We start from the raw sequence: 72089 nt of genomic DNA, 5'->3' as shown, positions 1-72089 counted from the left end.
AAAATAAGATAAAATATTAGCCTACCAAAAAACAAATATCGGCAAAGCTTTCATAGGCCATAGACCCACAAAATAACAACAGTTATAAAACAATTTTCAGAGACAATTTTGTATGCTGGAATATGGAACTAAAAGAATAAGAATAAGAACAGAGTTAAAATCAATGTTATGCATTACATATTGCTATTATTCTAAGTTCAGTAGAGAAAATACATTTATTTAATTCAGATGTTCTTTCTTTTGGAATATCCTGATGACAATTCATTGTTGCAGGTCATAGCTCATGATGTGCTGTGGCAGTTAGAGGTTTTTTTAGTGGTGCTATAGTTAAGTGCAATAATCTCTTATTTTGTTTGTTATCATTCTGTATTTTTGTGAGTGCACTTATCCAGTCTAGTTTTTTATTCTTCTTCTATGTTTCTTGAATTCCTTTTAGCAGTCATTTCTTTATTGTACTCTATGCTCTTGTTACAGTGTAGAAGCTCTTACATTTCAGTCCAGCAGCCACTAAAATACACAGTTGTTGCAGCTATTTCTCTTTCCTAATATATTGTTGATGTATAAACATATTGTTGAATAATAAAAATGGAATATAAATGCCTTTTGTGTGCACATTTCTGTAAGACAGACTTTTTCCGAAAGACATCTTTTTGACATCATAGTGCTGTCTCTAATTTGATGCTGCTGTTAAACAAACAACATCAAACAAAATGCCAGCATTAAATGTTTGTAGAGTTTATAGTATATAAGTGAATTTGCTGACCAATTTATTGCCATTTAATGTCATCTGCAACTTTTCAACCATTAGTATGCCTATTTCAACATTTCAACATATCTTGGCTATTTTACAGTATATTTTTATCAATCAAGATGCCCATGGCATCATTATTGACAAGCTCTGTTGCAGTGATTAGTCGAAGGTTGTTCATTCTTTTTATAAGTGGTTTATGATTTCATCCTCCTAATAGGATGAGAGCTAAGATGGTACAATTTATCTATTTTTCTATTACAAACAACAGGTGCACTTTTCCTGGTTGAGCTGTGTTGTTTATTTCCTTTTTTGATTTCCTTTGATTTCCTTTTTTTTTGCATGTCACTTCAGAACTGCCAATCAAATGGAACATACTAGATACATAGCCTCTCAAAAGGAGTTGTGAAGATGTTGTTTTGAAATGTTTATATGAAAACATTCTTCTGATGTCAGTTCTTATATTTCAATTCAGGCGTGTTGTTTTAACAGCAATTTGATTTCTTTAACCTCTGCTAAGCAGATGAGCACTTGGATTGTTGATAATTTTCACACAATTATTTACACAAAAGCAAATATTGTAGTTCCCTAAATTATATGTTCATTCAACTATAAATTACATGTGGACAATAGCAAAGTTACGATAAAAAAGTCAACAAAATCGTAGCTACTTTCCCTTTACAAATATGTGTTAACCATGCACAAAATATCTTGACTATGTTGAATATAATGTGAATTCTGAAGATTTTACAGAAGATGTGAGATGTTTACAGGTAATTAACATTTTAACCCCCTCAGTCTCACTAAAAATTAAAAAATGGACAGTTATGCAATGCATTTGAAAGAAATCTTGCAATATCCATTTAACCAGGAATATGAAAATGGTGGCCGCACGTGTCATTTGTGCGATGAGGAATAATAGAGGACAGGGGAGATTGATTGGGGGCCTCTCTTCCGATAGGACTCTGGGTGACCTTGCCCTCTGTGGGGTTAAGCTAATTAGCCTCTGCCTCTGAATGACCCCCGATGACCTCTGGCATGAAAGGAGTGAAATTGAAAGATCACCACTGGCCTGGCCCCACTGGCCTTCTGCTGACCAAATGCATGAACTCATATGGCTGACCATCAAGGGCGGCAGAGTGATAACCAAAGCTTAACCACACGGTCCTTGCATAATTCCATTAACATGTCAATGCAACCAGCCAAAAAAACTGGTGGGGGGATGACTTTGGCCTGAAAGGTTGGAATTTAATGTTATTTGTGTTCCATTTGAATGGATGGTCAAGTGTGTTCAAGGAGAAGGCACAAGTCAAAATCTTGTCTTCCTCACGCATGTGAAACAAGCTGCACATCACTACAGGACTACCACAACATAAAGACTGGGATTAAATCTCAGTCTGGGAATACATATATTGTTTTTCAAGGAAGTCATGAAACCTAGATATAATCCAAACTGAATAAAAAAAGAACTAAATACATTTCTTACAATAAACCTTGGAAAACAAGTATTTTCTTCACAGACTGAAGCAAATCTTGTCCCATCCTGCAAGCCATGTCCCTTCCCTCATTCCTCTTCTATCAACAATGACACGGACTTTAAGACATATCCTCAGAAAAAAAGCTAAACAAAAGTTATTCCTATTTTTAAGGGAAGCATTTTAATCTGTTGTGCTTTTTCTATAAAATCAATTTTATTATATTTTCTTCAAGAGCTACAGTCTGTCTGAGCCTTGGCATTGCCTTCCTGTTGTCTTTTTAGGGACCCCAGACATATTTGTGGTCAGGTAGTCTCTCAAGGGCTAAATTAAGATGGTGTACCTTGGGCCTTAAGTCACACTCGTAGCTCTACCCCTCCATTAAGAGACAGGGAGTCTACCCTCTATTCTGTGACTAGTATTTCATATTTTTAATATTGTTCAATAATAATTATGTGCATGTAAAGGTAGAACTGCTACGGGCTGGGAAATACAAATGGTTGAGAGATAGCTCCTTGGACATTCCCCCTCAAAATCATTGTAGTTTGAGTAGTATGATATACAGTCATAACATTTTTTTTTTGTATTTGCCAAAATTTATAATTACACAGAAGCACATGCCCAGATTCAATCTAAGCAGAAAGCAATTTTTCAAAAAGTTTGAGCAAAAAAACAAACAGAAAGTATAAATAAATGTGACATTTTTAGCTTTCTTGTATATGTTATGACAGAAACTATGAAAGCGAATGTCGTTTACATGCCTTCTTTAAGATCAAGATTTGATTAACATGAGTGTGACTTTGATGTTGTTGCTGATGTCATGAAATAAATTAATATGAAATAAAAATGGAATGAACACCCCCAAACTCTACGCACTGAACATTGAACACTCAACCAGTGGATCAATTCTAGACAATCACAATAGGAGGCTGTAAGTCGAAGCATTCCATCAAAAACATAAAACCAAACTGTCATGCAGCAACTCAAGAGTGACGCCTAAGAGCAGTGTTTACTTCTACCTCTTTTGAAGCACATTAAATACAAACAGTTTTGCTAGGCGCCCTAAAAATGAGAATGTAGCGTTCAGTTTAGGATTCAATATTCATGCTTTTAGTTCCAGAACAGACCTAAAACCTCTCAGGCAGAGGTAAGCCTGTTCGGAGGACTGAACCATATTAACCACAAAAGATCTGCATGGTACTGTTTACTGGAAGAGGCTCCGAAAACAATGTGCAGCAGCATCTGCCAACATCCCCAGGCTGTGAATCGTAGCTGTCCAGCGCTCACCCGAACGAAAGAGCTCGTTTCAAACCCTACTTAGGCAAAGTTGCTAGAGGTTCTACAGATTTACGAACGCATGCAAGATCACTGAGCCCTTCTCAGATGAGAGAGTGAAGAAAGAGAAAGGGGAATACCTTTTGGCAGCAGCTGGCTGGCTGGGAGCGCAACACCTGGGAAAGGTGCAGCAGTGTGGTAGTCCGTGGAGAAACTGGGGCTGAGAGAGACGGGGCGTCCTGCCCGGAGCTGTCTGGCGTGAGGGGCACCTCCCCCTTCACTGTTGTCCCCTGGACTGGCCTTAACGGGGGATGGAGATGGCGCTGGAGGGAGGTAGAGTGACCGCAGCCCATAGATCAAGCTCTCACGCTCCTCTCTCTTTCCCCACCCTCATCCCCACCTCCCCGCCCCTTCACTCCCCTCCTCTGCCCCCCTCTCCTCTGCTGTACTGTACGTTAATATTAATACAGTCTCATTAATCTGCAGGAGACAGACATATGCTGATCTTGGTTGGCAGTCTACGACCCGCTTAGCTCCTGGTGTGATTGTGTGTGTGCGTGTGTGTGTGTGTGTGTGTGTGTGTGTGTGTGTGTGTCTGTTTCTGTGTGGGTGCGTCTCGCAGTCTCATAATACCAAAGCAGGGATTACAGAGCTGGAACAAGGGAGCGTGCGAGAGCGGGAGAGGGAGAGAAAAGGGAGAGAAAAAAAATCTGGTCATTGGAATAAACACTGCAGTCTAGCTCTCTCACCCCATTTACTTCTTACTTCTCTCTCTCTCTCTCTCTCTCTTTCTCTCTCTCTCTCTCTCTCTCTCTTTCACTCCCTCTCTCTCTGCATGAAGCCCCAGCTGATTCAGGCTGTATCCATCCATCCATAAATCATTCCCTTATTCCATTGGCTACATGCTACATGGCAAGTATTGATTTTTTTCCCTCTTCTCTCCTTATTGCTAGGGAACCCATGCCATTGGTGCAACTGGAAATGAAACACAACAACAACAACAACAACAAAAAAAAAACAGAAAGGAAGGAAGGAAAAGAGGAAACGCTGTACTTACTCTCAGCTCAGAGAATTGGCTCACTGTGCCCCTCATTGACTGAACCCTGCTGGTGACCGCGCCACATCTAGGCCTCACCTTTATTAAGCTGGATGGGGCTGCTGGACCAGCAACAGGGAGTACAAATAGAGACTAGAAGGTAAATGGCGAAACGAAATGTCAGACCAGCACAGCGCCATGGATCTTCATCGCGTTAAGTCACCATGGTAGTGGTCACTAAAGGGCCCCCGATGCCTGACCTTCAGAATAATGGGATGCAAATCGAATTCACTTTTAGGATAACCTGCTCACACTTGGCCCCACCTCTCGCCCCCTGAGTGTCCACTGCCTGTAAATTGTCCAGTGACCTCCGGCACCCCGTGCTCCCCTGGTGGAGCGAGAGCGGAGAGGAGGCTTCTCCCCTGGGACCGCACATTGGGTTATATGGTAATCACACCAGGGGCATATACCTCTCTGGTTACGTAACATTTGACACAGCAATGCAAATCCCCGCAACCCTTGCTTCCCTTGATTAAACAGGGAGATATATGGGTTCTTTGCTTATCTCTGTTCACACATTCACATACATGTACCATGGAAAACAAAAAATCCACATTGCAAATGATGGTTTTACTTTTTATCAATAAAAATATGTTCCCCATTTTTTAAGTAGGGCAGAATATCTGAAATGCATTTTTGTATTTGTATGTGTGTATCATTGTGAATATTGAGCCTGAATATTAAGTATTTATATATAATGTATTTACATTTCATGCAATCATTTATTGCATGTTGAGGTACTTCGTGTGTGTCGTAAAAGTGCGCAAAATATGATTGTAACCGGTTATATTTGATGAATACATGTTAATGATGTCACAATGGTGAAAAGAATAAAAATAATAACAAACATATTGCAAGACACAATGTCACAATGAACTTGTCATAATGGAACAAAAACAACACATAGCCTAGTGGTAGTATTATTAGGATATTTACTTTGCATTATATTATGGACATTTAGCAGACACGCTTATCCAAAGCAACTTGTATCAATTACAGACTTTTACAATTTATCCATTTATACAGCTGGATATTCACTGAGGCAATTGAAGGTTAAGTACCTTGCCCAAAGGTACAGCAGTAGTGTACCTGTGGGGAATCGAACCAGCAGCCTTTCAGATATGAATCCAGCTCCTGAACCACTACACTACACTGCCACCCAATGTACTACAGCTGCTGTTTAGGTGGCTTAATCAGTGGCCTACATTTTACATGTTGTTCATTAAATCAAATCAGCACTTTAAGCACTTCCCCTTATTATTTAAAAAAAAAAACAATAGGAAACTTGCACACTGTTAGTATTTGGCCATCTATTCAGGTGGCCTTACTGCAGATAAATGCATTTTTAGAAACCACAAATTATTATGATTATCAAACTAACAGATTACAAAGAGCTTACTGTAGAATTTTCTTGAATTTTATAGAATCAACTTCCATGTACACCAAACTGGAACCTGAAATAGCATGTTTACTGAAGGGAACCAATAAGTCCCCGAAAACCAAGCAGAAAAACACCTCAATGGCCCCTACAAGGCTAATTCATAAATGCTAGGAACATTTTCCCCTGTTTTAGTTTCTCATGGACACAATCAAAGAACCTTTAAGGTCGGAGACATACCACATCCTGTCGATCAAGCACACAAAAATGGGGAGAACTTCATTAAGTACAGGGGGATCTCTATGTACAGTACAGCAACTGCCCCAAATACTCCATCAGGGTCGAAAGGTTTCACATGCAGGGCCCACCACAGTGGTGAGAGGTAGAAGGGTAAGTTTTGGTGACACGGGCGATGTAGATGAATCAACACACAAAATCCCCTGGCTAAAAATCAGGAAGTGAACATATCTTCCACCCCTTGCCATCCCCTGCCTCTGACAGCCCTGCAGGATTGAACGGCTCGTGGCTGACCGTTTTTCTAAAAGCTGTGGGAGACGTGGGACCGGTGAAGCCAATCCCCGACCGTTTGCTGTTCGCGAGCAGACCGAATCAAATCTGCATGACCGTCCTAACGTTCACAAGCAGCTGTGCAGGGGACGGCTAGAGTCTGAGCATTACCGTCCCTCCCCTAGCCCTGCTGCTGCCCAGCAGCGGCAGCTGAAACTTTTGTAAAAGTGAAATGGGACAGGGAAGGGAAGCAGGACGCCAGTGGCTGTGACACATGACGGGGACATTCAATGGCTTTCCCGCCCAGACAGGCGCATTAGGACACCTGACTGCACTCTTTTATAGTCCCCTGCCCTATGGAAGCCGAAGCGGGGTAGGGGGTTTGGAGGGGGGTCTGTGTGTGTGTGTGTGTGTGTGTGGGAAGGGGGGCTGTTGTTGTGGTCTGAGCGTGAAGCAGCATTAGCACAAAAGAGAGGGGCACAAACCTCACCATCTGCCATCACACTGAGGGAGGGGTCCCGGATGTGTTTGTGGCAGAGACTGACCAAGTCACTGAAATTAGACATGACCCCCTCTGACTAATCTGTAGAAGCCAGTCGATTCTTTCTTATTGTCCTGTTTGATTAGCATGGCGGTAATTAGAGAAATTACTGTCTGGACAAGATTAAGCAACATATGTAGCTTCTGCTGTCCCTGGAGCTCATTCATTAGGCCTTTATTTCTGTAATTAAAAGACTCTCTGTTGGGGATAGGTTAAGACCTTCTCTCACTAATACTGAGATTTCCAGAATCATTCTGATTAATATCCCTCATACAAGCCTGTCTGCAGGTCATCGGTTTATATAATTGAAATTCATCTATGGAAAGAAGAGTATAATTTTAAGCAACACATTTTATATGAAATGCAAAGGCACTGTACAAACTGAGGTCATTATTAGAAGGACCACTTCAAAGCATCATCACAAGCAAGAGTAATTACTACATAAAAGCAGCCCCCAAGATCAGTAATACCATATGCATCTTTATGTACCTATGTTTTTGTTGTCCTTTTGCAAACACTCGTCACTTGCAATTCCTTCCAGCATTCCATACAAGGTGAGAAATGAAAAACACTCTTCCCTCCCCCGAATCAAAACAGGCAGGGAGCAGGTGCTGACATAATATTTCCCTGTAGTAGGAAGGACAATGTAAGATGGACAAAACATCCACTCGGAGGAAAATAATGGAGATGCCTTTGATGATGTGTAAAAACAAGGAGGGGGGTGGGGGTGTGCAGTGACACAGGAAGGACCCCCACAGGGCGCAGGCTGACAAGGGCGGGGCCACAACCAAGGGGCTCGTACAGTCCGACAACAGCCACCACCCCACCAGTCCGCTGTTAACACGCTTAACACGCTCTGCTCAGCGTGCCCGGGAACTGCGTGACACTTTAGCTCGCCCCGGGTGGGGGGTAGGGGGGGGGTTAGAAACCACTGCAAACTGAAATTGTTTTTCAGATCCAAGGAGCATTGGCTGCCCGCTCAGCAAACATCTGCAGCCATCCCATACACACATGCAAGGGCAGGGATGCTTGTGTGTGAAATTTTCATCCAGAGCAGGAGGCTAACATCCAGAGCAGGAGGCTAACATCCAGAGCAGGAGGCTAACATTCCAGCTCAGGCAACTGCAGCAGTTGCCTTTATTTGTGAGCAAATGGTCATACAGCTAAATCAGGGAGGGAATTAGAATATTAACCAACTTTCTGACCAGTGGGAGAATGTAGAAATGCAATGTAGAAATGCAATATTGTCAAGGTGAATTAGAACCAATCCTCTGCCACTCAAGATGTAACGTAACGTTGTCGCGCAATGTCTGTGGTAGCGCAGTACTGTGACTGCAATGTTGTGACAATGTCCGGCGCACAATGAAACAGATGACGACCTCCTGACCAATGAGTACATAGGGTCAGTGGGACACGGGGGGGTGGGGGTTGTGTGTGTTCCCTCTGGTTCTGCATTTGTGCAGAGTGATTAACATCACTGTGAGTCTACTGTAATACATATTTGCTCTTCTCAGCCCACCAACTGTACATGTGGGCATCTTTGCTGCCCTCCTTGCGGGGGAAGGGTTACTGATGGTGATATAACTGTGGATGTGGCTTTTCCCAGAATGCTCTTTCCCAATAGACTGTAGACCTTCTTTTCAGCTACATGACAGAAAACAAGAAAACAAGCCACATCTAAGAGCAATGTGCACTCAACACTCTTACAAACCAATGTAAATACTAAGTAGTCTATTTAAAGTGTCCTTATGGCAAATTTCATATAAGATGTGATCCAGTACTTATATCTGAGGGGATAGGATAAGGAGAAAAACAATCTGAAAAACAATTGGAAAACGTTGGACCTAAAAATTCCGATTGGGATATTTACATTCCATTAAACTAGTGCCTCTGAAAATGTAGGACAACCTCCATGCGTGTGCAGAGCTTCAGCCAATCTGAAGCATGAGACATGGGGATGGGCTCACCAGCAGGGGGGTGGAGACAGATTTGAAGCGATTACCCCATACATGACAGTGCTGTGCCTGCATTGAGGGGAGACAAAAACAAGTCTAAAGCACACTGTGACACACCAAAGAGAGCAAGAGAGAAAGGGAAAGAGACAGATTAAAAAAGAGAGAAGTAGAGAGAGACAGACTGAGACAGAGGGAGAGAAGGAGAGATATAAGTCAATTTGTGTAAGCCAGTTTAAATAGTGATGAAATGGCAGTCTGCAATCTCAGAGCATGTTGCTGTTGAGATATTTCCATTTTTTTCTGTGTGCAGTTGCATACTTCCTGGTTCTCAAAAGGGGTTCTTCGGGTCCCGGACCCAAAAAGGGGTCACAGACAGTGGCAACATTAGACCTAGTCTGTCATCCCACATGGCAAAGTCTGACAAAAGAAGCAAGGTGAGGCATCTGATTCCAGTGTAGTGTAACCTGCCAAATATCACCTCCACCTTCAAGAGCAAATAACCATGCTTAATCATACAGTTTCAAGATAACCAATTAAATTACACCCTGTGCATGTTTCATTGCCATACTGTATGACTAATGAAGTATTTCATGACAAATTTTTCTTAATTCCAACATTTACAATACCTTAGAGTGTGACTGACCAGAATGTCATCATTGATACTTATCATACACCACAGTGTTTTCAGTGTATGTCAACCTCTATACAGTAATCCTAAAATGTATGCCTAGCAAAGTAGAAGATAATAATAATTGAACACTGTTCTTACAATGGTATGGTCTAATTACTGTGAAGATAATAAAACAATTTTTGGGTAATAACTATTTTGGGTGTGCTAAAGAACAAAGCTATCAAGTGGCTTCCAAATTTTTTTCTCCATTTTTGTAGCTGGATAAAACTGTTGAACATTTGAAGGGCAACTGAAACAAATGGCTATACATGTAAAAGTGCATTCATCTCTTCTCTTCTAGTAAAATTCACTCTCGAGACTCAGCAAAATGACCTCTGATACACAGGCAGTGATACAGCCAGTAGAACAGTATTAGCTTAAGCAATCTATGTTAGCAACAGCATATCCCTAGCCAGGGGTAGTTGAGACAGCTAACCTGAGATGTCATGACAAACCTAAAGATCAAAAGTGAGAATTTGAAATCTGATCTTACTCTAAAAAGGAGAGTGGGACACATCCACTAAACTGCTCTGATGTTTTCCAGCTTAGTGTGGTGTTATTGGTTATATCAAATGTCTTAAAACTACACAGGGGACATTAAATACCTAACTAGCTACTCAAAATGTGACACTGTTTTGACATAGTGATATTAAAAGATATTATATATAACCTTTAAACCACTTATGCATGGCAAGTGGTTTAGAAAACATGTGTCATTAACAGGGCTGTGAATATTATGCAAGATGATGTTAATCAGTTCCATCTGTATCTGCAGCTTTCTCAAGCGGCCAATAATCATAGGCCTAATTTGATGTGTGATGTAGATCTGTGCCATCCTCTCCATTCCCTTTCTCACAATGTACACTAATATTTAAATATTAAACTGTCATAAGTTTAGAAATAGCTCCTCAAACTGTCTGCTGTTTACACAAAGAGGATATTCTCTGGCAGTATATGTTATGTGATTTACAATGTCAAGGTGAAAAGGTCAGGCCAAAGAGCAAGTGGTCACTGCTTCAGAGTACTCATTGATGGGTAGAGATGGATGAGATTTCATAATTGAAATGGCATGTTGATCCGTACTTCCCCAATTCTATCTGCTGGAGACTGGGTTATGAATTTTATCTGGAGGATTAAGGCACACACACAATACACACACAATCCAGCATATCAGAGACGTGTCTCCATCAGTTACATTTCTATCAGTGCTCTCTGGCTTCTTTTCGAGTGGATGATTATGAATGACCCCAGGAAAAAAACATATATATGACATGGAAGTTTTGGTGTTTTGAATATATTTTTTCTGTAGTATTAAACTAACATTTCAAACTAGCATGAATGAAATTAAATCTAAGAGGAAACATTCCTTAACATGCAACACTTCCTCCATCATTTTCTTGTAATAGAATGGAAAAATGATGTGGGAAAAAATATCAGATATGAATTACAAATATTATTATCTGTTGGTATTTATTTAGTGGTTGACAGAAGTCAAAAGTCTGAAGTATACCATACCATATATTGTGACCAGAAGGATGTGTCTTTTTAAAACAACACAAATAAATTTTGTGGCTGCAAGTTACTTGTAATTGATGCACCTGTTCTTGTATGAGGGAACTCTTGCACTCACACATCTATGATACTGTAAATACTGTAAAAGGTGAGTGCAAAAGTTGAAAATTTTGAGTTTTTTTCCTTTTAAATAACCTGTAATGTCAAATCTACCTAGCATTACCTATCTGTCTAATTAGAAATGGTAGCAGGCCAGCTTCTTATTCAGCATTTAGGCCTATTCAGGATATAACTTTAATGTGCACTATGGAATAAATCAAGCAAGTGGGGACACTATCTACAGGCTAACATTGAGCATGGTGGAGATGTGGTGCTTTTATGATATTCAGTCACTATTAAATGATACATTTTTCTTTAGTGGCAAAATATTTGAAACATGGCAAAATAAGGGTATAAGCTGCAGACATGTGTGTGGCCGTTAAGCTGTATGAGATAATTAGGAGGACAACCTGATAGAGGAAGCTTGAGAACTTACTGGGTAATATAGTGTTGAACCTGCAAGGCAGTCATAAAGGTGTTCACTTTCATCTAAGCTAGGGACACTTTCAAGCTTGCACATATTTTAGATTATTTTAAAACATAAAAGGTAAAATAAAATTAAATAAAATAAGATTTATTCTGCACCTTCACTGTCATAAAATTGAGCAACAGAACCATGAGTTAACTCAACATTTACATATAAATTTTTTTAGGTTTCCAGCAGAAGGTTGGTACACTAATTGTACCAATGTTCATGTTCTCAGCTTGGATGGAAGTACCAACATAGAAGGTAGTGCCGCCGACCATGTTTAAGTATCTAAAATGTTCGCTTTAAGGTCTCATCCACAAAATGGCACCACCTACAAATCAGTGTGCAACTGTATAATGATACTGGTCATTGGATCCTGTCCAATCTGGAAGGAAGGGTGCCCTCTACTGACCCACCAGCACACCTATCGGCCACAGCCTGGTTTCCTTCAATGTCATATTCAAATCATGCTTTTATACAATGGTAATGAATTTACTGTACCCCTTGAATGTACCCTCTACTATACAGAACAGCTAAATTCAGATGTCTCTTTTCTGTCTGTGATCATGCATCCTTACAACAGCATCAGAATACATTAAGGCAAGTATATTTGAGTAATCTCTAAATACAATGGGACAGGCTGGGAAGGCAAATGGAAAGACTGAAACATAAAAATTCTGTTACTGCAGGGCAATGGCACAGAAAACTGGTGGACATTGATTACACTCTAAACTACACTTGAAAATGAGTGGAATCTCAGAGAAGATGGGGATGTGGTGTGTTACTCAACGTAAGTAGGGTGACACACGCATATGCAGCTGTTTGATGATGAGGTGGACCAACAAGTACACAGATATAATAGCTGGGTTTAAGGCTGGGGAATACAGAATGTAGAAAATTGCATGTTCTTAAAGCAAGAACACAGAGAGTGACATAATCACTGGCACGACTGCAAAGCAACCCTGAAAGAAATTTGAGGTAATTGAAGTAAATACATTGATGTGGCCAATACTGCAGATTTATGTGATGATAAGCAAAAGTGGAAAGGAATTCAAAAATGAATCATATGGACTTTAAATTAAGATTTGTCAAAAAAGTGTCCCTTATCTCCTGAATGCCCAAAATGAATTGGAAAAACAAAATTGTCAAAATGCATACAACTGACCACAAGGTGTCGCCCAAGGAATTGAAAGCACTCAGATGTAATTGAACCTAATAGAGACAACCTGATACTCCAGATAATTGAGCAGGTGATATTAGTAATGCTGGGTTAGGCATGAAAATTTAATCTCAGGTTATATACCAGGGAAACATATTTAAACTCACCCATCAGACATGCCTGCTGTGCATTTTAGCCAGAGAAGTACTATTTACCTCTAGTACTATTTAGGGTGTCACCAAAACAGAGTCTACTGAACAGTATGGGAAACATTGCAAAGACAAACTGTATCATCCCAGAAGACATGAATAAGACAATAACAATAAGAGTGTTGCTCACTATAAAGTGGGGAGGAAGGTGTAGGTGGATTGTCTAAAGCCAAAGTGCTTTCGGGTTTGGATGCAAAGACGATCTGGCAAATGCAACATTGTTGATAACATTCCACTCTGGGGCCAAGATGTGGATAAAAACATGACCAATAGCTCATCCCACAACATGAAAATACAATAAGCGACCAAGACCCAACATGACAGGAATCAGATATACAATATGGGGCACATTTACTAGTGAAGGGCGAAGGCATAACCCCTAAAAGGAAAAATAATTCAACAGGTTGCAGAAAGATGCAATACAGCACTAACTTAAGTTCACTCCATACTTCTCAGATACAAGTAGTCCCTCAAAACTGATCTGAGTGGCTCAAAGTGAACATATACCACTGGTATGTCTGTTTTGTCTTCATGGAACTTCCTCAGGAAAGGAAAAACAAAGAATCACAATGACAATGCCATATGAGTCATGTGTATGAACACACTGCAAAGACCCGGTCTGACTTTCTAGACTGTCCTTGTGCTTTTGGATGTCTTCTGACTAGGGGGTAGAGCTAAAAAAAAAAGCTCATTGGTGGTTCTAGACCTTTGTGCCGCTGGACACCAAAGTGCACGTAGTCAGACAGTGGGAGCAGCTGTGTTGGAGCAGGGAGAGATCTAAAACATGCAGGACAAGGGGTCCTCCAGGAGAGGTTTGAGAAACACTGTCTTAGAGTATTTCTTTGCCATTTCAAGGTGCTGGAGGTTGTATATGAAAACATTACCCACCTCCAGAATAACAAATGCAGACCGAATGCCACACTTCCATGATGCCCCACAACTGTGGAACCCGCTTATTTTGGTTCATCAGGCAACAGAGATATGGGTGCTTATACACAACAGGTGAGTACCGAATAACCAGATACTTATACAGAAGGCCCATAGTGCATGTGAGGTAAACACTTAATGTGGCTTTCAGGCATTTTGGTAATCTGGATTTCAGGGAGAATGCTGGGATATAAGACCTCACATATGAAACAGTACTGAAAAGGTCAAAGAGAGAGAATAATTTCAAAACTCTTTTCCCTGTGCAAGCTCCATGTGTTTCTCTGCCTACCTTGTGTTCTCCTTTGCAATTCCCATGCCACCTGTAAGTGCCCAGGGAGCTGGACAGCTGGGAACCTGGCACAATGCCACCCAGATCCTGAGGAGGAGGAGGACCACCCAGAACTACGGTATATAGATGTGCCAGTCGTTCCAGGCCGGGTTCCACATGGCCCTGACTGACGTGGGCAGCCAGACTGCTCTCCAGGCCATCAAGGATGCACCTGCAGTCGCCTCCTCTCACCTGCATATGACTCACTCCATGGACAAAGAAGCTTCTATCCCTCCACAGGTACAGTATCTGGTCACCTGAAGCTTGGCTGCCGCAGCTCAATACTCACATTGTGTTGAAAGGGCTATCTCAGTCTTTTTGAGGGCTAAGGATGCCTGCTTGTTTAAGGAATCCAGTGAAATGCCTACATGGTGTGTGTATCAGGCTGGAATGAGGTTGCGTTTCTCCAAGATAGCAGGCTGTACTTCAATGTTAGCACAATGCTAACTTTCCTGCCCACAGAGGACGGGCTGTTTCACACATGTGTTAAACAAGGAAGACTTGGGTAGAACAGATTGATTTGGAGAAAAAAAAAAAAAAAGTTCCCCTGTATGCAGCAATATTTTTGCCATGTTTATTCTGTCTCACCCTTGTATGAGCACAACCTGTGCTCTCTGCGTTCTGGACTGCTTGTGTTAGCGAGTCTCAGTCATTAGGATTCAGTCACCACTCACTCAAATCTGTGGCAATTTTGTCTAATTTTTATCTGTTACCATGGTCAGGTAATATTCTTGAACGTGATGTCTTTTTAGGGTCGTATACCGTTCAAGTCTATGCTGTGATTTTGTGTTTGTATTTTCAGAAGTGGTGTAGTTTTGTCTGTATTCCATATTAAGTGGATCCCCACACCACTACCCTATATGTCAGTTTACTGAGTAATGGATTCAGAGATTTTTTTATAGCAAAGATCAAGTTGGGATTTAACATAAGTACTTTTCTTTATGGCATATTTTTTCTTCCTCTCATGTTCTGTCTCTCTCACCTTGAGTGTTTCCTACTCTTACGCCTCAGCAATGATTGCGGGAATATATGTTATTCTCCCACTAGAGGGAACCATTCTTGTAGATATTTACTGCCATATATATTACTCACAGGTACAAATTATATACATCTGAAAAATAACTACGCTACTCAAAGTATTGAAAGTCAATATGAGGCCAAATTGCAACCAACAAATTTGCCCACATTACTTCACACACAAAAAAGAGGCACTATTCAGCTATTCTTTTCCTTTAAAGTAACTGCTTTTAGGCCTGTTGGCTATCATTTTAGCATGTAAAAAGCATGTGCTTTTAGAGTCATAGCATGTTATAAAACTGAAACATTGTAAAATATCAGCAGAGAAGATGATATGGGGCACAATTCTCTTTACTGTAGAGATATGCCTGTGGTTTATCATATAAAATAAAAATTCCATTAGCTAATTGATATTCAGTGATGCCTGCTGCCAGAATTATATGTTATTTTCATATATCATTATTTTGTTATGTTATTATATATACTGTTATTTTCTTTATGCCTTTACCCCTATACTTTGGTCAACTGTAAATTCAATTGCCCTCATAGCAACATCCTCCACACACACAGGAGCACTGAGGTGTGATGGGTACAATCCTCTGATACATTCACAGGCCACCAACAACTGTTTTTCACGCTACATGTCCTACAATGCACTACAGAGAAGCAAGTGTCAAATGTCTCATCAGCATCACCCCTTCATGGTGACACAAGAACTATCATAGACAAGCCCCTTCCCCTTATCTCCTACAGAACTGAGACAAACTCAAAATGACGGCCAGCTTACACCCAAGCAAGGGGAGTGAGCGAACAAGGGTGTAGAGGGTGGTTTAGGCACAGCCAAGGGATAACCCACACCCTGGTAGAATGAAACCAATTGTGCTCTGCCACCGCAGACTTCTGAACATTTTCAGATAATAGTACAGCCTAGACTCAAATGTCCTCAGATGACTTGAGCTGCAAGGCTCAGACTCTCCTAAAAACAATTGTCTTTACTGACTGAGCCACTTGGGAATTTCAGTGAATTGAGACGTGCCTCGGCTAGTACAGTATCTCCAAAATTATAACTCCTAAAAATTATAACTCCTAAAAAGTCTAGAGAAACATCCTGCAGCCACAGTACTCAGGTGAAGTTGGCAGAAGCCAACTGATGCTTATTTTTCAAGTTCCGTAACATTGCTTTTTACAACGTCTTTGCCCTTCATTATCTTGAGCCCTGAATTGATTGTTTGGTCGTATGACGTCTTGTCATGAGTTGCAAGTCTTTATTGAGGGCTTAAAGGTGGACTTTGGAAATTGCCTTTGGATTCAAACACAACCTGTTAAGACCAAATCATGGAGACTGCACTTTCCCCACACAGTTTAATCTCTGCTATATATGGCTTTCATTTTGTTTTATGTTGGATTTGGTAAATGAAGAAAGCCACCTCTATCACATATCACTAGTTGATCATCATCTCGACAAATCAGACATTAACACTGACACAATAACATACTCTACGTTTTAATGTTACTCTGCAATTTCATTTCTTTCCTTCTTGTGTGTGAGAACAAATAAAATGACAGTATCATTCAGTATGGCTGATCCTTCTCTTGTTGATGATATTGTGCATGTATCTGGATTGTTGTTTTTTTTACTGAGCACAGATGATGTATCTTTGAAGACAGGTGTGAAGATTAAAATTCATGGTATGCTTGAAATAAACATTAAGGTTATTTTAGAATCATCAAAACCCTTGAGGAAATAGCACACAATTATCTCCTATTGAATTGATAAAACAATTTACAACATACTCTTCCAAGGTGTCACGTAAAGCTCAAAATGGAAAGACATTCTAAATTGCAACTGTTTGATTTTTAACTGATATTTTATCAGCAAACAGCCCAGGGAGCCATTTAAACCCTGTAAATGTGCCGTTAAAAACATGCCCTGAGGCTTTAGATACAAGGAGCTCTTGTATTTCCCCAGAGTAAAGAGAGAGAAATGGCTGCCACACATAACCAGAATTCATACTGCATGACTCAAGTGATTTGGCTCTGATAGAGCTCTCCTGGGTGCTACACAGCTGAATCACTTCAGAAGCCTGCTTGATGCTACTCGCAGGAGTGTGTCCGAGCACTGAGACTCTCGCACCTCAATGTCTCAATCACTTCATGTTTGATGGAGACTGGAAGAGCTGGAACTAGTAGGAGGGGTGTTTTACCATAATGCCACATATTAAACAGACATTAAACAGAAAGCACTGCAGATACATTCCCAGGTACAGGCATCTGTGGTTTTCTTATCTGGACATTCCACACACAGGTATTTGGTGCATACCACACTGATATGAGGGATCATATCCCTCAGCCCTGGCTGCCAAGTCTACAGAGAAGGGGAGTGTAAAGCTCAGTCCAACACATCAATAGGATTCCGTGCGGAAACACATACTGCAGTGTAGCTCTGCATCCTGGGTTACTGAGACATTACTGAGGAGGCCACAAATCTGAAACCTGATATTATCCTCTGATTGGTTTATTGTGATTGTGAAGGAAACGAGAATATAATTCAGATATTAAGTCATTCTGAGAGAGTTGTGCAGAGCCACCAGAGACGTCTTCACCTTGACAGAACTGTACCTCTCTCCCCACATGAGCGCGTGGAAAAAAATAGCAACAAATAGCACAGTAACTCCAGTAGATGGCAGTTGTCATCAGTAATCCGTAAAAGTCCACCCAGACAATATACAGGAACGTGACGGGTTGTCTGGCGCATAGCAACCAGAGAAAGAAACATAGAGCGACACACAAGCAGACCGTTCTTCGCTGTCCTTCAAATTCCCGACAAATTTACCATATATATATATATATATATATATATATATATATATATATATATATATATATATATGAAGTGTTAAACATTGTATAACCCATTAGGCAAATCCTTGCCAACAACTTCACAACTCCCACTGTTTAGAGTTGCAATAAGACTGCTGTGGATATTAAAAACAATTAAACACATGACATAATCGCATGTTGGCTGACGCATGCTGTTCCAGGCAAAAACAAGAAAGGAAAATGCAATCCATTCCTACTCAGTCGATACAGTCGATTTCGTAAAGACGTCCACTCATAGCTAGCCTACTAAACATAAAAACAAGACAAACACTAAGTATTTTTTCACCCAAAAACGCAAAAACAAAAGGCAATGAGATCACCCTCACAATCGGGTGACGTTTTTGAGACGACACGACACTTAATCAGACGTCTTCGAAAATCTATTTGCTTCTATGCTATTTTGCTGTTTTCAAAATTTACGGTGTTCATGGAAAGAGAGAACTGGGCTCGCTTATTTAGCCTTGCATATAGCTATCAACTCATATCACCTTGTTTTGTGATGAAATGTTATTCAGTGACTGTTACTAAATGTTGTCAACTTCAATTCTGCTAACTTTTTATTGCTTATTTCACAATTTGTATCGTAGCCAAACAACTCCTGTGTATGTAGTTACTAAGGGGGCGTATTGTTGAAGTTGATTTGAACCTGGACTTTGGATTCTGTAAGTAATCTCCTTAGTTTTTCAAATGCAACGACGACTCGATCACTAAACTGTGTGAGGTGCTCATGGTCCTATTGTTTTAAAACGAGACCAATATGAGTGGAGGGCATAATGGGGAGGAGTTCGAATTCCAGTGGGATTAGTTTCGTCGCGCAACGTCACTCCGGGCAGGGCCATAGTTTGTTGATCCAACCGAGAAACGGTGCAGTGCCTGATCAGACACACTTAACTAGCAGGTTTTGACTGACCAGTACCGACATTACACGTAATTGCGAAATAAGAGTGAAATACCTTGCACCAGGTGAATCGCACAGCAGCAGTGCACATGAGAAACGCAGTTTAGATTAGGTGTGGACTATTTTCTAATGTTATTCAAAGGATTCTCCACGAAAAACTTTCCCCGCTGCGAGAGGGCCTCATCGTGCCATTGCAACAGGTTTCTAGCAGGAACAATAGTTGGGCTTTAATTGCGAAATACTGGTCAATACCTCCAACACAGCACCGCGAAGTAACGCGGTCCAACTCTTAAATGGCTGGGTATTAAAAGAGAGATCAACAAAGGGGAAATTTAACCGAGTGGCATCACCATTGCGGTTTGTCGGATCTCATTTTGGGGATTATCTCGTACGCCTGCTCTGCATTTTGTCGAATCCACGATCAAAGGAATAAGTTTAAATGCGGTACGGAGCTAAAATGATGCCGGTGAGTAGTGTGATCTAAAAACGAATTCGCTTACTAGTTGTTTAGTTTAATAAAATCACACATACCTCAGACTTTATAATCCTTTTGCTGTATATCAGTTTTGTGACCCTCATTTAGACTAGGATGAGAATTGACATGGTTTGCTAGATGAGGTAACACTGATTGCCCTGGTAAAAGTAGTAACCTTAGCTTTTTTGGTTTAGTCGAGTTGATGTAGCCTAGTGCTAAAGAGATGGTTAAAGAAACCAAGGCGTCGTGTAGAGTGATTATTTCTAAATCGTGAGATTTGTCTTGAACCATCCTGGAATTAAAAGTGATGACGGCTGTAGTCTTAATGTTACCACCAAGTGCTACGAAAGTAGCTACAGTGTGGTGTTACAGTGGCGTTATCTAGCTAGCTAATTTAGGAAATATTTGTGTCTCTCTCTGACGGGGAGATTTAATTTAGGTCTAATTTAATTAAAAAAGCGTAGTTTATGTCCTCATGGGTAGTGGCTCTTCCATTTTTACTTTAGTATGCACACAAACTGACATTTATTTGATTGTCAACAATTTATTTAATTTCAACAGTGTTGATGTTGTTCATGGGTTATAGCTAGTAGGTTAATCTATGCTAGCTGCTTAATAAGTTTATAGCCTAAGTGGCACTGTCAAAGTCTGAGATTCAGAACACATTGCCTTTGTCATTATTATAGCAGCATTAGCCCATTGTCGTGTGCTTGCTGAACACACAGGAGAAATTTGTGATGATGTATCCATTTGTACCTTATCGAGATTGCTGGGCACAAATATCTCCTGAAATTACCACCAAAATAGAGTAATTAATTCTAGCAGTTAGGCCTGAAGTCTATGCAACAAATGACGCATGGTACCGTTAATATGACGACATGTCCTCACTTTATACCTAACACTGGGTTATTCCCAGTCCACACAGTTCGCGACAGATCACTTTAGCGTGGAAAAATATTTAGTCACTTTTTCCATCTCAGGGTCCATTTTACTAGTTCCCTGTTAGAAGGTGCACCGATTATCCATCGGTTTCTTTTATTACTTGCCTGCAGTATTCGTAACCTTGAATTGCAATTTTTTGTCTCATACTCCCAGTACGAATTCTTAAGATGAAAGGATATAGCATTGGGACGAACCGTCTACATTGTTTCCTTCGTGACATTTTTCTTCCAGTAGACCAGGTGCGGCGACGACCGCACGGCATGCAAGGTCAGCAACACCTGACACGAATACGGCGAATATGCTTTGAATTTGTGATAAACATCAGCAAAGACACTAACATACTAGTAAGAAGCTGAAACAGGCTAAATTTTGCAGCTCCCACCATATACACACGAATTTCTAAGCCTATTAAAATAGAATTTAAATGCTGATTGTCACCTTTTCAAATAGCAGAATGACGTGTAATGTGGATACAGATAAGATAACTGCGTCATTGTTACCATAACACTGACAATAGGGGGCATTTTGAAATCAAACATATTTTTCTCAAGGTGTCAGAGACGTTGATGGGGGGGAGGGTGCTGATCATACCTATGCCGGTTGTCAGCAGTAACATCTCTTCCTGCTGTGGCCGTCAAATGTCAACCCAAGTATCTGGCCAAGTTGTTTTACCCACTCCGTAAGGAGTTCTATTTAACGTCATCTCCATTATTTTCAATTTACAACACATTTCATATTTAACACGGTATTACTTTGGCAAGTGGAAACCAGGTGTTGAGTACCATGTTTTTCTTCCTCTGAACATCACATAATAATGGCTTGTTTGCCTCTGGCAGTGTACCCTTTACTTTACAGATGAATATATAAACCTCCTTAATGTAAATTAGGTCTGTTCATCTACTTATTCAGTCTAGATTTTATTTAAAAATGATGCAGACATGCATTTTCAGCTGTCTATTGATGAAACAATGATGAAGTGATTAATACGTGCAAGTGTGTAAGAACTACTGCAAATGCCATGAACATGCTGTCTCACCTGAAGAAGGTGCTGTAGGCCTGGAGGGAAAGGCTGAAATGAGTAGCGCTGTGGCAGCTGACATTTTATTATATTTATTATTATTTTATTAATGTAGTTTTAAAATGTATGTAACCTACGTTAGGTTTGGATCGTCTTTCTATAAACCAAGTTTGTAATTAATGTCATGTAATTAATTACCAAAATATGTATTTCCGGTGACCCCTGGCTCTTTCTTTGTCCTCAAACTGGTGCCATAGAATGCGGTATTATTGGCTTTTTTTTCTTAAACTAATATTTTTTGCATTTATATTCAAAAGGTAGAATTTCTGATGTGTACCTGTATATTGCACGAATCGTGGTCAAACTGAGAAAGATGTGCATCTGTTAGTGTGCATGTAAGCACCCACATTTTCACAGCACTCATAAATTACTTGTGGCGTCTCTGCCTTTTTTTGGCTTGGGAGCACCTGTTCTTCCACAGAGAAGAAGCACGCCGCCTGGTTGATGCCCAGGTGGTTTTGTGTCTGGATGTTTATCAGCCTCTGTGCTCATGCGGATGTGGACATCGAGTCATCTATGTTCACTGCTCTAGTAATAAAATATTGTACTGAGGGATAATGAGTACTTTCACAAGAATGTAATGAAAAGAGTTTTATCAACAGCTGTATAGGACATCTGCTGGGACCAACTGGACATGACAGATAATATTCTCTATAAATAACAATCTTACTATAAATCCTCCTGGAGGAAAGGACTGTATGCTTTTACCAGCCTCACGCCATCTGCTACTTCCCCTGAATCTTAGACTGATGTCTCAAACATGAATGAAAAGGTGAGACTGCCTCTTTCTGTTGGGAAGCAAAGCAGGATTTTGCAGAGATCTGAAGAGATGTATTCCCTTTGATGCAGATCGTAGTGCTGGGTTCAGCTTTAGAATCTGAGACATCTTTGAGCTTGGCTCTCGACTGAGCTTTTGAGAGGTGCTGGAAAACAAAGTACCTGACAGTCAGAGATCTAGCAGCTATAACAGCGGCAGCTTCTGTGTTTTTCATTGTAAAATTCAAGTTGTTTTTTTTTATTATTATTTGTCAGTTTTGTCTTGTCTCTCGGTGCTATGGCAGTGCTGTGCTAACCTTGCTCAAAGCCTATTCCACTAAATAATAATCATCGTGGTGCTTGTGGCATTGACCAGCAGGCCATAGTACACTCAGTGTTTATTCCATAGTGTTAACCAAGTCATTTCATGTCTGACAGGGTCTACTGGATGGAGGGTTTACTGCTAACAATGTACTGTTCTATAATTAGATTGTCTGTCTGTCTTGGATAAATCAAGAATCCAGCTCAGTCCTTGTGGGTGCCATTCTTTTGTCCTTGATTAATGGTATTGTTGTAGAATGGAGCGATGAGGCTTAGGTGCACACCATATCTTTTAGTAGCAGGCGCCTGTGTATGTGCATGTTGTGGGTTTGGAATTTGGTTATTGGACATACAGTACAGTGAGGTCAGTGTTGGATGTACAGTAATTTTCCAATTTGCTTGAATTGAATGAAATGTTGATTTGATCTGCAGTTTGATTGTTTTCGTGGGAAATGACACAAAAACAGGGTCATCTGGTAAAAACATAAAACAATGTAAAATGTATATAGATTATCTTTTCAGTGGTGACCAGAGTTTTTCCCAGCAATTGCCCTCTGACACAAGGCCAGTATTCATGGATGTAGAATTGAATATCAATATCATTTTTTCCAGATTTGCAAATAAGAATTCTTTTTTCCACTGCAGCATGTGGGGGAGTGCATTGTGTGGAGCTCACTGGAGAAGACTTTGCCTTTTCATTTGACCATGAGAAGAATAAAAAAATGTCAGCCAGTTTCAGAAAATAATTTTCTTTGTAAATTTACAGGAAACCAAGGCCGCTATGCTAAAATAAGCATAAGCTTATTGTGTTTGATGATGTTCTAACACACTCGCTAGTGCGAAAGACACGTAATCATGTCATGATCTCCTGTTCTGTGGTCAAGTGATAAAAAACATCCGTAATGATTCGTTCATTATGCGTCTGTTCCTTTTGTGAAAAAAAAAAATGTTTTTCCTATTTAGGCATTAGTTAAAGCAATGGAGTTACATTAATTATTTAAATAATGCCGTATAAAGAAATTATCAGGATTTCTTAATCTTACTGTAAGGAGCAGCACTTCTATTGAGATTATTTTCCTGTAAAGGATTTACTGTATTGTAAAAGTGATTAAAATGTTCTGGCTTTTGCTCAAAGTGGGTATTGTGATTGTCTGTTTAATGAATCAAAGAGGAAGGAACTGTAACAGAAGATCTTGACCGTAAACCTGAAGTTCATGGTCGGTCATTGTTTTCCCTGTCTTGCAAGGGAGCCATTTTGTGTAACCAGAGTAAACGCCTGTAAAGAGACACACACAGGCCTGTATCATTGTGTGGAAATTGGATACACTGATCCAATGTATGGGAGAAGGTAAAATAGGAGGGATGTGGTATTTGGCCAGTTTAATGATAGGCTTTATCCCCACCATTCCCGAACCTAAAATACCACTTTGACCATGAGGTGGGTGTTTATTGATTTGTGGTGTTCGCCTCGTCCCCACAAGTTAGCGTGCTTCACAACTGTAGGAACTGTGTGCAGTCTCAGCCAGCAACAACTTTGTTGCTTTCAGATCTGTCACCAGGCAGACTGAGGGAACTATGTCAGACAACAAGATGGTGGATGCATGGACAGAACGCTTTTTATTTGCTTTGCAAGATAGGACTTTTGATAAAGCACTTTCTCGGGCTGAACGATCCTGCTTTGAGGGCTAAAATACTTAAGCAGAGCAAAATGCGGTCACTGCAAAGGCACAACGGAACTAAATATGGCGCAAAATGATGAATTGTCAGGAAACTTGTGGTGGAATTCCCACACCAACATTGTTGTAGTAGAGAGTTTTTGATGGTTGTCGTCCATGGCAACCTGAGCGTAACTACTCCATAGCCTAGATGAATCAGATTGAGAACCAGTGGTGCTCTGTACAGCTGTGGTGACAGCACAAAGATTGTGTTCACGTACATTTATTCATTTGACAGATGCTTTTACCCAAAGTGACTTAAAAGTGACATAGAGTACAACACAAGCAAAAAACCATAAGGAGTCAACAATATTATAAGCGCTGCATGACCAGGTTATAATGGTTGCCCAGACAAGGCCAGTGTTCAGATGCAACTAGGACTGGAATGTGACTTAAATTACTGTCATGTCTTTGAATTTTGTGGTATATGTAAGCTTTAAACAGTAACTGCTTGTGTATTGAAATACATGAGGCAGCTTCATTCATTGGCTCAAAAGTTGGTTTTAAGTATCCTTGCTAAAATGTGTGGTGGGGCTGGGGGCAGGAGCTGGGAGGGCTAGCAGCTTGTGGAGTATTTTAACACTGCTCTGGATGCTTGTATCACTGTGCAGAAACACAGTGTAACATTTTTCCATTGACTTCACTCCAAGTTCCACAAAAACCTTTCAGAACGCACACCCAGCCAAAGTAGAGAGGCCGGAGGCCTTTTCTCCTTTTTTCTCCTTTTTCACTGTCTGTGATAGGCTAATATTAAAGTGCCAACTTCACAGCATTGACTACTCTGTGACGATATTCTGAGAAGCTCTGCTGTCCTGGCAGATTACCAAAATTTATGAAAGCCAAACTGCTGTTATGAAGATTTTTATTGCTGCAGTCCCACAATAAGTTATTGTCTTTGGTAATTGAATTTGGAGCTGCAAATGGAAGGGCAGGTGGAGTTGCTAACTTGAGCAATATCTTTAACGGGCCTCTGTGCCAGGAGACAGCATAGCTCTGCCTTTCGTCCTGGTGAAGGACGTCCTCCCAGCGCTGTGGCCGCTTTTTTGACCTCCCGAATCAGAGCGGATTCTTTGGCTGTGAGGCCACTCTGGAACCTGTTCCCCATCCTATGTTGGAGTTGCCTCCTGTTACATAGGCCGTTTTCTCTACCACTACTTTCCTTGTGTCGCGGCTTGGAGAATAATTAGTTCCATTTCAGGAAGCAGGGTGCTGAAAGTGTCTGGGCTCCTTGTTGCATGATATGGTATGGAACTGACTTGTAATTAACCTTTGCAGTTGGTAAATTTCAGTCCCTTGAAGAGCTACTAGAAGGGACAGAACCAGTTAAGACAGGGTGATTTTGTAGTCATTGGCAATGAGAACGTGTGAACACCTTTGATGCCTGTACACAGCAAGGAATTCATAGAAAATATTAATACTCCAAAACAGTAGGGGCCAATGAAGAGGTTTGTCCTAACTAGCTGAAAACTGCTGTATGCCACATAACCACAAATTGTTAGAATATCCAGTCCCAGTTGTTGGGACAACATTACTCGTATTACTTAATAGCCATGTTGCTTGTTAGTCAATGGGGTAACCTCAGCTCTAATTGAACTAGCAAGGGGTGTGATAGTTTGACATGTATGTTTTGGTTTCATTTATACTGTTTGATGAAAAGTTGGGATTTCCTTAAAAAATCCATCGTCATCTCTTATCATGATAGAAATAAACCTAGGTAGTTTGGTAGACCTTTGGTATTTTATAACATGCTTTTTAACTGTTTGTCAGTTACATCTTTAGTAGTTTTTAACAAATGCGATTTGCATCCTTATCAGGCTGTTTGGCTTTGGTTGCTGCAGACCATCAAGACCTCCACCGACAAAAAGTAAACATTCAGAACATTGAACTGAAAGGAAACAGCCAGGATGATGACTAACAATGTCAATAGCTGACAGCCATGACTTTCTGAAATGCCCCATGACATAGGCAGTTGTCTTACCATTGTGCAGGGGCATTAAGAAGCTTAAGGTCTCAATAAGCATCTTTTGGCAACATTCAGGCTAAAAAAAAAACAATCATCTTGTGCATCTGTGTGCTAATTTTTGTGCTACCTGTTTATTTTAAAAAAGGAAGTGACAACTTCCGAGGAGCCCATGTGAGGGGAACTGGTGCAGTAAAATTTTTTACACCTAAATATTGGTGAGTTTGAATGAGCCATTGGTTATTGTCCATGAATGTAAATGTGTTTTATGCCTTTTTGAAACAACCAATGTGATATATTAAAATCACTGGAAAAGCCAAGCTTAGCCAAGGTAGATCAGACTATAGTGGACACAGTGCCTTGAACAGTGAAAATGAACAATAAGAATGATCCAAGGGACAAATGGTAATCTTCAGTAGAACATGGAGACCAGCTCTATGGTGCTTTTCCAGTTCAAATGGTTACAGAGAAAAGATGTTAAGTTAGAGGTAACAGATCCTCTTTTTCTTGCCATAGTTTAGTTACAAGTCCTAGTTTAGATCATTGTTTATTCTCTCAGGTTCAGAGAATAAACAAACTTTGCATTCTTAGCTGATTTGCACAGATTTATGCCTGTAGTTGTGCTCCTAACTGCTCTCAATCCACAAAGATGTCTTAAATCCATCAATTATCATTTCTGTTGTGGACGCCATCTTAAACAAATTAAAACTCTGTCCCTCGTGCCCCTGCTAATCCTTACATGGCTGCAGCTCTTCTAACAAGGAGCACAGCCGCAGCGTCCATAGCCTGCACTCAGGGACAGCTGGGGTGGTCAGCTGCGGGGCTTGGCTGCTGATCCAATCAGAGTGTCACGTGAACCATCAGGTCACCTGGGGTCACGCCAGCCATGGAGCGACTGGGCCATATGGTCTGAGAGTACCCTTCTTCACAGGGGCCGAGGACACCGAGGACCGGGCTCGAGTCGTGCAAGTCACATCAAAGCAGGCTTTGTTCTGACGCTACCTTCATGTTACTAAGATACCGCAGAACGGCGCACTGCCGAATGCTTGCTGGAGGCCTACTACTCTGAGCCTAAGGCTGATTGTGATCTCACTGTGTGGTGTTGGCCAGGTAGAATTCCTGATTGTCAGGGTGTATGTATGTATTGGAAGGCCTCATTTGTTTTAGGCTGTGGTTTGTCCCGCTCAGGGTCTGTAACTACGTGGCTACCTCTAGCACCGCTCATGTCGCTGTGGTTTGAATACACACATATCGATTTCAAAATGTGTCTTAACGGCTTAATCAGCGCACTCATGGATTTGTAATTGCGTGTCCACAGGCAACAGAGACCATGAACGTGGTGTCAAAAATATGTAACTGAGAGTAAGATGAATGCTCTGCATTAAAAGGAAGGGAACTCGATAACTGCAATAAAAGGAGAAGTGAGAAGTTGAATACCAAACAGGTTCCTCCAGTGTATGGCAGTAACACACAACAATGGGGTAGCTGTGTTTTAGTCAATGTTAGCCACAGGAAGCAGTCTGTTCCTCTCAGACTGTGACTGTAGAGTCCCACACAGGCTGTATAGAAGTTGCTCTTAAATGTTATCAACCAATGGGGACAACCCTTTGTCAAAGAAGATGATCCACTCCAACATGAATTCTGTACTTCCCTTATCAATGCACTGAATGTGGCATCAGTACATCCAGAGAGATTTAATCATCTCTTGACCTCTGTGTGCTAACATCCTGTATGTGACTGGAAGGCTATGGTTGTGTCACGAGCACAGCGATCGAGGGAAATGTAACTGACTGAGTGCATACCTCCACATGAAGACACATACAAATATACTGGCTAACAGAGGGGAGGAGTGTTATTTGGGATGTGCTCCCCTGTCAACATTCTAGCAGCTTGGCTCATTATGAAACACATGACTGTAGTAGAAGTAGTAACATACGGATATCCCATCAGAATGTTAACAGTGTTGATGCTGTACACTTAGCCTTACGCTAGATACTTCTCATTCAAACTCATATTTTCCATATCCTCAGACATGGAATGAGAAATATTTTCAGATATTTTATTGATGTGAATAGTGTGGGAGGGAGCTGGAACATGCATGCATCTTTTGAAATGCATTGCCTCTGTAACTTCTGTATTGCTAATAACATCTTTTGTCAAGGTGTTGACTGACGATGAACTCAGACCTGCCAAAAACATAAATTATAATAGTGCAGAAATGTCCTCTTGTTGCGGATGCTCTGTGTGGACTTCAAAGAAACTAAGGCATGCAATCTCACTTAATTCATGCCTAGCTGAATGGCTTGGCGTTTGAAATCAATATTAACAATTACTTAGGGATGCACAATGATATTGGCACGACATCGGTATTGGCCGATAAAAATTAAAGTTAATTATCGGCATCAGCAGATATGAAAATTTCTGCCGATGTGCCTGGCCGATAAGGTGACGCGTTAACTATGCGCACGCGATGACACTAAATGTGTATTGTGTGTATAGGGTGGAATGGTTACGACCGACCCCCTAGCTAGGTTTCTCACCCGCATTCGCTCCATAAGGAGAGAATGCGATGGGAAATAAGACAGACCATTTTTAAATTATGCAGCATGTTTGTGTATACACACACACACACACACACACTATATCGGTATCGGTATCGGCCATCGGCCAAAATGAATGTGAAAATATCGGCATATCGAATATCGGCAAAAGTCCAATATTGTGCATCCCTACAATTACTCGTTGCAAATTAATATTTAAAAGCTGTATCTACGTAGAAATGGCTGTCCAGTGAAATTTTCATTCATCTTCAGTATTTTTATCAAATGTTATGGATTATGATTTGTTAACTACATGTTCAGATACAACATTAGACATTTCCCTTCAGTCAAATTTATCTATTAAAAATGTATTATTGAAACTTAAAAATTAACAAAAGGCAGTGGAAGCAGTCTTGTCCAACATGTAAGATTTGCTGATTAGATCCAATGCAGCCTGCTAGCTACCTGTGAGCATGATGATAGTTTCCAGTGATCATATAATAACACTCAAGAAGTGAGCAATGGTGGGGGCAGACCGTTCCCCACTTCTGTGCCATTGTATCCTGCTCTGATGGATATATGCAGCCGTGGGTAAGCAATTGCGTAGTCTAAGACTGTCATACTTGATTCAATAAAGGACTGAACAAAAGCCATTTAGATGGTGGGGTTGTAGAAACACCTTGAGCATCTCTCTCCCATCCAAGCTGGTAACTGATTACACTCCTCGCTCGTGTGACAGTGCTCAGTAGAGTGATGGCTTCCTTTTGTTTAGGGATGCTCCGATCAGGGTTTTTGGGGCCGATCGCCGACCAGCGATCACCGGAATCAAAATTGGCTGATACAAGTGTTCTATTTATTGTGTAGCATTATTTATTTATTTATTTATTTATTTATTTACTATTTACAGCAATAAAAGTAACTATTCTGAACAGCATCACAGAAATATTATAATTAAGAAAGTATCATAAATTGACAACTGTTAATTTATTGTCAGGCAACATATGCAACATATTCCATTCACTTATTAGGTCATGTAGATTATGAAGAAATTGAAACCAATATAATAGCGTATGCTTGGCTAAAGAGCAGTTTAGCAAATATTTTAGCCTTCCTGTGGAATAAAAGCTAAATATGCTCAATACTATGTGCCATGTTTCAAAGCATAAGACACCATTATAGCCTATACAAGGCAATAAAAATCAATTCCAATAGATGGAACAAAATGTAGGGCCTTTCTAAATTTAGGCCTACTACAAATTTAGACAATATAAAATGACAACAAAGAAAGGCTATAGCCAAATACTGTATAAAGCATTCCTCAACGTTTACATGTTTTTACAACCTGCCATGGCTACCATTCTTTAGCTTAGCGTATTTCTTAAGCATTGATGGCAAGTTTTTCTTTATAAATATAAGCATCTCTTCTTTTGGAAGTCAGCCTGTTCCTTTTCTCATCTACAACATTCGCCATTGTGCTGAAAAGCCGCCCGCTATCTACACTTGCGCACGGTGCGCAGAGGTAGCCTCATGCTGCTTCTGCGAGTGCCTTTGCCGTGTTCTTAGCGTTATTCCTTACCTTTTCTCTCGGGATTCCCTAGGATCAGAACATGTCACTGAATGCGACAGCCAGAGCCCTCGCTGTGTGTGACCCTGTGAATTCTTGACAATGAAGAACAACGCTGGGTTTGAAGTTTTGATCACTTCAATAAAGTGCGCGGTTAAGCTTAACAGGGACATGAGACATGCACTCGAACTCCAGATGTCACTTGTAAAACTAATTGATGCGACATTGCCCTTTCAAATGCTGTCAATATGTGTATACACTGTTTGGTATAACTGCGGCAGGCATACGTCCGTGAAATACTCACGCCTTGGAAGGATATAGCGTGGATCCAAGTAGGTAATAAGTCCTCCGAACCCTTCATCTTCCACTACAGAAAGAGGCTGCTGATCAAGGCCAATGAATTGTTTTATCTTGGCTGATATTTCTTAAACTCGCTTTACTGACCTTGCGCTGGCTTGCTTTCATGCTCGCCGTATTGTTTGACGTGACATTCTCAAATGTCTAATGAGGTTCGTGGTATTAAAATGCCGTTGTTGCGTTCCACCACGAGAGATTTCTGCCTCACACACATTGCATATAGCCATTTTATTGACTTTTTCGGACACGTTGTAGAACTGCCAGACTGGTGAAGCCATTTTAGCGAGCTTCTTTTGCCGCGCACAGAGAAATGTCGTACGTATTTTGCGTCATCTGATCGGCTCTTCTGATCGGCCTTTATAGAGAGCTCCGATCAAACTATTTAGAATGAATGTCGGCCGTTAATGATCAGTGGCCGATCGATCATAGCATTCCTACTTTTGTTTCATCCGTCTGTCTCAGAATGCAGGTGTACCTGCGATGAGTACCAGAGAGAACAGGATGTGGGAAATGTTGCCTGTCGGTTTGGAATAGGGGATGTGACCTCTGTTCCACACAGTTTCAGACGCCTTGTTAATCCAATACATCGTGCTTCTTGCGTGCCAAAAAAAAAAAAAAAACGCCAGCCAATTGGGCCAAAAGTGACCGTGCCTTCTGATTTGCAAATTGGAATTGACGTGCTACTTGCCAGCCCTCGAAACTGTCACACAGATGCCCTACTTTTGTCCATTGAAGAGCATGATGCCTGTCCCTCTCTGATTAAGTCCACCACGGTTGCAGTACCATGCCAGACGACTTAAGGACTGTGGGGAGTGGGGGAGGGGCTGAGACAGGGAGCAGTATTCATGTGTTCCTCAGATGCATTCTCTTCGGCCCCACACTTTGTAGTAGCCCTTCAGAACTGCCAGCAGTATTTGTTTTGTAACTGTATTTAGATCCAGTGTGCAGATTAAGTCAGAAAGCATATTCTGTAAAGGACAAAAAAAAAAAAACCTGTTAAACTCATACAGCACAACTGTTTGAGAAATGGCACTTGAATTTGGCTGTTAACATTAGATTTTATGGTATTATAAAGGGTTTACCATTTGTTGTACCATTACCAATGGTTGTACCATTTCTGTTTTTCTTTCTGATTTTTTTTTTCCCCTCCACTAGTGTTTACTCGTTGACATGGCTTGTGGGTTTTGAAAATTTTCATCACTGTCTCATAGATTGCAAATTTTTTATTTTGTAATTTTTTGGAGGGTCTGTTTGTGTTATAGGTTTTTGTATTAAGATGACGACACAGACACACGCACACATACAGAGATTTCCTCTTTCAGCTGCGCTGTTGAAGGAGCGTAGCCAGCCTTGGAGGGTCCGGGAGGAAGGCAGCCGGCTGTACACAGGCCCATCTGTTCTCCCAGCAATACCAGGCGCTTGGGCTGCGATCCAGCCCTTGCCCCACATTCACGCAGTTAAGGCACTGCCCGTCCCACCCCGTGGTTAGGAAATGCATGCTCGAGGGAAAGACGGTCGAGTTTAGACGCAGTTACAGTGTCCGGGACTTTGGGGAATGGAGAGGACTCAGTGTCCTCCCCGAGAGTCCCCTGGACAGCACTCAAACGCCAAACCCCGCCCCAGCTCCAGATGCTCGCTCACACGCGTTCACCCGATTGGGATTCCACGCTGTTGCCATGGCAGGGATATCTGGGGCCTTTTCAAAGGCTTTTGCTCTGCTGCTAAACTGCCTTTTTCCCAAAATAGACATGGGGCACCGGTGACCATCTGCTCTTGTGACAGTAGGAATCTGTGTGTCATGAGCATCAGCAGCTTTTTTTCCTTCGGAGAGTTTGGCCCGTGAAGAGACAGCAGCACATCTGAGGCGGGTGCAGGCCGGCAGCCAGAGTGCGACAGAGCAGAGTGATGGCGGACCGCGGGGCAGGCGTGGTGGCCCAGGGCTTCAGAAAGTGAGCCCAATGATCCCAAGGCAGGACAGCAGCCAGGCGGGGACTGGGTCAGGGTGGTTGGTCCACTGTCAGAACTGCGATTAGCCATTTAGGAACTCTGTCACCCACCATGTGGGGGCTGTTGGTGGTTCGAGGTCAGACTCGTGACGAGGCCTCCTTAGATTCTCGCCAGTGTTAAAGCATTTTTTGTGGCCCCAACAGTTCATGTAGAGTGGTGACTGAATTCTTGCCTTGGCTGTAGTGAAATGGGCTTACATGAGCAGTTTTTAATAAAGGAATATGATAGATTAATTTCAGTAACTTCATAAATCATGTCATAGAAATGTGGCACAGGTTTCCATCCAGTTTATTTAGCTCATATCATTCAAGGTAGTGTATTGAGGGGAAAAAAAAAAAAAAACGGCAGACAAAAATCTCACGCTCGCATTTTAATGTTTTATTTATTGCACAGAAAGTAAGATGCCCACAGCGGGTAAAGCAGAAGGACTGAAATTCATGTCCATTTCCAGATCTTTTTTAGCAGAGGAACTTGCCGTGGTCACTGTGCTGATGACACATTTGCCTTGCCTTGTAGATGTTCCTGACCGTGTACCTCAGTAACAATGACCAGCATTTTACGGAGGTCCCCATCACCCCAGAGACCCTCTGTCGTGATGTTGTGGAGCTGTGCAAGGAGCCAGGAGAGACAGAGTGCTACCTGGCTGAGATGTGGCGTGGCTCAGGTGAGTTGCACATCCTTTGTACCTCATCGGTTGGTTGAGGATTATTTGCCACGGTGCCCTTCATGACAGAATACAAGCAAAAGCAATATTGGGCAGAACAGAAAAGGGATCTTCTACAGATGTTGCATACTGTATGTAGTTTGGTTGCTGTGTTTTATCCTTGTAATTACTCCCTCCCTAAACATTGCATTATGTTTAAATGATGTTTTATGAAAGGAAAGCATTTTAAAAGGACATAGATCTAACTTAATGTGCGTTACAATAATTAACATATGTCTACATACAAATACAAATAGAAATGTAAACTGAAATTATTTCAGTTTTTGGATTGGAGTACTCTTATATATCATACCATATTAAGTTCATGATTTGATTATATAATCATAAGCTAATTCTTACCTGAGATAGTTGGAAAGAACGTAGAACTCAATGGCTCCAGCCCCTTTCCACTTGTCTAGTTTCTTTTTTGGCAGTGTAACACGATAAGCCAAGCTTGAACGAGCCTGCATAGGTGGCTTTCCACTGCCTGGCACAGTCTGCAGGGGCTCATTCAGCGCTATCGTATTTTCCTGTGGCTTGATGCAAATTAAGTCAGTACCAGGGAAGGGAAGACACACTAGCACATACTCTTTGACTTGCTCTTTCACCCACTCATACCCATTCACACGCGCACAATTGCTCACACATACTGACTCACCAACACCCACCCATTCACTCCAGTCAGTCTCTTACCTGCCCACTCACCGGCTCACGCACGCACTCATGCACGCACACACACACACAGGCATACACACTCACTCACACGAGTCTGGCTCAAATACAGGGAAGAGATTGTGTTTCAGCTTTTGAAAACTACACCGATCGGAAGCGTTCTCCCCCCATCAAGTACCTGCGGTTTCACTGTAGGGGTTGCCATGGTCACCTAGTCAGGAATAAACACAAGAGCTGTGGAACTGCCAGTGCTTGGCCTTGGAGGAATCGCCAGGGACAATGAGGGCAGTGGCATTTGCACCACTCAATGGAGTTTGCCTTTATTTTGGAAATAATGTTTCTCTCTCTGAATACACAGCGTTTGTGTAATCAAGAACATTGTGTGTCAAGAACATTGTATGTCGGTAAGAAAAAGATTCTACTGATCCATGAGGATCAACTCTACATAGATTTTCACTGGAAAAAAAGTGTTCAATGTGTCGAAATAAAGAAAATTTGAAAGGCTACCTTTAGCACGCATGGACATTGAATCGACAGAGCAGTTTGAAAGGCGTTGATGGAGTTAATCCTTTTCTGTTTAGTTTTCCTGTCCCTTTCTAGGTCTGCCTACAGAGTTGTGCTTTGAGAGGTTTCTTGCTTTTAAATGCAAATACCCAATCTGACATGTTTCCAGGTCCTCCCTGCAGCTCTCATATGCTCAGCAGGCCAATGAATCTGAAACGGCAATGCTGCCATTTAACACCAAGGTGACGAGGTGGCTCATGTGACGCTAACCCGCGGCGTCCCTCCTTGTGTTGTTGTCCCTGAGCAGAGCGGGCCGTCGGCGAGGGCGAGCGGATGCTGGACGTGCTGCAGCACTGGGGCCCGCAGAGGACGGAGGTGCGCTTCTTCCTTCGCCACGAGCGGGCGCCCAGCCGCGACTCAGGTGAGGGGCGCCGCGCGGAGAGAGCGAGAGCGCGCAGCTGTCGCCCTCACTCTTACCATTTGCCCCAGGCGTGTGTACGCATAAACAGTGAAAGGCTTTACAGCCAGTGACAGCTGCAGAGTGTTAGTCAGTCAGCAGTCAGTTTTCATGGCCTGAGCAACTTTTGGCCCTTTTGTCTTCCGAACAAGAAGCAACCAAGACAGTAAAGATGGCGGTGTAGTCCACTCCCTGCAGTTGCATATCAGATACCTGCATGCTGTATTTTTGCATAGTATTCAGATGTTCCCACTTTAATCCCCTCTTTTAAATCCATGGATTGCTTACTTCTTATGTGCGGTTATATAACATCACAGCACTTCAGTGCCCACGTGTTTATCAGTGGTTGGTTACAGATGAAATCTGCCATAATGAGCTAATAATGGCATAGCACGCATTGACTGTATAATTGTTGTATAATGGTGACCACTTACCAAAATAAAATCACCTGATTTGTGATTGATATCCACTTCACTAACACTGATGTTTGTTGTGACCTTTATTGACTATTTTTTACAAAGAATATTGTTCACAACAGCCTGAAACACACAGGGTGTACCTCTTAGCTAGTGCCTGGCTTCTGCCCTCATGAAGCCCGGGTTCAGCCCAGGCCATGGGCCACATGTGGATGAATGGGTCATTACTGACAGGGCCGCAGACCTGCTCTGTGCCAGCCTGTGCCAGGCTCCACGGCTTACGCAAATCTCCACCCCTGTCGGCCCGGCACTACCTCACCAGGGACATGAGTGGAGAATTACAGCATTTCTTCCCATTATATCGGAAGAAAACATGTACTTTGTATTATGCACTTGTTTTGGCTTGACATGTTAGTGTTTAAATATCACAGAGGCACAGGCACAGACAAATGCTGTACTCACATTTGACCAGCTGGTTTATGAAGATAAAGCGCGTCACATCATAGAACAGAAGAACGGATGTGTATTCCTGGCAGCAGAAAATTCCTCTCAAGGATCACGATTCTCGAAGAAATTGTAATCTATTACTGTGTTTTTAAGGTGCCAAATTTTTCGCTTGAAAAGGAGCGTTTCCTTTTTTAATCTTTGAATAAACGCTGCTCAGAGTTTTGTGAAGCAAGAGAAAGATTCCTTGCTTCACCCAAGGCTTTTATTCAGTCTGGAAAAAAGTGATGTTTCCCCTTTCAGTTCAAGATGTTCCAGGCATTTGATAAATTCAACTAATTTAATTACTTGGCGAGGTAACAAGAGATGCGGCTTCTCAACAGCAGAGGTGTAGCTGCCGCAATACGTGTGGTATTGCCTCACAAGGAACTTATTTTTGTTTTGCACTCAATTACAGCAAGCACTGGATTTGTTTAGCCATTTCAGGTATAATATCCTTTTTGTACAAATCTTAAGGCTTCCTTCTACCCCCGTATTGCCACAGTAATACAAGGATTTGCTTGTCCTGTCTGGTAACCCATATTAGCCACCCACAAAAGTTGCCTGAACAACATTACATAACTGCTAGACCTTGACACAAGAAAGAGCTTGCTGCATGAAGCAGGAGCGATTGGCTTCATCAGCTGGCCTTATATAACAGCTAGCCCACATCCTTAACTCCACGTAGTCACAAGACTTCTCCCATTCAGTGTAAATACTGGAAACCTGTCTGATTATAGTGTGGTGCTTTGGTCTTGGTTTGTATGCTTAAGCACCTGAATCTGTTGTCGACTTTGGCTCAGCTCAGTGTTAATTGACTATGGCATGTAAACTAGCTGACAGAGCCACTTGAAGCCAGAGGGCCTTTTGGGTTGGCACCTTTCCTGTTTGCCTTTCACCTTGCCCATGTCATTGGCTGTCTGAGTTTTTCCTCATGAGTAGAATGCTGTTGATGGCTCATCACTGTTAACTGACATTTCCTCAATTAATGTTCTGACCAGTTTTCGCAGGAGGTTCCAGGACTCTGGAGCACATGTCCAAAAGAAATGGAATGAAGGGGACCGTGGACAGGTGCACAGAAAACGGGGTGAGCACTGGGCCTTTACCATGGCAGGGGTGTGCCAAAAAACAGCACTAACAGGGCTGGACTTCACCAGGAACATCATCAGCAAGCAGTAGTTCTAGTACAAAACAGAAGCAGGAGTAAAGCCTGGGATGCTTGAATTGTTTAATGTGGAACTGTCCGTCCATTATTCCAACAGATACAGCACAGGTGTTTCATAAATGCGGAATACTTTCTCACACCTCGGGAGGAAACTCATTCAGGCGCACTCCTGAGACAGTCTCATGAGTCATAGAAAGCCTGCCCATCCCAAGCAAACAGGAATAGCCAGTGGCATTGTTTAAGATACCCTAGACTTCTTACAGCCTAGGAGTCAGTGTGTGTATGTCAGGTGTTCAGCTGGCGATGCCACATCCATGGCCTTGAGGTGGACCACAGCGGGGGAATCCAGCAGGTCAAATTTCTCTGGGGGGAGAGGAGGTTAAGTCTGTGGCGTTGTCTCACCCAGGTGGTGCCACCCAGAATGGACATGACCCTGACGGATTTGCAGGAGATGGTGTCGAGACAGCAGCAGCAGATCGACGCCCAGCAACAACTCCTGGCCTCCAAGGTGAGGGAAGGAGAGGGAGAGAGAGAGAGAGAGAAAAAAACTAAAGATGAGAAGTTAAGGTTCAGGGCCTTCTGTGAGAGAAGTTTCTGGAAGGTTTTGTCAGGGAAGGGGAGGTGGGGTTCAGCTGAGAATGCACATCCTGCTGCAGCAACCTTGGCCCGCAGTCCTGCTGATCACGCAAACTATTAAGGCTAAAAAAACAGGAGCAGGACTTTTCATTACTTCTGCAGAAGGGAAAGTAGGCAGGTCTCCTTGGCCTCTCTGAGTGAGACTGATGTAAGGTGGACAGAGAAAGACTGAGGTGACTCTAAAGACAACTTATTAATCCTTGGTCAAACCATGACCTCTCCAACACCTCTCAGAGCCAGCAAGGGAGTGGTGAGGCAGCTGTTTCTACACCGGCTCTCCGGACCTCTCCAAGGTCTAACCAGGAAAAGCTGAATAGAGATGTCCTGCTCTCTGTGTAAATCTCCAGCAAAATTCAGTAGCTTTATACAGTCACACTAGCAAGGTGTGCCTGTTAAAACATCAGTGGAAGGGCATCATCAAAAAATACAAATTAAACTTGGTACATGACAAAATAGATGCTATATTTCAGACAAAGAGATGTTAAAGCTAACAATAACTATGATGGTCCCAGCTGAGAACTGTCTCATTGTGGAACTGTACACATTCTGTCCCCGTACTGTCGCTATACTTGCTGTATGCACTTTTGTAAGTCGCTTTGGATAAAAGCGTCTGCTAAATAAATAAATGTAAATGTAAATATATATGTTGGTAAACTATCAGTGTAGAGTAATAATATAGGGCGGCAGTGTAGCATAGTGGTTAAGGAGCAGGACTCGTAACCGAAAGGTTGCTGGTTCGATCCCCGCTGGGACACTGCTGCTGTACCCTTGGGCAAGGTACTCAACCCACAATTGCCTCAGTAAATATCCAGCTGTATAAATGCATAACATTGTAAAGAACTGTAACCTATGTACGTCGCTTTGGATAAAAGCGTCTGCTAAATAAATAAATGTAAATGTAATAAGTGATTTCATTATGAGGGCTGTAATGAGTAAGACATTGGTATGTTTTTTTAAAATTGGGGTAAATCAAATCTCACAGGGGGCTGTCACAGGGAAAGTAAAACATTTAGAATGTACTGTAAACTTTAATGATAATATAAATTCCAACTCATAACTGGCATAACTACTAATCTCAGAATGTTGCTGTGATATTACAATGTTGGGACAATTTGCTGTCATGTTCCCCTAGCTGAGATGCAGTTTTGAGAGGGTGGTACATAAGCCTCCAATGTGCTGCAGTTCATTAAACGCACTGACAGTGTAAAAGAAAGCACTGGAAGCACTGACAAACACAAGAGAGCCTGTAGCAATACCATTGCCTGGTCCTGTACTCTAAACCAGAAAGTTACACGTTCAAACCCCAGGTGGGGGTGCTGCCATTGTACCCTTGAGCAAGGTAGTTCATCATAACTGCCTCATAAGTACGCAGCTGTATAAATGTATGATATGTAAATGTAACCTTAGAATGTAACCCCCTCCTCCCCCCCCTTTACAGGAGCAACGCCTGCGGTACCTGAAGCAGCAGGACCAGAGACAGCAGCAGCAGGCCTCGGAGCAGGAGAAGCTGCAGAGGCTGCGGGAGAACGCGGAGAGCCAGGAGGCCAAGCTGAAGAAAGTGCGGGCCCTCAAGGGCCAGGTGGAGCAGAAACGCCTCAGCAACGGCAAGCTAGGTCAGCACAACAGTGGCCGCTGGCACTCCGAAAATGCTCCAGGGAACAGCTCGGCACAAATTTGTCGTCTCAGGAAATGTGTCAGGGGCACGCTCGACTTGCACGAAGATTGCCTGGAGCTGACCCTACTTTCTTTCGCCATCATGGGAGTGAGCACGGGTTTAAACTGCCTAGTGTATGCAATAGATTTGAATGGCTTTTTGAAATCTTTTTTTTTTATTCATGTATCCTGGCTGTAATGAGCTGAAATACCTTTATATTGTAAATTGGAGATGCCAGGTGATGGCAGGCAAAATGTCATTATCTAATTTATTACTATGTGGAACCCAATGCACACTCTTATGGTAAATATTGGTATTGCTATCACAGATATATTGAATGGGGTCAGGAATCACTGGCCTTCTTCTGATGCAGTCTGAAGAGCCCACCCCTTAACACCTGCTATTTGTATTATTTGCTGTTGCTATTTTAAATGTAGTGTCATGATGTGTCAGAATCCATCATGTGTATCATGATGGATTCTGTGATCTAGTGATTGATGTATGGCAGTATACTTTGCTTCCCTTGTCTAGTCAGATTGCGCTTAACTAAGTTAACTTGTGGTAGGGCTTGAATAGTGTTATGCCCAGACTCACTGGTCTGGGAGTGTTGTCAGCCTGGTCTCACACTGTTGCTCATTCAGCTTGAATGGATACACTTTTGTTCTTTTGTGCTGGAAGTCGCTCTGGATAAGACTCCAAGTTCCATTCCACATCTTTATTCTTTATACAGTGAATATAAATGACAAAATTCAAGGTTCCAAAAATATGCCAAAATAATCTGTTTTGGTAATTGCCACACACTAGAATTAATGTAAATTAGAAGGATCACAGGACTGGTTGGGTTCATTTTGGGTGCAGACATTACAAAATTTGACCATGTTGGTCAGATATAATGTGTGAGCCTGTCACATTCTCAACGAGTATTGAATGAATCAGCTGTCCCGCTTGGGAAACTCACTCGAGATACAATTAGGATGACAAGAATTTGCTAAAATTGTCACTGAATGACTATGGTAGTGTTTAGTCTCTGTGAGCATGCATGCTTGTAAAGTGTGAGGCAGCCTCCAGATGCAGCTCTGTACCTGGAAGCGGGGACACGCCCACACCTCTGTTATATTTCTTCCTATCAATGTTGTCATTTGCCCAGACTCCCTGAGTCCTCCCTCTATGCAAATCGGGCTGTTTTGAATGGCTATCACGGTACATGAGGTCATTCTTGACCCTTTCTTCCAGGACAGAAAGGGCTGCGTTCTAATGCTCATGTGGGAGTGAATGGAAATGGTGTGTATTTGCCAGGCAAATGTGGAGATGGCTGCTTTGAACACCGTGCTGTTTGTTCCTCTTTGGGGTTTTACAACACTTGCACCAATGAACCAATGCACCGGTTGAGCTGCTGTACTTCCTTAAGCTTCCTTAAGCTGGGAGATGTTCTGATTTTGACCCATTTAAAAGATTGATCCTTGACCCTAGTTAGGTAACTGGGCTTTATGTGATGGCCCTTATTTTCAGTAGCAGACATTCATTAAAATATTGTTTCTGACCCACATATTTGAGGGCATTTTGTATTGATCTTAGAAGGAAACTTCTAAGGTGGTTCTATGAGAAGGAAAGGTGGTTCTGTGAGAACATAAAATCTGGGAAGAGATTGTTTGGACATACCATTCACTTAAAAATGGCCTGAAGGGTCATGTGCTTGGTAACTTTGCAGCTTCAACAGCAAACAATGAAAATTTTCTTATAAATGTACATTGTGACTTAATTCTAATCCTAATGTAACTTTCCTAATGTAATCGATGAATTTTCAGATAAGAGCCCCAGGCATGTCTTAAACGCAGAGCTGAGATAAAAAGTTGTCTCAGTGTTGTTGAGGTAGCTGTGTTTGCTGAAGTAGCAGACAGCAGCTTGTGCCCAGCGGTACTAACGGCACCCTTCCTCTCCCCCTCCTGGGCCCACAGTGGAGGAGATTGAGCAGATGAACAGCCTGTTCCAGCAGAAGCAACGGGAGCTGGTGGTGGCTGTCTCCAGGGTGGAGGACTTGAGCCGCCAGCTGGAAATGTTGAAGAACGGCAAGATGGATGCCTTCCACGACAACCAGAGCTCCGCAGCAGAGCTGGACCGGCTCTACAAGGAGTTGCAGGTAATGGGGAGGGAACTCATCAGCTAAAATGCTGAAGGCACTAAGTACGGATAAAAAGCACATTGTGAGGCTTTGTTCACTGCTGGGTGTGCACCATAGTGTATGTTCTATCAAATGTGTACTACGAGCTGTTCATTGGCTATTTATCTGTAGTTTAGTCATTGTTATCATTTAATGTGTGTGTATTTGACTAAAAAGACCTTTCAGTTTTTAAGAAAAAAGTAAACAAGTATTCGGAAAGGAACCCCAGGGAAGCATTTAGCTGGACACACCAAACTCACATTAAGTCAGTCGCGTGAACAAGGCAGATTTGGTTTTGTACATTCACCAAAATACTTCCTTTTTCGCTTAAAGAACAATTAGGTGTCTTAAGCCTTGTCTGCCTTCGCACCTTATTAGGAGAGGACTAGGGCATGCATTCTGTTATGACCAGGTGATCAGATCCTTCATTCCTTCCATCCTCCATCTGGAGATTCTGGTTGTTCATATGAATGCCTATGGGTGATTTCAGTTACACTGCTCCCCTTCAACAAAGTTCATAGAAAGTCAGCAAATCAGAACACCTCTACCTTCAACAACAGCAGAGACAGAATTAACTAACGCATTTAGTTGACTGGTTCACATGTTGCCAGTTTGTGGTTGTGCGCTGTGCCAGAGAGAACCTTCTTTCTTTCTGTACCCACCCCTCAGCTGAGGAACAGGCTGAACCAGGAGCAGAATGCCAAGCTGCAGCAGCAGAGGGAGAGCCTGAACAAGCGCAACCTGGAGGTGGCGGCCATGGACCGGCGGGTCAGCGAGCTGAGAGACAGGCTGTGGAAGAAAAAGGCGGCGCTGCAGCAGAAGGAGAACCTGCCCGTGAGTACAGGCCCCCTGCGTGGGTGTGGCAACCCATTTCCCTTAGATGCTGATCCTGGGTCAGAATCAAAATTTCACACCGAATGGTTGGGGGTCAGGATTCACACTGGGCAAGCAGATGCAGGATCTGTTAAATTTTTACTATTGACAGATACTGCGGGATGCACTTCCATAACCTGACCTCAGCAGGAACTCTAGTTCTGGTTTGGGGCCCTCCGATTTAAATACCAAGAACTGTGACCAAGTCTATAAAAGGTACTCCTGGTATGGTTATGATCATGGCATAAAAAGATGCTCCACAGATCAGCTCAACACAGGAATGATCAATGGTCATGTGATATAACAATTTCCTTCTATGAAGGACTTGACTGTCAGACCACAGCTAGAGATCCAAAAAAAAAAATAGAATAAAGGAAGATGATTAGGTATTTGGTGACCTCAGTCAGAGGTCTCATATTGTGAAAGTAAGTGAAGGTCTCTCTGAGATCAAATTGAGCTTTGTGCACACTGTTATCTTTGCATGTAGTGTCAGCAATAGTTAGATGCCTAGTGCCCAGTTTTATTGGATTCCCATGTCTGGTGCATTGCATAATCCTCTTCAGTGTACCATACTGGCATATTCTAAAAGTTCCATTTGCTGGGTGCACTTCCCTTTTTTGTGGATATGCAGAACAGAGTGATGGACCGAGAGGAATGTTGTGGGGGATTCTTATCGGTCCACATTCTTCGGATTAAACGTCGGATGCTGCTGTCCTGCCTGTTGTGTTTCCGCTGACGCTGGGCTGATCTTGATCAGTTGCCATAGTAACGCGGTAATCAAAGGACAGTAGTTCTTGATCCCACATCAACAGTGTGTGTTGAATGAAAGGAAGGTGGCAATGAAGCAGTACTTTGTTTGATTTGAACCACTCCTTTAAGAAAGATTGAACATTTTTTCTTTTTGGGGTTTGATTAGAATTTTTTTTTCCCTTGATGACAGTTCCTTTCATGATCTTCAAAGTTAGTTGAGTTTTCGAAAGTATGTCCCATCAATAGATAAATCAGGTTAGGGCATTTGAATGGTTGATGACTTGCATAAAGTTATGGATTATCTGAATTCTTTTTTTCCCTGTTTGCAGTTAGATTCCCTTTAACTGAAGCTTAGATTTTTACATATTACATGGCTGGCCATTTTCACTGAAGCAAGGTTGAAGTACTGGGTCACAATTTTGACCCCATTGTAGACATTACAGCAAATAGGGCAGCGTGTGCGAACTTCAGTAGCACTTCTTGTAAAGGGTCCTACATGAGAACTACTGTACCAATTAATGTGAGGAAACAGTCTGGGTGATGTCACCAGGGATGTAAGTGTCCCTACCATTTGCCTTAAACAATGAAAGCACCATTTAATATTGAATAGGAATACCCAATGTGTCATTCCAAACTGAAGGTATCTGGGTTTGAACAAGCTGAACCTGGGTCACTAAATTCCCTGGCTCAGTGAAGGAATAGGTCAGTGATGATGGACAAAGAGGTTCAGCAACTACCACTGATATACAAACATCAACTCACACAGATGTGGAAAGGCATCCAGTCATGAGAAATCCAAACCAGGGGCTCCCAAGTGGCTCAGTTGGTGGGGCACTTGCCTCGAGTGTAGTCTGAGACGTATGGCCCGGGTCAGATCCCAGCAGTGTTATCAGTCAGCAATGACCAAGAGCAGCGGTAAGGGAGGGTAGGCTGGCAGGGTCTCCTTGACTCGGTGTGCTCAGGCTCCCTGGAGCTCATCAGACACTTGAATGTTGCTCGGATGATCGGATGATCAGATGATCGGACCCACCCTCTGATCACTGTCCACTTCACTGCGGTGCACTGTGGGACTTGTTGGGGAAAAGTAGCCCTTTGCTTCGTGAGAGTATACTGATGGGTTGTATTCGTCTCCCTTAAGCACCCTTAAACACTAGTGCAAGAAGGGTAATGTGCAATTGATGATTCCCAAAACAGTTACATAAAGGGGGCAGACAAAAGGAAATCCGAAAACAGTAATGCCAGATTGTATTGAGATTGGAAGAATCTTTTTTCCAATCTGAAATCCTTAAGGCAATCTGTATTAAAGAGCTTTTTGAATGACACAACAGGTCTGAGTACCAAATATTCTGTGAGAGTCGTGTAATTTAAATCACTTGCTGTTAATTGTTATCCAAAAACCACCTCCTTGGCTTTTCTTATTCAAAGACTAAAGACCTATAAGAACTATACTTTCTGTTCCAAATGTCAAGTCCAGTCAAGTAGAAATATAGCAGAACATTCAGAGGGTGTGGCATTATTGCTGAAGAGGGCGATGTCACTTTCATTGTTTTGAGAAAATACTGAGGTTGGCCAATTTAGTGGTTTTGCTGCCAGGAATTTAACGAAGTGGGTAATTGTAAGCAGCATTACTTTTTTATTAGTTTTTACCATGTCTGTTTTAGGTTTTGGAAACTGCTTGGCAAGGATGGACATTTTTCTTCCCATCCTGTAGAACATTTTGAAGGACTTTTTTTTTTTTTTTTTTTTTTTTTTTGATGAGTCCTTTTGTATGTTCCACTACTTCAATTTTTTTGTGACTGGGTGGGGGGTGGGGGGCTTCATTTTAATTCAAATTTGTGTTTTTGTTTTCTTAAGAATGGCATTCCTGTTAAAGACAAGTCTTCAAAAGGCACCCAACAGGTAAAACAACCGATGACCTTGATGCATCAGATCAGGTTCTTATGTGCTTAATGCTCTGAATGCTGTTCATCATGTTTACAAACTCCCTGCACCCTTGTGCAGCTGACTGAAACACTCACCGGTCCAAGAGAAGAATGTGAGTCTTGCTTCCCCAGGCAGCGACTGGCATAATCGTCTTTGAAGCCCATTCACATGATTGCTTCTGACGCAAACCATTGTTTTGCATATTAGTTTTTCTGGGACCAAAATGGCCCTGAAGCTGCTTGTAGTTACTTTAGTGGCATTGTTAGTTAAAAAAAAAAAAATCCCATGTGTTAGCATTTAAGATAGCAAGTAGGATTGGAAGGCAGTGTAGTACACCAGGAGAGTCGCTCGAAATTCACTGCTGTCCTCATCCGTAACTTCAGGCACTCTGTCTTATGATGTGGGGAGAAATTTGTGTTTCCTGAGGAGTCTCTTGGTCCTGTCTTGCATAAGCTTAAATCCTGTTGTTAATGCTCCTCAGCATTGTGTTGCCCATGTCAGTGTGTAATGTCCACTGTGTGTCATGCCCCGCCCCTTCCTCTCCCCTTCACAGCTTCCCTCAGATGGACATGCCCCACAGCCAGGCGGCCCCTCCAGAGTGGCTGCAGTGGGCCCCTATATCCAGTCCTCCACGATGCCCCGTGGGCCCCTGAGGCATGAACTGCTGGTGAAGCCAGCCTACCCTGACGGCACCGCCACCCTTCCAATCCAGGACGGTCCCCTGAAAGGCCAAGCCAGGAGCTCTGCGGGGCCAGCTGGCAAACCCCCCTCAGGTAACCCCCATCAGCCCCACCTCCTCCTCCCATCCGGCCCTCTCCATGTCCAAATGCTCAGCAGTCCGTAGCCTTGCGGTAGATGTGAACTGTTCAGCCGTGTCATGAACACCAAGAGCAGCACTGCAAACTGACTGCTGTCATCTGGTGTCAATTCTGCCCCCTTGCAGCTCAGGTATTTTGGTGAGTGTGTGCGAGTGTGTGTGCGTGCGTGCGCGTGTGTGCGCACATATGTGTTACATTGCGTGTGTCTGATGGCTGTCCCCTGTCAGGAGCAAAGGGTACCAGGGCATCCCCAGTACCCAGGATGGACCCTGACAGTGACGTGACTCTCAGCTCAGAAGGTATTGCAAAGTCAAGGCAGCTGACACCCGTGGATGGGTTACTTGCAGTGTTGCAGTGATGCCGTGCCCAACTTATTAAGTCTCCTGTTTTCCTTTTGTGCTTTGCAAAACTTAAAAGGTAACTGACTAATGAGATTCAGCTCAACAACAAGCTGGCAGTGTAAGCAGCTGTGCTGGGTAGTTCTCACTGATAAATTATGCCACATCAGTTTTGCCCCAATTAATTTCAAGTTTAGTGGCAAAAAAGAGGGCTGTCTCACTCTGATCTCAGTGTATCCTGCAATGATAAATCAGTATGTTAATTTTTTGTTTCTGACACAAAGCTTTGACCTGCTTTGTGGTCTCTGAAAGTGACATAAAATAGTGGGAAGAAACAACAAAAGGAAAACTTAAACTTTTATTTTACGTTCTGATCAAATCACATTGTGGTTTGGTTAGAGGCTAGTCTTCACACAGTTTTGTTCTTTGACCTGGAATCCACATAGTATTTAATTAATAACACAGCCTTCCTCCCCCATAATTCTTTAAGTCTTCCAAAGGACGATAAATTGTTGCTAAGCAATTCTAGGGGGAACAGTTGTCCACATTCCAATCAGTTTGACTGGGAAGAGCAGGGGTGTTAAACAAACCAGCTTTTTCTTGTTACGGAAGACTGGGGCTTCGTGAACCTCAGCAGGTGGAGCCATTTACATTTTAATGGGACTCACTGAGTAGAACCAATGAGAGTTATGGATTTTGTCATACCAGTCTGTGATTGGCAGAGTTTGATAGCTCTGCCCAATGTGGAACTCATGCAGCCTCACGCTCCCATCTCTACTTTATAGTAGTGTGCTGTGATTTTGGGGGTTCCTCCCTTCTTCTTCACAAAAATGGAAGTGGACAGGGAGGGAGAGGTGAGGCAACAGGCAGGATGGTGCTGTCCTGTCAGCCCACTGACCGTGCAGCTGTCAGGAAGGGGACACATTCTCACTACTTGCGCTCATGCACATGACTTGAAGCGGACGTTCCCATGTCTTTTTAACCCCTAGGTCTTAAGAATGACAAAATAACATGCATTGTTTTTTTTCCTGATTGAATATATTTTAATTTGATTGGATTGGTTTCATTAGTTTATTAGTTACTCCTGATAAAGAGGGCTGACATGGACAACACAATGCTTAAAATACAGTATATGGACGAAAGTATTCAAATGCCTGACCATTACACGAACAGGGACTGTAATGACATTGTATTCAAATACATATACTTTAATATGGAGTTGGTCCCCCTTTTGCAGCTATAACAGCTTCCACTCTTCTTGGAAGGCTTTCCACAAGATTTTGGAGGGAGATTTTGTTTCTGTGGGAATTTGTGCCCATTCATTCTGTAGAGCATTTATGAGGTCAGGCGCTGATGTTGGACGAGAAGGCCTGGCTCGCAATCTCCGTTCCAGTTCATCCCAAAGGTGCTCAATGGGGTTGAGGTCAGGGCTCTGTGCGGGCCAGTCAAGTTCTTCCACACCGAACTCATCAAACCATGTCTTTATAGTCCTTGCTTTGTGCACTGGGGCACAGTCATGTTGGAATAGTAACGGGCCTTCCCCAAACTGTTACCACAAAGTTGGAAGCATAGCATTGTCCAAAATGTCTTGGTACGCTGAAACATTAATATTGCCCTTCACTGGAGATAAGGGGCCTAGCCCAAACCCTGAAAAACAGGTGTGGCCAAATACTTTTGTCCATATAGTGTATTTTAATTTGATTGGATTGGTTTCATTAGTTTATTAGTTACTCCTGATAAAGAAGGCCAGTGCGGATGCCACTGTTTTCAATGCATAGAATAGTGCAGCACCAGGTTTAATTGTGTACATTGAGCAGCAAAGCATTAGTGACTGGAGGAGGAGTTAAAAGCAGTTTCTTCCAGGTGCAGTGTGGTTTCATGTCTTTTCTGATGTCTTCCTCTCAGAAGGAACCCCAAAGGGTTTAGTGACTTACGGGACTCGATGTGCTGCGTAGGTGCGCTTTTCTCACTTCACTAACAGAATATTTAAAGCTCCCCCTCCTCCCTTTGTCTGGTGCATACCTTTGTAGAAGCAGTGTTCTTGCTAAAGCCACTGAAAGAGCTGCGGGCCAAGAGACGAGGTACAGGCTCCTTGTGCAGTGTGTGTGTGTGTGTGTGTGTGTGTGTGTGTGTGTGTGAGACGTGGGATGTGAGCGTGACAGTGCCTCCTGTCCCTGTGTGCTGTGGCGTCCTTGGGGACGCTTCTGTGACGTGCCTTTTGAAAGGCCAGGTGTGAAGTGTGGTTCATATTTGCATTCTCTTTTCTCACTGTCACCTGATCTCTCTCCCAGATTGTAATATAAAATACACTGTGTGTGTGTGTGTAAAAATGTATGTGTTCACCTGCTGTGTTTCGTTGTGTAATTGGCTGGAAGGTGCAAGTACATGTTATGCACTTTCCTATCCCTGAGCTGCACTCTGCTGTTCTCTGGCTGAACTGCTTCAGATGATGATGGCTGTTTTGTCTTGGCTTTTTCTGTTTTATGCTCATGCTCATAAGAATGGGCACAGTGAATTTCCCACCCAAGGTTTTGTTGTATTGCCTGCCATTGGCCTTGTCTAAGGCTTGTCTGGATTGGTCTGAAATTATAGTTTCTTGAAGGCATGCAGAAAAGCCCTCTTATTTCACAACAGTGCCAGTGCAAAACCTTCACATTAGCGATTGGCAATGTCACTCGATTGGCTGACAGTAACAGTCAGTCTCGCACCCACAGGGGTTGGCCTCCAGACGGCAAAGGTGTCCAAGTTCTCTGAGTGGAGCAACTCCAGCACGGAGTCCTGTGGCAGTTATGGTTCCTGTTCCACGCTCCCACGTATGTCCACCCACAAACCAGCAGACCAAGGTAACCCTCTGCTTCATTGTTCCAGAATCTTCTGAGCCACTTTCAGAACATACTTTCTTTGTACGATAACCATTACATCACGGTGATGTAGCAATTGCTGCATCACCGCAGATCCTAGCACCTGCCACTAGCTACATGGCACTAATGTTCCGTAAGTCACTATGACCATACAGTGAGAACTTGTGTGAAGGCTGATGGTTTGTGACTCCCCTGTTCCTCCTTGTGGTAACAGAGGACATGCTGAAGAAAGACAAAGACATGAAGGTCCGTCCCTTTTCCCTGTTGGACACTGCTGAGCTGTCCACCGCCTCCTTGCGCAAGAACCAGAGCAGCGACGACCTCTTGAGGGACGCCCAGGTACTGCAGCACTTCACCATGCTGTACATTGTCAGTGGGCTCATATTCAAGCCCTCAGTGAAACCAGCCTAGTTTTGATATCTCAGTGCGTTAGTGTCTAGAATGAGGTGGGCTTTGAGAATGAAGTAAGGCGTCCTGTGATGACATCCATTCAGCTGTTTTTTGTCTTTATTTGTTACTGCGTCATCAGAATAGGCTTGCTTGTTTCAGTACCCCACTCCTATATCGAAAAGCCCAAAAGCGTAATGAATTGTTTAATGCAAGTCTGCATTCATGAGAGAGTCGGGTTGGTGTTTTTGTGCAGAGTTTACCAAAGCCACACTCCCTGCTCCCCCAGAACGCAGGGAAAGGCCCGGCCAAGGTGCCGCCGCCGGTGCCCTGCAAACCCAAGCAGGTCAGCCTGCCGTCCGGGGGCCACCCCGCCTACGGTAAGCCGTCCCTGGGCACGGGGACGTTCCCCGGCAAGGCCAGGCCCGCCGGCCAGCACCAGCCCCCCGGGCCGGCGTCCGCCCCCCTCAGGGCCCCCGCGCCGGGCCCGTCTCAGAGCCATACCCTGCCGCTGCCGCCCAAGCAGGAGCCCCCGCCAGCGGCCAAGGTGCGGCCCTTCACTCCGGAGCTGCCCGTCCCCAGGGAGCCCAGCCCCCAGGCCTTCCACAAGCCTCCGATGGTGGCAGCCAGCTCCATCTACTCCATGTACACCATGCAGCCCACGCCCGGGAAGAGCTTCCAGCCGCCCGTGCAGGGCGCACAGACTCGCGCGCAATCCCGTGGTGAGTTGGCACACACCCAACGATGTCCCCTCCAGTGTGAAAAATCCAGCGGACAGGTGACACCTGTTTGTCAGTCTCCCCTTATGCTTGAGGACATATTCAGGGAGGTACCATAGAAGCTTACTTGTGAGGCAGTGGTTTGAACATTTTCAAGTGGTTCCCCTAGATTTTCATTGGTTTTCATTTGAGTCTCTTCATGCGAAGTGAAATGGTTCATGGAAATTTTAATGCAACATTAGAAAAGAATGTCTGCACACTACCTTTATGCTAATTTTAGGCGATAACATTTTGACTATCTGGTCTTTGTCAACCTTTTTTTTCTGCTTTTTTCTTCCCATCTCTGCATAGGTTTAGGGATGTGCACGTCTTTGTGAAACTACTCATACATGTTTTAAACCATGTTATAAACCGTAGCACTTTTTCCTTTTTCTGTGATTTATGGATAAACAGTCCCCTGTGTGTTAAGTTGAAACTGAATTTGGGAAAAGGTTATTTAAATATCATGTCGTGTGCTCTGGGATTATACTTCAGAGTAGATTGCACTTACAAGATATGCTGTGGATGTATTTTAATAACTGTAAGTGAATGCACATTTGATGTTTCAACAGCTGCAATTAATGCAGATAATACACCATAGACAAAGTACACTCACTATTGTAATCACTTTTTTCCACTTTGAATATTGCTGCTGCTTTCAACCAGATCTCTGGAGAAAGAGGTGTTAATTTTAGCGGAAATGTCTGGTTAAATAAAGGTTAAGTAAATTGCACAGGGAACAAGGGGCTTGAAACGTGATTCATATTGCAAGGCTTAATGACACGTTCCCTAGAGCGGTGTGTGAATATTGAATAAAAAGTGATGCCCTATTCTTCTTCAGACGTTCATGACATCTTCGCACTAGTCTTATAATTAGTTTAATCCGTCTGAACATTTGCCTCAAGTCAGAATCGAACATCTGAAAACTACAAAGGGAGTCATTGTGAACCTCTATTATTTCAAAGGCAACCGCACTGCAGTTCTTTGAGATAAAAGATTAATGGCCTATTTTATATTCAGTAATGTCTGCATATTACAAGTCAGCTGTTTTCTTCAACTCATACGCGTGTTAATTTTTTGGTGCTTGTATTTCACTTTGATTCTCTTATAGCAGTTATTCCATGGACTATTAGATTTCCCCTTTTGTCTGACTGCCAACACAGAAATCAGTTTGTCACTAATTAGGCTGTTAGATGTTTGCTCTCTTTCATGTACAGTCAGACCTGTCCCAGTGTATGGGCTTTGAGTGCCAGAGGGCCCTATACCTATGAGAATTGGTGTTGGTGATGAAGTGACCAGAAACAGTAGGAATCTGATCTGCAGGATCCAACTAAGCAGCCACTGTGCTGGATATATAATTATAATACAATCTCTCATGACATGAAAACTCAGTTTTATTTTTTGTGGTCCATGCTGATTCCCTGGTTGATGGATGATGACTTTGACATCATGCTTCTCGGTGCCCATGAGAATAAGCCTGGGCAGTCTGTAGGAAAGTCTCCCTGGTCTAACCATCATCTGTCTGCAGTGTATGGGAAGCCAGTCATCCCAGGAGGAGGGCAGCAGTCCCAGTACCCCGACAACCCCTACACGGAGCGGCCTGCGGGCCCCGAGACGGAGGTGGATCATGGAAGCGGCGCCCCCTCTGGTGAAGCCCAGGAGACGGAGCGCACCCCGCGGCCCCTCAGCCCCACCAAGCTGCTGCCCTTCATCTCCAACCCGTACCGCCACCAGAGCGATGTGGACCTGGAGGCCCTGCGCAAGAAGCTGTACCACGCGCCACGGCCGCTAAAGAAGCGCAGCTCCATCACCGAGCCCGAGGGCCCGAGCGGGCCCAACATCCAGAAGCTGCTCTACCAGAAGACCACGCTCGCCGCCATGGAGACCATCGCCGCTGCCCCCTTCTACCAGCCCCGACCCGCAGAAGAGGAGGAGGAGGGCGGGGCCGCGCTGGCCGCGGAGACCACTCCCGGCAGCGGCGCAGCGACCGAGGGCACGTCGGACATGCCGCAGCCGCCCGTCCCTGAGGGCGGGGAAGAGGAAGTGGCCCCCCCGCTGCCGCCGCCCCCCGTCTGCCCCACGCCCGCTCCAGAGGACCTGCCCAGCCTCCCGCCTCCCCCTCCCGGCGAGGACGAGCAGGAACCCGGTGTGCCTCCTCCGCCGGAGGCCTTCCTGGAGGAGTACCCGCCCTATCCTCCTCCCCCTTACCCCAGCAGCGGGGAGCAGGACAGCCTGGGGGAGGACACCTTCAGCATGCAACCCCCTGAGGTCACAGGACAGGTCACCTTGCCACCGGTATGCGCCCAGTAGGACAGCTGATCATTTTCTACAAGTTTCTACAAGCTGCTGTGGCAGCCTAATTACTCGTCGTGCTTAACCAGCTCTTTTCTGTCTGAGGCTAGGCTGTGCTATATGCAGCTATTCTCCAGAGAACTTTTGTTAACAGTGAAGTTTCTTTCTGTCCTGGGGTGTTTTGCATCTTTCTTTGGTATGATACATTAACTGCAGTGCAGCTGTACATTATCACCCATGAGCAGTACAATATCATGGAACTTTTGTACCTGTATAAAACCCATACTTGTGCTCAGTCTCCATTACACTTATTCATAACATTAATCACCCCCTCCTTTTATGAGACAAAAATAGAGAGAGCATGATTTTTCCTGAGATGACTAATTTTTTTTTTTCTGTGATGTCACAGTCCTATATGAACCTTACTCAGTGACACATGAATTATTTATAGTCTCTCCACACTGTTCCTCCAACCCTGAGAAACCTACCTTTACTCTGCCAAAAAGTTACCCACTCCTGGAGGTTCTTGTAAATAGGATATGAGCCATGCTTGCATGCTTGGTGGACCTGGTGATGAGTTACTCTGAGCCCAGGGGGAATGTGTGATGCAACTAATTTGCCTCCCACCAACCCAGGGCAAGAGGACTAACTTGCGCAAGGCGGGCTCAGACCGCATTGACCATGGCATGCGGGTCAAGTTCAACCCCCTGGCCCTGCTGCTGGACTCCTCCCTGGAGGGCGAATATGACCTGGTGCAGAGAATCATCTATGAGGTGAGCGTATGCCTTCACGCAGGGAACATTCTTGCATTTTGCACAAACAAGCAATAACAAGTAAATAGGTGAGTAATCCATCCTTGCACTTGTCACTGAATTGTATACATTTCAGGGGTGATTGTGTTCATCTGAACAGATCAAACTGTGTTTGAGTGATGTACGTAGGGCAAGGCGTACTCAAACAATAAACACTGAAATCTTCACAGCTTAGCTGTGTGTTGACATTAACACCCTGGCTCTCATCCATTTCCAGCTTAACCTTTTTCTTGTGGTTCATCATCAGCATCATCAGCAAATATTTGTGTAGCTTTTGTGATGCATACGAGTGGCATGTGCAAGCACACAGTATTTATTTTACTGTAAGAAATGACATCACGTGGAGCTTGCCATCCAAGGAGCAGCTTGGAAAAGTAAAGAAGGAAGTCTGTGTTGCTCAGTGTTAAAGAACGTCACTCCTTGATATGACGCGTTTAAACAAGAGAGTTTGTTTCACTGTGAGGACGTGCGTCTACTGTGTCAAACACATGATCTCATTCCCGGCTTCAGGTGGAAGACCCCAGCCTACCGAACGATGAGGGCATCACTGCCCTACACAACGCTGTCTGCGCCGGGCACACCGAAATCGTCAAGTTCCTTGTGCAGTTTGGCGTCAACGTCAATGCGGCGGACAGCGATGGCTGGTGAGCTCTCGCGCCGCGCTGCACTGAAAAGGCACAAGTGGGCAGTGACCTGCAGACTGCCCCTGAAACAAAGCTGCGTCCACAGCTCCCTCAGTCTTTACAGTCCAGGAGACAACAATCCCATCATCAAAGATCGGGGGTATTACCTTTTCCGGAGCACGAGCCTTGTGTTGAAAGACAGCTGGAGCCAAGAACTTAACACAAGCAGATCTCTGCAACATGGGCTTTACATACTATTTTAAAATTGTCCTTGATGTAAATATATAATAACTTAGCTGGCTAGTGTTGCAGAGCATGTGTAATCTACTTCATTCCCAGTAGGTATGCCTACATCCCCACTATAAATGGGGAGGAAATGTAAAAGCAGAACAAAAAAATAAAACCAATCCGTTCTACTCTGCTATTTTTCCCACGCTGAATCGCTCCTCATTGACTGCCACAAAGCGCAAACTGCTGCTCCCTCAACGCTGCTAATTTTAGGTCCAGTCTCTCCCTCTTCTGGCTGAATGTCCATGGTTACGTAGCAAACAGTTCCAGTCAGTTTCTGCCAGGTGCCACGTGGACTTCCTGTAAGCAGTAGTAACTGTTTGCATGACGGAAACAAACCCAGCAGAGTTTTCTTGGTGCGCCCATGCCCAGCCAGTAAATGCGTAAGATTTACACAACAACGCAAGCGTGCGGGAGAAAGAGCTCAAATGCGCATGATTCACAACCTGTGCGTGAGACCTGGCAGGCTTTCTGTAGGATGCCATGGCTGCTGGGGTTATGTACGAGCTGTGAGCGTGTGTAGACGCGTGTGCATTTCACACACTTGCATTTTACCTCCAGGACACCCCTGCACTGCGCCGCCTCCTGCAACAACGTGCAAGTGTGCAAGTTCCTGGTGGAGTCGGGGGCCGCCGTGTTCGCCACCACCTACAGCGACATGCAGACAGCAGCAGACAAGTGCGAGGAGATGGAGGAGGGCTATGCCCAGTGCTCTCAGTTCCTGTATGGTGAGCGTCACAGTCTTGCCTCCTATCATGCTTTACATGGGAAATTTTTTTTTTTTTTTTTTTTTTTCAGCTGTTCAGCTGTTGTTCATCTAGACTTTTTATAGGCACTAACCTGCAAGTCGTTCTGGTTACGATAAATTATCTGCTGAATTACTGCAAGTAAATGCTAGTGGGACATGGCAATGTGAACACAGCTGAGCTCTTCCCCCTGTGGGGTCTGTTGAACGGCTGGAGGGGACACTAGAAAAAGAGAAGCAGGAGAGCCAAAGGTTCTGTCTGAGAAATTCAGACAGCGCGCTGTACATTATGTGGATAGTGTTAGTATATGCGTGTTTCAGTCTTTCGCTGACACAGGCACGCTGTGGACTCGTGTCTTGTTCGGTACTTGTCGCTTTGGCTTGTGTTGACACGGTACGCCTGTAACAAGTCTGGACCTGACAGAGATTATGTTGTCTGTCTGTGCATGCATGTGTGTTCTGTTCTGGGGGTCTGTGTCAGGTATACATTTAACGGTGTACATTAATGAGGCTGTACTGAATGCATTGGTATTGACCACACCTGTGTGTGTGTGTGTGTGTATATATATATAAATAATGTGTGTGTGTGTGTGTGTGTATATATATATATATATAATGCATATATGTATATGTATGTATATGTGTGTGTGTGTATGTGTGTGTGAGGGATCTGCGTGAGGTGTACATGTGTGAAGCTATATAGAAAGCTTTGCCATTGACGGAACGTGTGTGTGTGTATGTGTGTGTACGTGTGTGTACGTGTGGGGAAGGGTCTGTATTTGGTATACATGTATGAGGCTATATTGAAATCGTTGGTGGTGACCTCTGTTCACAGGCGTCCAGGAGAAGATGGGAATAATGAACAGGGGCGTGGTCTATGCCCTATGGGACTACCAAAATGAAAACGATGATGAGCTTTCCTTCAGAGAGGGTGACTGCATGACTGTTGTTAGGCGGGAGGATGAGGACGAGGTGGAGTGGTGGTGGGCCCGTATGGGTGAGACCGAGGGCTACATACCCCGAAACCTGCTAGGGGTGAGTAGAGAAGTCACCATGCTGGATATCGAAACAGAAGAACTTAGAATACATGTACAGATTTAGAGCACACACATACAGCTCCAAATTCAAACCTTCACTTTACTTCACCTGAAATGCTTCATTAACGATCAAAGCTCCTTGAATAATGGAATGAAATTACTTGTTCTGCACTGCCCATATATCTAATAATACTACAAACAATATTGTTTGGCTCAGAAATTAGGAGCCAAAAGTTATGTGGCAAATGGCCACAAGATTGGAACAATAAAACAATGCTGTACTATAGAAAGTAGCACTGATTTGATAGGACATTATCAATTTCTCATTTTACATGAACGAGAACAAGGGTTTCATGAGTGTGAGTACTTTTGAAGAGCTCAGTAGGATGAGGGAAAAATCTTTCTTTCCTTGAAAATGTACTTAAGTGATTTTTTTTCTTCCTCTTGACAGCTGTACCCAAGAATCAAACAGAGACAGAGGAGTCTTGCTTAAATTCCAACGGTTTTTACCAGGTTTTTGTTCAACGTTGATTCTGCTTCACTTTGACTTGCAAAAACACTTCAAAGGAGTGAATTTTGAAAGGAAAGGACAGTTGTTACAGGACTGTGAATGATATGAAGGATCAGTCTTTGCCTCAGCATTGTCGTGTTGCTACGTGCTGTGTTGCGGACACCACTCCCCGGTGCTTGGTTGAAGTACACATCGTTGACCTCGTACATTTTATAAAGATGTTCGTCACAAGGCGAACCATGGCCAGTTTATAGGAACACTGTCTGCTCCATATTGGCAGGTGAGGTGTTGTTGCTGTTGTAGTTGCTTTTTTACTGAATGACAAATTGACATTCCTTCTTGCTATTATACATAATTTTTAATGGGGGAAAACACGCAAACAGTATTTTTGCATAGAAAGAGTTTTTCAGACCTGTTTGTAAGCATACTTTACATTAGGGCTGTTGTAAGGATAGAAGTGTTTGAGGCTTTTTGTAATTTGTAATTTTTCAAGTGAGCTGCAGGGCTTTTGAGCAAATGTTGGAAAGGTTTGTATAACTTAATGATGCTGATTTGTGATTGATTATGTCATTATTTGGCATCCCAAATAACTGAAACAGTTCTAAGCCTCCATCTGGACAGTCCCCAGTGATTCTTCTACAGTATGTGTTAGTCTTATGACGTTTCTTTGAGTGTTATTTCAAATGTGTCCTTCAGGGGAATGTGTGTGTGTGTGTCTGTGTGTCTGTGTGTCTGTGTGTCTGTGTGTGTGTGTGTGTGTGTGTGTGTGTGTGTGTGTGTGTGTGTGTGTGTGTGTGTGTGTGTGTATGTATGTGTGTGCGCGCACGCCTAACAGGGTAAAGAAATTGTACTCCCCAAAGCTATGTTGAACACTAAAGCAGAAACACTATTTTGAAAAAAAGAAATCCACTGTTATGATGTCAGTGTAGCTCTTATTTTTATCAATGTTGATATGTATGTAAAAATGCTGCAAATATGACCATTCAGCATAGCACTACTGCATTTTCATTTCATTTTCAATCATTTTGGCCAACACAGAAGGCCAGCTACCAACAATTTATTTTTAATTTTCTAAACAGACCATGTTAAAGTCTGCTGCAATTCTTCAGTGCTCAGCCATAGCACAGTGCAATAATTTCTTTTCAACTTTTGTGTTCAAGCCACAAAAAGCACAGTACTGCATTGAGAGACAGCTTTGAGAGACATTGTTCCATGGTTCACTATACAAATGTCATTCTCGTCTGTGTACAACATGCAACAGCAGCTCTACAGTATAGTACCAGCTGCCATCTGACAGTGGGTATTCAGTAGAAGGGGAATGCACTATTGATGTTATTTAAATCAACCATAAGTATGCGTTGCTTATTGGGCAAACGGCTCACCTGAATATGTGTGGGAAATTCATACCTCAGGCACTATCTTTTTGGTAGTCCCTTTGCTAAAGTCATATCTTACCACTATGAATACATCTTGAACCGCCCCAGGAACAGTCTCGTATACCCAGGCCAGTTAAGATTGGGAGGAAATTCCTCTCTGCGGGGTATAACAGGGGCCAAACTAAAACATGCACCTGTGTCACCTCTCCACAAATATATTTGTCTTTTTTTTGTTGGTCTTTTTGTTTCAATAATATTGGCTATAAACAGTAATGTCACTCTTAGAATTTCAAGAATTTGCAATAAAATACTCTGCAGATTTTGTGGTGCTCATCTTTCTTCCCTGTTCTCCAGAGATTCTCTCCTCTTGAGTGGGGGTGTCCTGTCTTAGTTTAGTCCTGTCACCTCTGTAAATTTTTCAAGTACAATTAAAATCCCCATTTTTAGCCATGACAGTTCTGTAAAGTATCAATGATTGCATTGGATATCCCTCCTTCCACAGACATGCCATAATCAAGTATGAAGTGAATGGGAAAAGTTCACTTCTGGCATCAAAGGAGACGTGGCATTTACAGTTTTCTTCTATTGAGTGACTATCCCACATACCGTGGCTTGGAGAAATGATTGATTTCGATTGTTTGACAGTCATTCCATAATGGGACACAAGAATATACACAGAATTTTTAAGCAAATAGAACGTAATAGAATCACTTCATGTGATTCAGCTTGGTCGCACAAGATCACTGTATCAAGACTTTTTATCATGACAGTGGGCAGACTTGGGTTATCATGTAACTAAATCACTAGTCTTGAAGTAATGGCGGCTCTAGGGTTGTACACATTGATCTTAACAAGAATACCAAACTGTATTGATACCTAAGCAATGATACGATATATTGAAATTCATGATGTGATGCAGTACAATTTGATTCAGTTGTACTTGTATAAAGGGTACGACTGTCAAACATGCTCTAGTTACATCCGATAAAAGTAAATTAAAAATCAATGGATCAGTTCTCGCATGCAAATCCGATACAGCTATATCATTGTTTTTGTACTGATGCCTCAATACAAATTGATGTATCATTAAACCCTTCAAAGGCTGATCACAGTATAATGTATCTTTGATAGCCAGTTCAATTCTAAAGCAGCAAGAATGTAGCTAAAGCTACAAAGCTATCAAAATGGTTGGTTTCTGAGACACAGCCACAATCTGTAATACCCATTGATGAGGTTTAACTTTGTTTTGCATGAACCAGACAAAGCCACTTGGTGCTGCTTTTATTCACCACATGATGGTAGTATTGATACACCTCATTTCCAACTTTCAACCTCTTTACAACATGCACCTGGGAAAATATGGAAAATATGATCAAGTACTCTACCACTAGACACTAGAGTTGCCCCTGATTGGCTAACTCATGATGTTTTGTAGGATATGGTTAAGGTCTACCTTTAGTAAAAATTAAGCACTGGTTTCTGATGCTACAGTTAAATTTGTGTATACTACATACATTTGTTTCATAGTTTTTTTTTCTCTTACATTGGTTCCATTACATGTGCCTGGGGTATCTCAGATCACAGCCGGCTTGGAGACTCCTGCTTTACTTTGATATTAATTCAGCTGTGAAGGGTACTTTGTTTGCTTTGTAAACACCATCATCCGTATCAACACGCCACAAAGTTTACATCTTTGAGCAATCAAGATGTCAAGTACCTTGCTCAACTGCAGAGTGGCAATTCCCTCAGCTAGACCTCAGTGTATGACCTTATTATCCAGAACTTGATCTACTGCACTTCCTATTAGGGGGCAAGCACCGAAGGTGCAAGGCACCTATTGTAGTTGTTGGAATTTTTCACTATTATACTTTCTCCCATGGGAGTCTATGGCAGCCCATAGAACCCCTTGGTGGATTTTGATTAAATTTGGCACATTGATAGAGGACAGTCCAAAGTATCCAGGCATCAAATTTGGGGTCAATCTATCCATCTCTGTAGCGCCACCAACAGGCCAAATTTCAAGGTACATTTTTGCTTATAACTTTTGAACCGTTTGCCCCAGGGTTGTGATCTTTTTTCCCCTGAATCCTTGGGTCATCTCGATTCGAATGCACCCATTGCTGTTAAAGTCTGCCATATTGGATTTTTCGCCTTTTTGAATTTTTCAAAAAACCTACTTTTGTGAACTAGTCCTAGATCGTTGGTCCTATCACCACCAAATTTGGTACGTCATCTACAGGGGGTTCTTCTGACCAAAAATTATTCAAAGAATTTGCTAGGGCAAACGATATGGCCGCTGTCGTCCAATGAAATTCCATGGTGAAGATACCAAAACAGGAAGTGACTCATATCTCAGTGCTTTGTTGGAGCGATGCCAAACTTACGTACACTTACGTACACTTTGTTGGTATTAGGAATACCGGGTATGCACCAAGTTTGATGGAATTTGGCCACTTGGGGGCGCTATACCATTAAAAAAATGAAATCCCCATTACCCTGGCATGAAAGCAGATATTTCAACTGAATTTCTTGTGCTTCATCAAAGTTAAGGATCCTAAACGGGAACTTATAAAACCTCTGTGTCAGCCATTTTGTGTTTCATCCATCTTTGATTTTGTCAAAAACACATTTAACTGTCTACTCCTAGAGTTAGGGCACAATTAGGTTCATTGGCATAAAATTCGGTACACATGCTTACCATGAGGCCTGGGTGGCACACACCAAGTTTAGTGAAATTTGGCCATTTTGGGGTGCTGTCCTGAAAAACAGGTTTAAACACCTGTGTCCATGTCCAAGACATTTTGTTCCGATGGACATCACAAGGCACAGACCACACAAAGAAAAGCAGATACTGTGACCAATTTTTTGTAGATCATTTCATCATTGCATGTCAGGTCCTAACTGGGAAATGAACACATAGTTCAATGTCCAAATGGCATGGCTGCAAAGATACAATCAGTTTGTAGCACTTAAAATAGGCACATCTCCTGCACCTTTTGACCTACTGCCAGAACTAATACACTAAACAGCATTGAAGAAACACTTGGACTTTCCATATTGGCCTGAATGTAAGACAGTTTTTTTCTACTTCAGAAATTATACCTGAAAAGTGGGGTTGTCTTACATTCAAGGACTAGACTTTTTAATGTCATTCTACATTAACAACAGCACCATTTATCTGAGATTGTTCAGTGGTATTAGAAATCCCAGTGGACTAGTTTATTTTTATTTAAATAACATTCATTTGAAAATGTGATTACATTTTATTTTTATTTAAATGTGGCAATTTCATCTAAAAGATGTAGAAAGTATATCACCGTACCTTGTTTTATTCAGTGTGTTTTATTAAATTCATATCAAATGAAATGATTTCTTTAAAAAAGGACCCCCCATTTTTCAACACTTTTTTTGGTAACAGACTTTTTGAAGATCAAACCTTATTTTTTAATCAGGGACGTTATCGTATTCTGCTAATATGGTATGTTCTCTGCCATTTTTCCCACGATTTTGGATTTTTTTCAAATACCCAAAAATTGCAATCCTCCAACAGCATTGGCAATTCTTATTGCAATGTCCCAAGAAGGCACACATTTTATGGCACAGCTTATGTTTAAGCTTGACATATATGTAGTGGGAGGCAGTGCGGTGGTGCAAATGGGTAGCACTACTGCCTAACAATATGGAGGTGTCAAGTTCGGGGTGCGTCTGCGTTCAGCTCATACCTTGTCCCTGTGTTCACGTGGGTTTCCTCTGGGTATTCTGACCACAGTCAAAACACATTCAGGTAATGTCAATTGGACGTGCTATATTGCCCATAGGTGTGATGGACTGATGTCTTGTTCAGGGGTTGTTCTGATTGTCTACCTGGTGGCCCTGTGGTGCTTGGCCCCTTCATTGCTGCTTGCAGCTATATTTATTATTACATTTGCTTAGAGGAGGATCCTCTCTAGAGCTAACTCAGTGTTCACTGAGGAAATTCAGGTGAAGTAACTTGCCCTGGGGTTGAACCACCCTGGGGGTGTGAGCCCTTTTGCTTACTGCTATATCACACTGTGGCTCACTTATGCTGCCCAAAAATATTAAGGTTATCCCAGGCAGTCTCATTATAAATCCATCGGGACACCAATCAATGGTTATATGCTTCATATATGTACATCAACTATATTTGTGCACATCTTCCTGCTAATTCACTCAAAGAGAAAATGCTATAAAGCATTACAATCTAAGAGGAAACTGAGTATTGTACATGTACACATTATTTCAAAAGACGTCCATATTTTACATATGGATCTGGAAATTTGGCAGGTGTAAAGAAATGGATAACCACAGACTCTAGAAATAACTACACACCAGTATGAGATGCATACACAAACAGCTCTCACAGTTAAATATTTATTAGTCCTCTATACAAAACTCTTTTGGCTCATGTACATTCAGTGTTAGTCCTCTATAACGGCACAGGAGTCACACACAGAGATACAGGGAAACGAACAGCACACATGACTAAATATCGGTTTTCGCTTTGACGTTTTTGGGGAAGGATGAGAGCCAAACATGCACTGAGTCTAGACGCGGTTGACGACACTGACACTGGCCTTGAACACAGCGTCCCTACTCATCATCTAAACATCGAATTGTTGCGTCCAAAAGCTGCACCACATCAGTTAAAAACAACCAAAATTCGGAGAACTCAGGAGGCAATATGGAGAGACGTAAAAGCATTCTCTCTGATGCGGACACTGACTGCATTGTGCACTGACTGCTTCATGCTAACTTGTGACGTCGGCAACCACGGGGAAATGAGAAGACTATTTCAAGCACAACCGTAGGACGACAGACAACACAAAGCCGACACAGCTCAAAGGCAGTTTGGGTTCTCGGATCTTGTAACACCAGCATGCGCTAGACGTCAGCTTCCCTCACACTGCTGCTCAGGACGGTCAAACATGCTATCGGGGCTAACAGACTGCCACACAAAATAAAAACACAACACTATCCTGAGCAGCCTCAGCACTTGAGAGGGAGAGGCAAATACTATTTCTTGGGGGCCATGGTCATGTAAAGGGATTGTAACACTGCATGTAACAGATTTCAAGCAAATGTAAGAAATGGCCATTATTGGTATTACATCACTTTGTGACTGGGATACAAACCATTGGAGACTGAGTGTAAATAGCCTTGTCAGTGATGACTTTGTGCAAACATTTTTTTTTTTCCAATTTTAACAATTTTGAATTTACAGATGACTGCAGTTCACAAGAAACATTACATAAGTCCCAAAAATGAAAAACAGAACCCTTGCTTGAACTGTTTCTCGGTTGAGGACAATGTGCAATGCGGTTTCATTTTATCTGGGCCCGATGGTACCACTCCATGCATGTTACCAGCTGGATGTGCTCATCTTAAAACCCAAGCAGTAATCCGTAACAGTTTTCCTGGCCAGCAAGTCACGCCAACAAAATCATTCAGCCTATTGATCATTCCTGGGACAGCGCTGCTATTTTCTGGTAGAAAACACTCATTCCAAGCACATTCCAAAAACGAATGCGGAGAAACTTGCTGATGTGGATAAAAAGGAACACCCACCACTGCAGTTGAGTCCACAGAACATAACGACTACCCCCTCCAGACTCTGCTGGCATGGTGATATTTGGTTTGGTAAAGCACAACATGTAATGAGGAGTCAACATGTGGTAGGTATGTCCAAAAGACAAGAAACATTTTTTTAAATATGTCAAAATGTACAGTATGTACTTTTAACCATACAAATTATTGCCACTTTCATGTATGCAACTTCTTGCATCATAATTGTGCAATATAAATACATCTTTGTGTATAACATTATATATAGTACGTACGGTTATGTAAAATATATTTCTTTTATTTGGATAATCTGAACATTAACATATATAGTAATAATAGTGCTTTGTCTGGTTGTAAAAGATGTGACAGTTTTGGGCACATTTTTGCTACTGTATGCCATGTAAAAACAACAACATGCCGACACTCCACCCAGCCGAGGAATAGGTGACTTCAAGCCTGGTGGCTGTTACTGTACACAGTCGTTACAAACAAAAGGGACAGACATGCCACGTGGAGAGGCCTGACAATGATTTCCCCAATCAATAATTGACAAAGAACAACATATTTTTTCCTCAAATGATAAAATGCAATTAATTCAAAACTGAAAACCTCAGTCAGTTGGACGCAAAAGCAGATTTTTAGCCCAGGGACGGCAGCGCAAACTGTACAAAACAAAGCAGTAAACTGTATTTAAAAACGGACTGGAATAAAAGAGAGAAAGGCTTTGGAGATGGAGTTGGAGCGAAGGATGTAGACACTGAACCTATCATGGCAGCTCCCTCCTGTGCCACTGGGGCAGAGCCGAGGATGTCCGGGTGGGGGGGGGACGGGTCCCGTGCGTTTTCCTCTCTCCCCTCGCCTTCAGGGGTGGTGCTGATAAAGGGAGACAGGCTGCAGGTGGGTGACGTGGCCGATGCCTTTGGTCACGCCCTCTCGAAACAGCAGCTTGGCGCCCACTTTCAGATACTCTGGGTGCTTGATGAATTTGAAGCGGACCACCGCTTTCTCACCCGTTCGCAGCTCCTCCTGGGGGGGGTGGGGACAGCACAAAGGAGAAGAGAATGGTTTTAAAGCACGGAGGACAAAGGAAACGCATACTGCTGCTGCATACCACCTCCAAGATATGACAACCGCTGAAAGAGGAGTTTTGGCTGCAGCGAACACCCAAAAATCCTTACCTCTAAGAGGCACACATGTGCACGCCTATTCTTGGATCCCAGTTAGGTTTAACGGGAGTCAAGTTTATTGGAGGTTTGTATTTTTCACTTCTGAGATAGAAATGTGTGACACATCAAGATGTTGAGGCAGTGGAATTAGTGTGTACTATGAGGATACTTCTGCTTACACGAGTAACAAAATTTATTTTCTGTACAACTGTACCTTATCATATAAAGACTTTTAGCTTTATTTTCTGTGACTCACAAGAAAAAGCCAATCAGTTAATTTGCAGGAACCTTCATATTACCACTTCATTGCACAGAAGCTTTGTCAGTCAAGTTGGAAAAGTTCTTTGACAGAGCCAAGCCACTACAGAACATCAGATATCATCTGAAAGATAATGAAAATTCTTACTACTCATTGCCAAAAGGGGGCCGTGTCTGTTTAGTGCAAGATTAAATTTGTACTGAAACACTAGCACAAAGTAAGTGCACCATTATTTCATTCACTTAATTCACTCAATGTGCACAACTTCATTATACGACAGTAAGACAGTGCTTAAGACAGTGCTTTCGCTCGGACAAAAAGCATCAAAAAAAGCAGAGAAGTCAAGCAAAATCTTTGGCTGAACACACCATGCATTTATATATCACACTTGAACGGACCACTGACCTACTGAGAGCTACTATGTATTACGTCTAACTAAAATGATCTGAATGAGATTAGTGTCGATTTTTTCACCCGAGGCAAACAAAAAATAACTTTGCGTTAGAATTCCACAGACACGCTGATGAATATGTGAGAGCTGCCGTAGGTGCAGGTTTCTCTCCGCTGAGACACAGAGGGGGCCCACCTTCCCCTGCAGGCGGTCCACGGTGGCCGTTTGCCTCACGTTCCCCACGTGCACCGTCACCTGGAAGCCCTTCCGGAAGGTTCTGGCGTGGAAGAGCAGGACGATCTCAGCCTCAAACAGCCAGCAGATAGTGGGGTTCATCTCTGGGCTCACCATCACCATGCCCTAAATATGCAGCATAGTGAAACGTGAGAACACAGAGCTATTGGCCCAGCAAACAGGACCTTTGGATAAGGCCTTGACACAGCAGGCTTAAAACACAGAGCTTTCAACCTGCTGGCTTACAGGCCACCTCTATAATGGGCACCTTATATGTGTATCTTATCTGTTTATACAACCGAGTATTAAATTAAGCAATTCAGGTTAGATGCTTTGGTGAAAGGCACATCGGAATCGTCCTGCACAGAATATAAACTATTGAAATGATGCACATTAATACAATTTTTATTTCTTGACTGTTGGGTCATACAGAGCCACATCAGATATAAAGAAAAATGGAAACTTAACACGGATAAAGCTGATATATACTGCCGCTGGTTGTGAAATCATCACAAAAAGTCATAAAAGAAACAAAAGTGATAACACACACCTGCACGCTCAGTTGAGTCCATTGTTAATTAATGTAAAAGAAGAATTCCCAAATATCCTGCTCTCAGATTTGCCCATCTTATGATTATGTACTGACATGTGGTAAATTAAGTTGGTTGCATGACATTTAAGCATGGGTATAAGCCTTAGTCTAAACACAGAGGTCAACCGAACACAGGCAGTGTAGCCTCTGACCTTGCGAAGCAGGGAGCGGTCAAAGTTGCCAAGCGCCAGGGTGGCGGCCTGGCCGGCCCTCAGCACCCGGCAGGCGGAGCGGTTCCTCTGGATGCTGCAAACCTTCAGCCCCAGGAACTGGCCTTCGTCGGTGGGGCCCACCACCAGCCGCTCGCCCTCCCTGCAGATCCCACTGCACACGGACACAACGGGCACAAAAAAACAGTCGCACCCACTGTAAAGAGAGACAGATGCACACAGGCACACCCACTGGACAATAAGGCACAGGGATTCACATGCACTGTAGAGGGAAACACAGAAGCTGTTATATTTACATTTACATTTATTTATTTAGCAGACGCTTTTATCCAAAGCGACTTACAAAAGTGCATACAGCAAGTATAGCGACAGTCCGGGGACAGGATATGTACAGTTCCACAATGAGACAGTTCTCTATATTGAACCGGAGGGCGACAATACATATTGTTAGTTTATTGTTAATTATACTTATTTGGGGCCAACCTTCCTCTCTTGAAGGTAAGGGTTACTGAAACATGTGAGCCACTGAGATATACCTGTAGAGAGTTCCTCCCACCACCGTCCCCACTTCTGGCACTGTATAAATCTCATCCACCTGCAGGAAGACGGCGTGCTTCTGTTAGCCAGGCTGCTCTTCAGACGCAAGATTTTACAGAAAGGCTAAATCTTTGCAAGTATCGGTCGATTTGTACGTGCGCCCATGTTTTGAGTACCTGGAACTCGGTGAGCTGCTGCATGAGCTCCTCCTGCTCCTTGCTGTTGCTGAGTGGAGGCAGGATGTTGAAGAAGACCTTGAGCAGGTCCAGACTCTCCCCCGACACACTGGACAGGGTAAAGATGGGCGTGACGCTGGAGGAGGGGGGGGGGGGGGGGGGGGGACGCACAGGGAGAAAAACGTCAAGAAGAGGACACGCGGACCACAGGATGTCCCGTTTGACAGCTCCTTCATTCCGCCTGAGCCCTGCAAGACAAGGCATTAACAATCCACAGCAATATCTCCATGCTCCATTTGGCATGCTTGCATGTACAGTTTGGTGTATTGTTGCATACTTGCACTTGGATTTCCAAGGGTTAAACCTTTAAAGAGGGCAGTAAAGGCATTTAAATGGCAGCGAAGAGTGTTCTCTGACATGCTATTTGCATCTTACCATGCAGTTAACATTACAATTACCATTATTAACATGTACGTCTATTACATGAATCCATTTTCTTTTATTTAACTTAAATTAAGATTTCAAGTACGAAAAAATACTAGAAATTGAACCCCCAGGAAAGGAGTCAAGTGGGCATTCAAAACCACAGCCCTGGCCCTGACAGACTACAAATGTAAGCGCTGGGCACATCCTGCCAAGCACCGTTCCTGTCACGTCTAAGCGACTAAGATCTTCCGGTCCGACGGTCCAAAGCGCGCGCTCACCTGGGCGACTGGGCGAAGCGCTGCGCAGCGGTGACGGCGTCGTCGGCGGTGGACACCACCATGGGCACCTTGTTGCAGCCGGGCTGCTTGAGCACGCGCTCCAGCTGCCGCACGGTGCGCTCCACCGTGCCCCTGGCGCACAGGTCCACCTTGCTCACCACGATGAAGATGGGCACCTTCAGCGCCATCGCCAGGCCCAGGTGCTCCCGGGTCGTGCCCGCTGTGGGGGGCAGGAGAGAGAGAGACAGGCCTCGTTTACAACAAGCGCCCGCTTTCCGCCCGCTTTCCACGGCGAAGCGTCTCGTCAGCCAGACCACAGCTACAGCTGCCTTCCTTCGGCCCTCTGGGTACAATATTCTCTCCCTGCCCTGTTTTCAGTTTCTTCATTACTTGAAAGACAGACAACCATAGAAAAGACATAAAAACACCGCATTCTAAATTTATGGCAAGCAGAGCAGGACTGACATGCAAGTCTAGAGACCCTGATGAACAAGGTATGAATGTTCTGTATCGATAACAACCCACATCTGCCTTGGGTGGGTGGTTCCCTCATCACCACACACTTAGCCTGTGATAGCTGGTGTAGATAGAACATAACCTAACAAGGCAAATCTCAGTATGCATGTACTCTATGTTCCATGAAACACACATTTCTGCACTAAGTATACTAGACACACCCAACTAGTAATTACCTATGAGGTCTTTAAGGTGTACAATAATGCACCCAATCAGGAGTGGTATGGAGGGGTGGGGTATGGGACACCAAAATGATTTCCTATTCATGCTTCCCAAAATAGAAAGGTGAGCAGGTCACAGAGGATAATGAACACAGCACTGGTACATAAATATAACCCTGACCTCAAGCCCACCAGAACTGCTCCAGCTCAGCTGAGTTTGGCAATGGATCTATCAAAGTAACGTCCCACTTTCAAGCCAGAAGGCATTCCTGACCAAGTTCCCTGCATTGCTTTATGGGAAAAGGTCCAGTCACCAAATGTCAGGTTATGTCAAAGGGTTCCTTAAATCTTATCTCATGTCACAACACATGTTGACATCTAGCTTTGAGAATGTGCATTTTCTAGTTATAAAGTAAAAATGAATTTCTAGTTATAAAGTAAAAATGTATAAATTTTAAGATGCCAGGAAATTAGAAATTGAAAAGATAACAATATGGAGAAAATTGCTCATTGAAAGGATGCTAATCAGAAAAACAAAGTGATATGGCTGGCTATGTTATGTTTGACCATGTGTATCTTCTTCAGATTGAAGGTATATGCCTCATGCCATTGACGTGGGCCCACGTTTTTATTACTGTGATTAGTGGGTGCCAATTCTGCTCTTATAAATTAAGAATTGCAATCGATGACTCCCTCATTTGCAATTTCTGGGATAAAAAAACAGTACTATCAAAGGCTAATAGCCAATGCAATGTGCAATTACACTGATACTGACACTTGGACACTGAAACTAAAGTAGTCATACTGCTTAAAGATTTCTGTAGGAGCTGGCCAGTTTCCATGCTAAAAATTGAAATACTGAGCCGCAGGGAACCAAACCCCTCCATTCTGTCCTCAGGGACAGAGGAAAATCCTTCTTTACCTTGGACCACTGCTTTAGGAAGTGCCTGAGTGCTCCTTACCAATTTTGCAGACCCAGCAAAATTCTGCTATTTCTTCAGTTCACCCCATCATAGCCTACTCCATTCATCACCACCCAACCTCTAACTGTCAGGTGCTAAATATCCTCCCCCGCTTGCAAAAATTGTACACTCTGGGAAGGAAATACTGCCTTCAAATGACGTCCAGGAAGATAGAAATTGTCCCTCAGGTCTGAACTAACAGTCTTAACTCTTTGAAACATTTAGAGTTCAAATGAGCAGTGGACCAGATTGTTACCGTACTGCCGTACAGCACAAGGCTGTGAAATTTATGTGAGATATGGGTTTGAAAATATCTCACTGAGGCTTTAATCTTGTCAGCCACCATAAAGTAATCATACTCATGAATATTAGCTCTGTTCCATTTTCAGAAACTCATATTCAGAGTTTGTATGAATATCTACTTCAAGATATGCTCAGTATATGCTCAGGAGAACATATGCCTATAGAATGATGTGAAATCTGTTAACACTTCCTTCTTACACTTGTTCTGTGTTCCATTTATGTGTGTATAGTCTAATGCAACTGTCTGTAACTTCGACATTAAGAACTTAATCCAACATTCCTCTGCAATTACAGAAAAAAGTCACTATTAAACATTTACCAATGCCGGTGTTGGCACCAACCACTAGCATTGCAAAGTCTGGACAGTAGCTGGTGAGGCCGAAGATGGTGGTCTTCAGGTATTTGTGGTGCCCAGCCAAGTCGATAAAGGTGATCATTTTAGAGCTGCTCTCACAGATCTCCTCTGCTGTGCGGGATTCACTGTAATTAACAACCTGCAAAGGGAGACAGGGATCAGATGTAGGGGTGTGAAGCAACCTATTGAGTCAGTCATTAAAAATAAATATGCAGTATCTTTTAAAAGAACTGGAACTCCTTTCTGCTTGTCTAAACTGCATGGAGACTTAAGGCAACACAGAGGAGAACAGACACGCAGCTTCTCTGACCTCTCCTTTGCTGTTGAAACCCAAGATCTCAAAGCTGATGCTAGATGTCCTCCCGGTCTGGATTTCGTGAAGGTGTCTGAATAGGTTGAGACGTGCCCGGCCTCGGCCATTGTCCAGTTCACCTTGAGTCAGCACGCCTAGCAGGGTGGACTTCCCAGAATCGACGTTGCCTAGCACTGCAACACGCAGATCCAGAAACTTCGCACACCCGCACCCGCACCCACATACACACACACACACACACACACACACACACACAAACACACACACACAAGTACACAAGGGTCTTAGCCTTCTCAGATTCGAGACAGTAGTGGAACTCCCTTTACAGCATGAGCATACATGAATAAACTCACTTGTTGGTCATCTGGAACCTTCCTTACTAAAACCTCTGCAATTTTTCTGGGGGTGTCCGAGTCATAGTCCACTTCTCTTTCTCTGAGAATTGTGATGTCAGCACCAACCCTGGCCGGACAGACAGAAGTAAGAGCTGAATAATGTGGAGGCACTAACTATGTGTTTAGCTGTATGACTGTGATAGTCTGACTGCGCTGGGTGCGTAGCTTGGGTTGTGTTCAGCATTGTGTATACCGAAATTTGGCAGCTGCCATTGTCTAGCTAGAGCTGCTCAGAATTAGGCGACGTAGTGTGAAAGCCCCTACGGTGTAAGAGAGAGGGACGTACTTCTCTGCCATCCTGCGCAGGGTCTTGAGCGAGGCTCTCATGTCCTCCTCCGACAGTCCAACCAGCAGCCCGTTGTCCTCAACGCCGATCTGATACACCGCCTCACCCCGTCCCTCCTGCAGCCGCCACTTCATCTGCGTCACCAGGTGCTCGAAGCGGTACTGCGTGGGGTTGACCAGCTTCAGCTGCGGAAAGACCAGAAGGTCAGATCCACTTCCTTATTGCATACTGCGTAAACAACAAGAGAACTCCTAAAATGACAATGGCATTTTCGCCAACATTTGGAAAATATAAACTATAACAGAACACGTCTGTGATAGTAACATATCGTGCTTCACAAATGTTAGCCTAAATTATCTGCTACACCCACATGAATTTCTGAGATGGATACAAGCATACCACTCAAATGTTTTTCTGTAACTCGCCTAGCTGTCTCACTGCTGGGCAGACCCTGAAAAGCTACCTGCGGTCCAAGACTTTTAGAAAGCCATTTTTAATTAAAGATTAACATTTCTTCACAACTGCCAGTGGGATTTTTTTTTTTTTTTTTTAATTTGGATCCGACCATACCATCTCATTTGTTCTGACACATTATGGGATGAAAAAGACTGATAAAATACACTCCATGGTAAAAAGACAGCAGAAGAGTGCAATTTATTTTCTTCCTTCCTTCTTTTTAGGCAGTTATACTTACAAAAAACTGCATCCAGACAATGAGGCTGGAATAATCGCTGGAACTGCATATGCAAGCATATAAATTTCCTTTGACAGTACTGTCCTTACTGTTTACAAAACACTTCACTAAGTTGTGTTTTAAGGCCATCTCTGATTATAGGTGGATAGGAACACCTATTGCACACTCTAAAGATAGTCCTGTGGCATTTCAGT

General features: G+C 43.0%; 3 protein-coding genes across 5 annotated transcripts in view; 2 read left to right on the top strand and 1 right to left on the bottom strand.

The window, feature by feature from the left end:
• The first annotated feature begins 19091 nt into the window (after positions 1-19091).
• Positions 19092-35268, top strand: LOC118795002 (apoptosis-stimulating of p53 protein 2-like). The gene is made up of 3 exons (XM_036553363.1): positions 19092-19609; positions 33375-33522; positions 35045-35268. Exons 1-3 carry the CDS (start codon positions 19583-19585, stop codon positions 35266-35268), a joined length of 399 nt encoding a protein of 132 aa, XP_036409256.1. The 5' UTR covers positions 19092-19582.
• A 1753-nt stretch (positions 35269-37021) lies between these two features.
• LOC118776024 (apoptosis-stimulating of p53 protein 2-like) lies at positions 37022-57445 on the top strand. 2 transcript variants are annotated; one of them, XM_036526086.1, is made up of 17 exons: positions 37022-37180; positions 37665-37766; positions 39333-39507; positions 41504-41685; positions 42376-42540; positions 45184-45228; positions 45806-46025; positions 46298-46369; positions 49123-49251; positions 49484-49608; positions 49946-50378; positions 51943-52709; positions 53342-53479; positions 54029-54162; positions 54991-55157; positions 56010-56209; positions 56663-57445. In XM_036526086.1, the coding sequence occupies exons 1-17, from the start codon at positions 37127-37129 to the stop codon at positions 56702-56704; spliced, it is 3150 nt and encodes a 1049-aa protein (XP_036381979.1). In that variant the 5' UTR covers positions 37022-37126; the 3' UTR covers positions 56705-57445. The 2 variants fall into 2 exon arrangements, with proteins under 2 accessions (XP_036381979.1, XP_036381988.1); XM_036526095.1 differs by lacking the exons at positions 46298-46369; positions 56663-57445 and having other exon boundaries at positions 56010-56380.
• Positions 57446-63530: 6085 nt separating this feature from the next.
• Positions 63531-72089, bottom strand: part of LOC118778146 (GTP-binding protein 2) — a 12708-nt gene continuing 4149 nt past the window's right edge. For both annotated transcript variants that reach the window (XM_036529534.1, XM_036529542.1), the window contains exons 3-12: positions 71202-71386; positions 70874-70982; positions 70518-70715; positions 70172-70346; positions 67911-68130; positions 67207-67342; positions 67030-67088; positions 66476-66647; positions 65693-65857; positions 63531-64707 (exon numbers count right to left, since the gene is read on the bottom strand). In XM_036529534.1, coding sequence (XP_036385427.1) covers positions 64543-64707; positions 65693-65857; positions 66476-66647; positions 67030-67088; positions 67207-67342; positions 67911-68130; positions 70172-70346; positions 70518-70715; positions 70874-70982; positions 71202-71386 — 1584 coding nt within the window. In that variant the 3' untranslated portion in view covers positions 63531-64542. The remainder of the gene's footprint in view (positions 64708-65692; positions 65858-66475; positions 66648-67029; positions 67089-67206; positions 67343-67910; positions 68131-70171; positions 70347-70517; positions 70716-70873; positions 70983-71201; positions 71387-72089) is intronic.

This window comes from Megalops cyprinoides, chromosome 1 (assembly GCF_013368585.1).
Source record: "Megalops cyprinoides isolate fMegCyp1 chromosome 1, fMegCyp1.pri, whole genome shotgun sequence".
NCBI lineage: Eukaryota > Metazoa > Chordata > Actinopteri > Elopiformes > Megalopidae > Megalops > Megalops cyprinoides.
This window is presented reverse-complemented; position numbering and strand designations above follow the sequence as displayed.

Coding starts and splice junctions, on each gene's coding strand:
- LOC118795002 (XM_036553363.1), top strand. CDS start 19,583: ATGCGGTACGGAGCTAAAATGATGCCG. Junction 19,610..33,374: donor ACGGAGCTAAAATGATGCCG/GTGAGTAGTGTG, acceptor CTTGCCTTGTAG/ATGTTCCTGACCGTGTACCT. Junction 33,523..35,044: donor TGAGATGTGGCGTGGCTCAG/GTGAGTTGCACA, acceptor GTCCCTGAGCAG/AGCGGGCCGTCGGCGAGGGC.
- LOC118776024 (XM_036526086.1), top strand. CDS start 37,127: ATGTCCAAAAGAAATGGAATGAAGGGGACCGTGGACAGGTGCACAGAA. Junction 53,480..54,028: donor TGCAGAGAATCATCTATGAG/GTGAGCGTATGC, acceptor TCCCGGCTTCAG/GTGGAAGACCCCAGCCTACC. Junction 56,210..56,662: donor TACCCCGAAACCTGCTAGGG/GTGAGTAGAGAA, acceptor TCCTCTTGACAG/CTGTACCCAAGAATCAAACA.